This window comes from Lactuca virosa, chromosome 6 (genome assembly GCF_052849685.1).
Source record: "Lactuca virosa cultivar CGN04683 chromosome 6, Lactuca_virosa_CGN04683_v6, whole genome shotgun sequence".
In the NCBI taxonomy this organism is placed as follows: domain Eukaryota; kingdom Viridiplantae; phylum Streptophyta; class Magnoliopsida; order Asterales; family Asteraceae; genus Lactuca; species Lactuca virosa.
Window position 1 is genome coordinate 239,592,790 of NC_136431.1, and position 72,089 is coordinate 239,664,878.

A 72,089-nucleotide genomic window follows, 5' to 3' on the forward strand; every position below is an offset into this window, starting at 1 on the left:
TTATTACAGTCTCTTTGAGGTATCAAGTTCATACCTTTACTGTGACATCCCCTTTTTCACGGCCAGAAAAGACCGGTTTAGTTTATGCTTTTAAAATAAAATCAGAGTAATCCTTTGATTAAAAGAGTTGCGGAATTTGTACCCAAAACAAAATACGATAAAATAAATTTTATCAAAGCATTTCTTAAAGAAATGTATTTACATATATAACAAAACTCGGGATGTCATGTTCCGATGCTGACCAAAAGCATAAACAGTACCATATAGGCCTTATAACATTTATTTATATCTAATGGCCTATAATCCAAACTCGCTCGTCATCGTCCAACTATGCTCTTTTTCCACTACCTGTAATACAGAAAAACTGAGTGGGTCAGGCTTTAGAGCCTGGTGAGCATATAGGGTTATCAACCCATAATAATATAATTATTATATTTAATCATCAAACAATCAACCCAATTACCCAGCCCCATTATCTTCTTTATTTCTTAAGGATTTACCATAAGAATCAACTATCCTTTATTCATTCGTTCCTAAGCATTGACCTAAGGAATTGGCACAAAGTCCATTGTTGCCCGAGGTTCCTATAACAAACACTAAATCCATAGCTGCCAAGGTTCATCTACACAGTACTAAATCCATAGCTACCAAGGTTCATCTACACAGTACTAAATCCATAGCTACCAAGGTTCATCTACACTTTACTAAATCCATAGCTACCATCGTATTATTATAAGGCACTAAGTCTATAGCTTCCAGGGTTTTTAGAGTACACCGGTGAACATCAAGTCCACAACACCTACAAGTTGCGAGCTTGCTAGTGTTCCACAGGACTGTCTAGAATAGTCCGTGGTTGTCATCCCTACTCTGCTGAATGACGGGGGCCATCCTTCGGGTAAAGGTTTCGCCCATTTTTCACCTGTCACCCTCATCTCATGATCTATATCATCTTTCGTCTCATCCTCAAACTCATCATTCCTCACACACCAATTATTTCATCTACCCATGTTCTACCCAACATATTTGTAGATATAAATTACATATATAGTTTAAATCATTTAAAAACCTGTATAAAACATTCATTCAACAACCATCTCAAGAAAACAAACAACGTATAAATACATAACACGTATTTCATAGCAAATACTTTATATCTATGCGGTGGAAGAAAGTAACTACACACTCACTTGATTAGACGATGCTCGGACAGCACTACGGCTCTTCGAATAGTAATTCTCCTGTGAAACCGGGATATCTTCACACACCGGGCTTCTCGCGGGCAGAGCTTCGGCTTGAAACTCTTTTCTTCTCGGGATCTTCGGGGCTTCGGGACTTGCTTCGGGTCTCGGGATGATACCGGGGCTTCAAGGGTACTTCAAGAGGGCTAGAGAGGGTATCGGGAGTGAGAGAGTGGGGAATTAGTAACCATGCCCGGCTGCCTTTCAACTTCTATTTATAGGGCTGGAAATCTGTGCTCACATCGTGAGCCACTGTGCTCACGTTGTGAGCTCTGACATAGGGGTTGAAGTTCGTGCCCCGAACTTCAGAAATTTATATCTTTTGCATACGAGTTCCATTTTCGACGTTCTTTATATCCACGCGTACGTGAGATTATGCTCTATAACTCTTGTTTAGACTCCGTCGGCTAATTTTGATATTAATTTTTATTATATTATTTTTGGTAGGCCGGGACAAGAAAACTCCGTTAGGAATTCACAACTCCTTCATCTGACATACGTTTTCGTCTGTGTTTTTACCGTTGGACTACTATCGATGAGATCTTCGATTCTCGTTCAGATTATTTCGGCTAGAAACCACTTGATCTCATATTCGAACTTTGGGCTGCATACCGCTAAGTCGAAACTTCGAAAAATCATAACTTCCTCATACGAAGTCAAATTTAGATGTTCTTTTTATGCACGCTCTCGGTTTAACGTATTCTACGACTTTCGTTTAGATCACTAAGGCTAAATATCGCTCTATCGTAAATTCACTATTTACGTCACACAGTTTCGTACCGGTTCTGTCGCGAAACTTCGATAGGTCATAACTTCTTCGTTATAACTCGGATTTCGGCATTCTTTATATTTTTGGAAACCTTGTGATATATTCTACAACTTGGTTAAGATTATTCATTCTAAATAATCTTTTATCAAAAGTCACTTTTGATGCTTATCGTCTCTAAATTGACTAGCCCGGATCTACGGGCGTTACAATTATCTCCCCCTTAGGATGATTACGTCCCGGAATCATCAACTAAAATAGGTCTTGTATAATGATTCCCTACGTTATCTTTCCATCCTAAGTAATAAATGTGATGCTAAATCTTGCACCTGCTCTTCGTACTATGTTGGACTTTCAATCGTAACCTACTAGTTACAAAATAAACCCTTATTGAGGACTCCTTCTTCTTCTTAGGATAAGTACTTTCCTTTATCTATTGTAACAGATCGATGGATCATGTTCTAATTACCTCTCATCGGATGATGCAACGCTTAGACTCAAGTCTCTTAGAGTCAAATTCCAGAATGGAATATACTTTCCTTCATATTCTAATGTGATATGATCACATTTTAGCATGTAGCATTTCTAGCTACTAACTTCTTTAACAATGAGCGCGATGCTATTGATCACATTGATTTCAATCTTCTAACTTAAGTCAGATGTTACATCGAACTTGGTTCTCTGAACCACGTAACAAACTCATCGTTGCCGGACTCAAACTGATATGACCACTAGGGTCAGAATATCAATCATCTTCTTAGTCATTACCGAAACAATGGTAACGACATACTTGAATAAAAACGGAATCAATCACTAGCTTGTTGGTAACCTTTTCATTTTCCTTGATCCAAGCGTGAGTCCTGTGCTTCTAGTAGTATACATCTCTACTACTATTCACACCTACTCATACTCGTTCAAGTATTGTATCGCAGTCCCCAAGTCCTAAAATCACCAAACAATTTAACACATACGAATGTGTCCAATTAATCATAAAAAAATTTCCTAGACTCTAGTAGGACTTCTTCCATGCATATCTTCAATCATCAATTCTACTTCAACTCGGTTGGTGATGGAAATTCCAGACGATGGGACAATTTCAAGAATTTCACCAATCGCTCCATCATCCTACTAATTAAAGGTGTACTTCAGACGTACCGTATTCCTTTAAACGTACTATTATTTTATCAGACATAAACTAAAGGCAATATACCACCTTCGATATCTTCCGATAGGTGTTATTCAATACATCATATAACAAAACCAGGGTTTATATTAATTCTTGAAACTATTACACAAAAGTTCAAGTTCACCCTATACTATGCCTCTAATAGGCTAATTACTGTTCACATTGCTACTTCATAATTTGATCTTTGGATATGAAATCCTTATTCTTGATTCCTCGCATTATTGTGTGCTTCGTCTAGGATCATGTGGAATGCCCGTGGCTTTGGTGGTGCCTCTAGCCTTGCTGCCCCATTTTTCTTTGGGCAGTCTCTAGACATGTGCCCCTTACGTCCGCATCCGTAGCATACCTTATCATTATGTGTATAATTCGTGGAATAGTGGCCGATCCTTCCACATTCGTAACAGGTTACTTCTTCGTTGCATGTTCCAAAGTGCTTCTTCCTGCACTTTTCACACCACTTGACTCCATACCTCTGGTCATCCAGGTTAGACTTTAAGAACTTTCCCTTACTATCAGGTCTTGAGGATCCTTCAAGCTTCCTCTTCTCGCCAACTTCAGCTTTCTCCAGACCCTTTTCCTTTATTTGGGTCTCAACATTCATGGTTGCCCAGATGGCGGCTTTCAAAATGGTTGCTTGCTTGACCATTGGACCAAAGTCCGCTGGTAATCCATTAGCAAACTTGTTGACCTTGGAAATTTCCGTTGGAAGTAGGTAGGGGACAAGCTTCATCTTCTCCGTAAAATTAGTAGCGTACTCGGTGACGCTCAATTTTCCCTTCTTCAGATTCTGGAACTCATTGTTGATTTCCAGAAGATCCTACTCAGAGCAGTATTGCATCTTTAGTTGCACCACAAAATCTTCCCAATATATCTTGCTAGCTTCTCCCTTGGGCATCGAACCCGCTAGTAGCTTCCACTAGTTCAGCACTCCAGACTTTAACAGAGGAATCGCGAGAGCGGTTTTCTGTCTGTTGCTACACTCGCAACTCTCAAACATTGTCTCCATCTCGGAGATCCAGTCCATAACTTCCACTGGTGTCGGGCTTCCAGATAGACACAGCGGTTTGGATGCCATGAAATCCTTGTACTTACACCCGTGTCCGTCATTTCCTCCATCATGATTGTTTCGTATATCTATCAGTGGGTTGGCTTGACCAACAATCCCACTAAAGTTTCCTCCTTCCGGATGCCCATCATTCAATTTGGGCGGTTCAATCGGCATTGAAAGTTCTTCACGATTCTGCTGAAGCAGACGTTTAGTTTCCTCCATCTGACAATCCAACATCATTTGAATCATCGCTTGTACCCCAGCCATTGTCATTGGCTCAGGTACTGCTGCTACCACAGCTACTTGCTCAACCACTGGTGGTTGATTCCTGTTTTCGTTTGCGTTTCCAACTCTGTTTCTTGTCCTTGTCATTTTTGATCTATACACCGAATAAGGTGAATTTAGATCCTCATTCACGATAGATATTCAAATCATCCTTACCACTCCAAAACATTTACATGCTAGTTCTAATATCGTAGTCGTACGCTTAGAATCCTAAACACATAAGGTTTCCAGATCCGGTCGGCAACAGACCATAGATCCGAACAAACAAATTCATATATGGCAAACATATAACATTTAGCACATAAAAGCATTTTAGGCATCTTTCCTATAATATACTAGTGCTCGTGTCTAAAATATGGTAGACACTCATCTCACAATCATCACTTAGCATTCTAAGTTTAAGTCTAGAAATCCTACAAATTCCTAGTTCGCTTAAACTAATGCTCTGATACCAACTGTGACATCCCCTTTTTCACGACCATAAAAGACCAGTTTAGTTTATGCTTTTAAAATAAAATCAGAGTAATCCTTTGATTAAAAGAGTTTAGGAATTTGTAACCAAAACAAAATACGATAAAATAAAATTTATCAAAGCATTTCTTAAAGAAATGTATTTACATATATAACAAAACTCGGGATGTCATGTTCCGATGCTGACCAAAAGCATAAACAGTACCATATAGGCCTTATAACATTTATTTATATCTAATGGCCTATAATCCAAACTCCCTCGTCATAGTCCAACTATGCTCTTTTTCCACTACCTGTAATACAGAAAAACTGAGTGGGTCAGGCTTGAGAGCCTGGTGAGCATATAGGGTTATCAACCCATAATAATATAATTATTATATTTAATCATCAAACAATCAACCCAATTACCCATCCCCATTATCTTCTTTATTTCTTAAGGATTTACCATAAGAATCAACTATCCTTTATTCATTCGTTCCTAAGCATTGACCTAAGGAATTGGCACAAAGTCCATTGTTGCCCGAGGTTCCTATAACAAACACTAAATCCATAGCTTCCAAGGTTCATCTACACAGTACTAAATCCATAGTTACCAAGGTTCATCTACACAATACTAAATCCATAGCTACCAAGGTTCATCTACACTGTACTAAATCCATAGCTACCATCATATTATTATAAGGCAGTAAGTCTATCGCTCCCAGGGTTTTTAGAGTACACCGGTTAACATCAAGTCCATAACACTACAAGTTGCGAGCTTGCTGGTGTTCCACAGGACTGTCTAGAATAGTCCGTGGTTGTCATCCCTACTCTGCTGAATGACGGGGGCCATCGTTTGGGTAAAGGTTTCGCTCATTTTTCACCTGTCACCCTCGTCTCATGATCTATATCATCTTTCGTCTCATCCTCAAACTCATCTTTCCTCACACACCAACTATTTCATCTACCCATGTTCTACCCAACATATTTGTAGATAAAAATTACATATATAGTTTAAATCATTTAAAAACCTGTATAAAACATTCATTCAACAGCCATCGCAAGTAAACAAAAAACATATAAATACATAGCACGTATTTCATAGCAAATGCTTCATATCTATGCAGTGAAAGAAAGTAACTACACACTCACTTGATTAGACGATGCTCGGACAGCGCTACGGCTCTTCGAGTAGTAATTCTCCGGTGAAACCGGGATATCTTCACACACCGGGCTTCTCGCGGACAGAGCTTCGGCTTGAAACTCTTTTCGTCTTGCTTCGGGTCTCGGGATGATACCGGAGCTTCGAGGGTACTTCAAGAGGGCTAGAGAGGGTATCGGGAGTGAGAGAGTGGGGAATTAGCAACCATGGCCCGCAGCCCTTCAAATTCTATTTATAGGGATGGAAATATGTGCTCACGTCGTGAGCTCGATAGGTCACTGCGTTCGTCATGTCCACTTGCCCTGGAAGGTGTCCATCACCTGCTCACGACGTGAGCCACTGTGCTCACGTCGTGAGCTCTGACCCATGGGTTGAATTTCGTGCCCCGAACTTCAGAAATTCATATCTTTCGCATACGAGCTCCGTTTTCGACGTTCTTTATATTCACGCGTAGGTGAGATTATGCTCTACAACTCTTGTTAGACTCCGTCGGCTAATTTTGATATTAATTTTTATTATACTATTTTTAGTAGGTCGGGACAGGGAAACTCCGTTAGGAATTCACAACTCCTTCATCTGACGTCCGTTTTCGTCTGTGTTTTTACCGTTGTACTACTATCGACGAGATCTTCGATTCTCGTTTAGATTATTTCGGCTAGAAACCACTCGATCTCATATTCGAACTTTGGACTGCATACCGCTAAGTCGAAACTTCAAAAAATCATAACTTCCTCATACGAAGTCAGATTTAGACGTTCTTTTTATGCACGCTCTCGGTTTAACGTATTCTACGACTTTCGTTTAGATCACTAAGGCTAAATATCGCTCTATCGTAAATCCACTATTTACGTCACGCAGTTGCGTACCGGTTCTGTCGCAAAACTTCGACAGGTCATAACTTCTTCGTTATAACTCTGATTTCGGCATTCATTATATTTTTGGAAACCTTGTGAGATATACTACAACTTGGTTAAGATTATTCATTCTAAATAATCTTTTATCAAAAGTTACTTTTGATGATTATCGTCTCTAAATTGACTAGCCCGGATCTACGGGCGTTACATTTACTTGTAGAGATTAGATCTCCTCATAGTTTGTTTTGTTATGCTTTTGGCTCCTTTTTGGGTTGTTTGAGGAGTTAAGTCGTTTTTCTGGATTGTTCGGTTAGATCTGAGCTTCATATGGTCTCCTTTAGCAAAAGGTGCAAGCTTTATTATATTTTTAGTCACATGCATCCAATAAATCCCTTAAGAAGCCCTTTTTAGCTTAAGAGCTTCATTTAGGCATGCACTAACATAAAGTTGGCAACTTTACGTGGTTTTCCAGTTCAAGGGAGTCAGATCTATGTTTTGAGGCTATGTCTTTAAAGATTAAGTGCTTATTGGTTAAGCCCTCACTCTATCAAGCCTTATGGTTAGGTTTTAGACCCTTTTTGGTAGTCCCTATGGGTAAAGTTGGAAACTTTACCCTTCTAGGTCTCATTTTGGTTTAGATCTGAGCTCGGGAGCTCTTGGAGTCGAAGAAAACAGCTTAATATATTAAGCTCTTGGAAACAGGGAAATATGGCGTGTTTGTGAGGCAACACGGCGTGTTGGCTGGGGTTTTCCCGCATGTGAGTAAAAAGGGAAAACACGGCCTCGTCAAAGGGAAACACAGTGTGTTTAGGTCAACATGGACTGTAGACCTTGACCTTTGACTTTTGACTCTGACCAAGTTTGACCCAATGGGGATGTGGTGGTATTTTGAGTTGTATCTAAGGAATTGTTACTGTTTAGGTGTCGAGTAGAGTTGATATTCGGAGTCGGGACCAACTCAACTATCATTCATATTTGGAGGTGAGTTTCCTCACTGGGTTTAGTGGGTCTAAGGAACCAATGTCGCACTTATTGTTTATGTTAGGATGCTAGGAGTCTGCGTGACCCTTGCATGTGTTATGTACTGCTACGTATACCAGGCGGGGTGATGAGAATATTACTCTAAAGATCGATAGATTCCAAGCAGAAAAACAATAATAATCAAGTAAAGAACACAAGAATAGATCAAATGATGTCGAACGATTAATAACTCACACCTCAGAAGAGCTCGATGAAGAACTTCGACTGTAGAGGTATGCTAGGGTTACAATGCAAAGTAATTAATGAGATCGATACTTAGCAAGCTATACATGCATGTAATATATACATGCTAACCCTAATGATTATCCACGGTTGGACAGGCCCAAACCGGGTAAACTAAATGGACTAATGAACCGAGCCCAAGACGCAACACTTAGACCCAACAATCTCCCCCTTTGCGTCAATTGAGGCGAGAGACTACTTCGGCTGAGTTACTTTGATCTTATTTACAACCTTGAACAGCCTAGGAATGATGGGAAGAAGAGTTTTCCGAAACAAAATATACCATCGAAGCATATCAGTAAACAGCTTCTTATCGGCTTCATTGTTCTGATTACACCTATGAATAATCTCCAAAATGTGCTCCAAACAGGCGGTGGAGAATAGGTGTTTGTCAATCAGAGCGAACAGGTATTTTTGACCTTCGCCCCTCGTGAACATAACAGTGTGAAACTTGGGATCAATGTTCCCCTTAACCATCGTATTCACATCGCCTGCCCTTCCAATCGCCTTCACAGTGGTTCGCTTATGAATATTAGCAGTGATCTCCTGATCCATCTTCGCGACTTCACGAATATAGCATACGAGCATTCGCTTGATGTGATCTATAATAGGCTGATACTCCTGTGGATTGGTTAGCAAAATATTATTAAGAAGGATCCAGTCGTGAGGGTTCAAGTTCGGTAGGTCAGCCAGGGAAATCATATGAACCGAGCTATCAGAGCCTCGGGTCACCTTGAATTTGATGTTGATGAATTTCCCTGCCGAAGTGGCCTTCAACACCTTGACCGTTGTAATTTTCTGATTGCTCTAGTTCAGGTATTGTGGCTGAGCAAACTCCAGATAATACTCGAGCAAATCCCGATCGACCTTCGGGTCTGGTGAAGGAATGTCAGCTGTCGACTCAAAACAGTGGAAGATGAACGCCTTTCGGGTGATGGGCATGTCAAACTGTAAGTCCTTAGAGTTCTCAAGCCCGAATGAGGAAACCGGTTCGAGCCAATGAGTGGTCGGTGCATCAATAACCTCTCTTAGAAGCAATTCCATAGTCCATTCAGGAAACATGGACTTCTTCTGTTCCAGCAATTCGTTCGCTTTCAACTCCTTGTCAAGAAGTTGCTTCTCTTTCTGAATCCTCTCCCGAATCTCTTGATTAGTGGGCTTGACTTCCAGACTTTCATTTTTCAAAGCATTCCCTCCTGTATTATCGTCATCGTCATTTTCATCCACATCACCGTCTCCAATTTTTTTCTTTTTCTTGTCCTTCATATTGCCCGAAGCTTTATTATCCTTCGGCTCATTAGTGACTTTCGGTTTGCGAGGTGGATGAGGTTGGCCCTTGCCCTGAGTAACCATATCTCCCCCTTGCTTCGGAGGGACACCAGACTCCGGAACACCTTCAATCCTGCTCAACACGTCCAAAGCAGGTCTCAGCTTTTCAGCCAAGTGGCGTCGGATGGAGATGGTAAGTATGGAGTCATGGGCTTCCAGGAGATGCAGGAGGATGGAATGCACATCACCGACCGAACTCTTAATTATTTCTCGCTCGGTATTTAATTCTTCAATCTCTTTGGTTGCAGACTTGAGCTTGAGATTCTGAATTTTAAGCTGGGAAGTTCGCTTATCCAGCTCATCCATAATTTTATTTTCAACAGCAAGCTCAGCTTCAAGTTGAGTCAGGCGATCATCAATTGAAGTATGAAGCTCTTTGTTAGCAGCCTGAATGGATTTGCGAGCTTCCTCGAGACGTGTCTTTTCGGCTGCCAGTGAACGCTTAAGATGATCAACCGAAGCGTTCACTGTTTCAGCATTCTTCTTAGAAGCTGCTTGGAGAGAATCGAGAAATATTTGCGCCTCAGAAATTAGTTTTTCGACATTTGTGGTCGCATGCTTGCAATCTTTGGTGGAAGCTTCAACTGCAAGTGAAGCTTTTTGGCAGGTTGAGGTTGAGGCTTCAATTACTTTAGCAGCGCTGGAGATGGAGGTCTCATGTTCTTTCACAAACGATGAGAACATGGCTTTGAGTGTTGCCTCTGAATATGCACGGGCAGAAGATGAAGAGAGCAAACGATCAAGTTTGTCTGTCACAGCCTTGAGATCCTTTTTGGTAATAGGGGCGTCATCATCTTCATCACGCTGTACGCGATAAGGACTGAAAAAAGTGGAATCAAACTCCATGTCTTCACCGCCAAGAACAGGTTCAGAGTCATGTGATCCAGGTGGGGATAAAGGTGCTGAGGTAACAGGAGCATCAGAACCGAATGGACTTGCCCCCGTATCAGATACGTTGACACGAACAGTAGGTTCGGTTGGATGAGTGGTGGTGGTAGTAACGGTAGTGAATAGTGAGGTTGGAATTGGGATAGAGGTTTTAGTTATAGAGGAGACAGGTGGAGGACAGGGAGCGATAGTAATAGGAACCGAAAGTGGAATAGAACAAGGAGGCGTGTTTCGGTTACTATCATTGGTAGGTGAGGGTGGAGGCGAATTACCTCTAGGTGGACTGTCGATTTTAGTAGCTTCGTCGTCATTTGACTTAGGGTCAGGTTGGCCATCAGAAGGAACATACTCAGAGTCACTTGTGGATGGGGAAGGAGACTTCGGTCTACGAGCTTGCTTTTTGGTCTTGCGTTTATTTGGAGCATTAGGCTCGGCTTGCTCTGACTTGCGTTTCTTTGGAGTAGAAGCTTTGTAGGATTGACCAGCCTTTTCCCCTTTGTTATCAGACTTCTTCCCTCGCTTTGCAGGCTTGTCTGGAGCGTCCAACGAGCTTTGCATCTCGGGAGTAAGCGGTCGTGGACCCGAAGGAAAAAGTTTTTTGTAATCTGCCATGACATGACTCACACTGGATACACAGCGGTACATGGATTCTGGAATTGACCCGATAAAGATAAACTTTGTAAGACCGTAATTTTTCAAACAAATTTTTCATTCTAAAAACGCATACTTTTCATAGCAAATTACAAACACAACTCCATTAGTAATCCAGGATCCTCAAAACATAACTCTTTCTCTGGTGTGTACAATCAAGCCGGTGCCTTCCTGAGATCCTCTGAGATACCTGAAACACATAACACATAACACGGTAAGCACGAAGCTTAGTGAGTTCCCCAAAATACCACATATAGCACATATTAGCCACTCGAGGCTATAACTCTGTGGGCCTACTGCCCCTAACTCTGTGGACCCTCTGGTCCTAACTCTGTGGACCCTCTGGTCCTAACTTTGTGGACCTTCCGGTCCTAACTCTGTAAACTATGGGATACACACAGCATAAATCACATAGAAATAATGCAGTGAAACACATCACATACATAGCATACAAGATACTCTATCACATAACTCTAATTACCACTCAAGGCAAAGTATAGTGAGAAGACTCACCTGACCAGCAGCAAGTAAAGACCCCGCTCCCGAATCTCGAACTAGCCTCCACCTAACACAAGGGATGAATATCTCTAAGTGATACTCTAATCACAACTCTAACGACCGAAGGCTATTCTTCCTCTCTTTAACTCTTTGAAGTGGATAAAAGACCATTTTACCCCTACATGGTCTCTACTACTTATGTTGATCAATGCCCCAAAGTCAACAGAAGTCAAACTCGAGTCAACAGTCCATGTTTGACCCGACTCGCCGAGTGCACCCTTGAGACTCGTCGAGTCCACTTACTTTCCTCAGAAATCTCGTGACAGTCCAGCTCAGCTCGTCGAGTTGACCCCCAACTCGTCGAGCTATCGCATGCTCAAGCTCATTGGGACAAACCCTCACTGACTCGTCGAGTCAACTCATGGACTCGACGAGTCCCCTCGGTCTGATTCCTCATTCAGACGTCCAAAGTCAGATCTCTCATTCCAAAACCTAGATCTAGCCCTTTAATACACCAGAGACACATAAAGTCTCGACCTTTACGTTCATACACGGCATAAATGCCTCAAAATGCCAAAACAAGCCCTTCTTAAGGTGTTAAGCACAACAATCCTCGTTTGGATGAATAAAGTTGGGACCTTTGGACTCTAGGGTCCTCACAAGGTCCAGATCTGAGGACTAGGCTTCTAGCTAATCCATTTTACTCAAAGTCCCAAACCAAAGGTGGTAAAAGCCCTAGAACTCCAAACACATGAGATCTAACCAAAATAATGCGAAAGGTGCAGACTTTTACCTTCCTCAGAAGCTCTGGACGATCAATCACTGGATCTAACTTTCCCCCTCTTGATCCTTGCTTGATCTCCTTCTCTTCTTCTCAAATGATGCACTAAAAATCCCAAGATAGCTTCTCTCTCACTTTCTAGCCCAAATGACCTTTAGGGTTTGCTTCCAGGGAAAGGGTGGCCGCAAATGAGGCTATAAGTGCCATTAAATAGGTCCCAAACCCCGGAAATTAGGGTTTCTCTAATCAGCGCCTACTCGGCGAGTCCCTCTCCTCGGACTCGTCGAGTCCACTCATTAAATCCGCGGGAGAAACCCGACTTGACTCGGCGAGTCAAGTCGGTAAACTCGTCGACTCCCTCCTTAAATCTCAAGATTAACATACACAATAATGTCCCTGAAAATCCGGATGTTACAATTCTCCCCTACTTGAATTAGATTTCGCCCTCGAAATCGCTTCTCAACAACATATAGATCTAATCCAATAATCGAACAGCACCATCCAAAGGATCTCATACCACACAGCTATCTTTCTCTCTGGGCACCTGAATCCAACAGGAACTCCTCCCTGGAAAAGGACAGACTCACTGCCACTACGCTACCCCTCCTGACTCTCAAGAGTCTGGAAACTCTAGTATCTCGATACACAGCCAGACCGCTCTCTTCAGGTGTCACCTCGTTATTCGCTCCTCGAATAATAAACCCCGATAGCTCACTGCACTTCTGATTCTCTGGTGGGACCGATAAAAACAAGTCCATGCCCAAAAGTGGCTACCGATCACTCGTCCCAGACATGATAAACAACCCAGATCATATACCAAGGAATGAAAGGATCACATCACACCAGGGACTCATCCACTGTACTGCAATCAAACCCATCTGAACAACGAATCCTCAACACCCTGACCTCAAACACAGATAATGATCATGCCTGTTCTGAAGCGTTCTCCGACATCTAACAAACATAAACCTCAGCTCCCCTCTCAAAACTGAGCACCGGGTCCTCACCCGACCCATCAGCTGAACCTCTAAAGGTTACCCCTAGCATGTCCCAAAACGTCTCGTCTACTTCCTTTCCACAACAAGTATCTCGGCCCAGTGTGACACACACCAGTCACGGAGTTCTCTGTACCAATGAATTCGACTCACTCTCGATCTCTGTCGTCCGCTACTTATTAGTTCCATGCGTTTCACGGTTTTCTCATACCAATGAATTGACCCACTCCGGTCCAAGACACCATATGGAACAGTACCCCCTTCCAAATGAAATGCATCTCTGAATCTAGAATCTCATTCTGTCTACTCGATACACTACTAGAATCGAACTCAACTCGAGAGTCTGATCCGCCACAGAATTGGAACCACTCGTCCCAACGAACCACTCAACTCATGACTCATGACCCGCAACTCATGTGTTCTTCACTTATCTACTTCCCTTTGGTTGCGACAACCATTACTCAATTCAGAATATAACAACTCCCGACAATTACAGTGATTCCAGTCTCACCCCTGATTCGACCACCAGGCTCCCACAAAACTCAAATATTAGGGCTACCCAAGCCCAAAACTCCTCTGTCTCATGCTCTGATCAGAGAGTACTTCGTCGCAACATTCTCTTGCTGACTAGTGGGTACTACGGCTCCCCGCAGTATCACAACAACCTCTCACTGAATAGTGAGTACTACGGCTCCCCGCAGCATCACAACAACCTCTTACTGAATAATGAGTACTACGGCTCCCCGTAGCATCACCACAACCTCTCACTGAATAGTGAGTACTACGGCTCCCCGTAGCATCACCACAACCTCTCACTGAATAGTGAGTACTACGGCTCCCCATAGCATCACCACAACCTCTCACTGAATAGTGAGTACTACGGCTCCCCGCAGCATCACCACAACCTCTCACTGAATAGTGCGTACTACGGCTCCCCGCAGCATCACCACAACCTTTCACTGAATAATGAGTACTACGGCTCCCCATAGCATCACCACAACCTCTCACTGAATGATGAGTATTATGGCTCCCCGTAACATCACCACAAACTTGCTCTTACCACTTCACAATCTCATCCTCAGGTCGACGCCACACTGCGATCATTAAGTCATGCCCTGCGGACCAACCATAGGTGTACATACTTACCCAAATTATGCATTGCTATTTCTGACGACATCTTCCATAACAAAACACATTTCCCTGCTGCAATCCACATTCTCGAATAATCTCGTTTGATGTCAACTAGCTGAAAGGGCTCCCACTCGAACTGTAGACACCGGATACACCACTCGTCATCCCATAACTCAAGTCTCAAAATAGTCCGAAATTTAGAACAACATACTCGGATACCTCGGTACACCATCACAGAACCTCATGATGTCCTGTCTCAACCACTGATCTCCTACTTACTGCATCATACACATATACAACAATGTGTTCCTTCAGGATTCACCAGTAATCTTCATGCCACACACGGTCTTCGATCGACAGCCACCTGCCGTGGAGACACTCATCCTTTCCCTAACACATACCACATGCACTATCTCTACTCACCCCTGAGTCTTGCGACTCCCACTGGCATCTCACCAGCAATCCCTCGAAGCTAACTCGATTTCCCTTTTAAGGGATGCTCCACTAAAACTCAATCATCATGGCCCTCTGGCCCCATATTCTTTCACATCTGATCTCATTCTAGACAATTACAACGGAATAACTGGTAGAACCAGTAACACTAACCACCAAGGGTCATGGTACTCGAACCATGTGGCCACCTCTCGATTAGCTATGAATCATGGTACCCGAACCATGTTATCTCTTCTCAATCCGCTACGAATCATGGTACTCGAACCATGACATCACCTCTTGATCTGCTACAAATCATGGTACTCGAACCATGAAATCACCTCCTGATCTGCTACAAATCAAGGTACTCGAACCATGAAATCACCTCTCGATCTGCTACAAATCATGGTACTCGAACCATGACATCACCTCTCGATCTGCTACAAATAATGATACTCGAACCATGAAATCACCTCTCGATCTGCTAAAAATCATGATACTTGAACCATGAAATCACCTCTCGATCTGCTACTTAGATCCTCCGGAATGTTCCCTGTATCGAGTATGGGTCCTCTGCTTTCAGTAGTACGGCCCCATACTACCTGCCACATCTACCCATACTTTCTGCACGGACCATCCCCGAGTTCCTAAGTAGCTGCTCAACCTTCTCGATCACCAATCATGTCATGTGTGTTCGCTCCTCTGCGAAATGCTCTACTCTATCAGCGTACTCATCTGACTAGGGTCACCCTTTCCTAGGCTCTTCCTAGGTTCTCACACTTCTCCGCCATCAGCTGCTGAAGAACTCTTTATGATGCCAGCCATCTACCTCCTGAATATCGTCATATTCACTTAGTAGGTGACTCCCATCATCAAGAGTTCCACAAAGCACGAAGCAAGCATCATTCGGGCATTGAATAATCTCTACCAACATGTAAAACCACTCTAGGTTATTACCCACTTGCTCTCCTCATACTCAAAGGATATCACTGAACTCAAGCAACTTTACCACACGCGGGCATCTGACTACTCTCTCAGTAGGCTCCTCAAATGCTCATCTAGGTATCTCTCCTAGATTACTCCTCTACTCAGATCCCTCTCTAAAAGGATTCCTGCTAGATACTCATACTCAGCACATACTCGAAGGCACATCACATATAACAGCAACTCCTAGGCTAAGGCATCACAAATCAGGCAACTCTAGTCCTAAAATATGAATACCTAGCCTATCTCTAGCATGCATAGCATATCACATAATATATCATAACACATAATGTAAGGGTATTTTGGGAAATCACCGTTCCGGCGCTGGCTGATCGTACACACTGCTCCGTTCTGATTTTCTCAAAAATCTTTTACTCTTTTTAGAAAAATTGTTTCTTTTATCAAAATTCCCTCAAATCCTCAGTTTGAGTTCAGATACGCCCGAAGGTGCATCCGAATCCCTCAAACCAAGGCTCTGATACCAACTTGTAACACCGTAATTTTTCAAACAATTTTTTCATTCTAAAAACGTATACTTTTCATAGCAAATTACAAACACAACTCCATTAGTAATCCAGGTTCCTCAAAACATAACTCTCTCTCTGGTGTGTACAATCAAGCCGGTTCCTTCCCGAGATCCTCTGAGATACCTGAAACACATAACACGGTAAGCACGAAGCTTACTGAGTTCCCCAAAATACCACATATAGAACATATTAGCCACTCGAGGCTATAACTCTGTGGGCCTACTGGCCCTAACTCTGTGGACCCTCTGGTCCTAACTCTGTGGACCCTCTGGTCCTAACTCTGTGGACCTTCCGGTCCTAACTCTGTAAACTCTGGGATACACACAGCATAAATCACATAGAAATAATGCAGTGCAACACATCACATACATAGCATACAAGATACTCTGTCACACAACTCTAATTACCACTCAAGGTAAAGTATAGTGAGAAGACTCACCTGACCAGCAGCAACTAAAGACCCCGCTCCCGAATCTCGAACTAGCCTCCACCTAACACAAGGGATGAATATCTCTAAGTGATACTCTAATCACAACTCTAACGACCGAAGGCTATTCTTCCTCTCTTTAACTCTTTGAAGTGGATAAAAGACCATTTTACCCCTCCATGGTCTCTACTACTTATGTTGATCAAAGTCCCAAAGTCAACAGAAGTCAAACTCGAGTCAACAGTCCATGTTTGACCCGACTCGCCGAGTGCACCCTTGAGACTCGTCGAGTCCACTTACTTTCCTCAGAAATCTCGTGACAGTCCAGCTCAGCTCATCGAGTTGACCCCCAACTCGTCGAGCTATCGCATGCTCAAGCTCATCGGGACAAACCCTCATTGACTCGTCGAGTCAACTCATGGACTCGATGAGTCCCCTCGGTCTGATTCCTCATTCAGACGTCCAAAGTCAGATCTCTCATTCCAAACCCTAGATCTAGCCCTTTAATACACCAGAGACACATAAAGTCTCGACCTTTACGTTCATACATGGCATAAATGCCTCAAAATGCCAAAACAAGCCCTTCTTAAGGTGTTAAGCACAACAATCCTCATTTGGATGAATAAAGTTGGGACCTTTGGACTCTAGGGGCCCCACAAGGTCCAGATCTGAGGACTAGGCTTCTAGCCAATCCATTTTACTCAAAGTCCCAAACCAAAGGTGGTAAAAGCCCTAGAACTCCAAACACATGAGATCTAACCAAAATAATGAGAAAGGTGCAGACTTTTACCTTCCTCAGAAGCTCTGGACGATCGATCACTGGGTCTAACTTTCCCCCTCTTGATCCTTGCTTGATCTCCTTCTCTTCTTCTCAAATGATGCACTAAAAATCCCAAGATAGCTTCTCTCTCACTTTCTAGCTCAAATGACCTTTAGGGTTTGCTTCCAGGGAAAGGGTGGCCGCAAATGAGGCTATAAGTGCCTTTAAATAGGTCCCAAACCCCGGAAATTAGGGTTTCTCTAATCAGCGCCTACTCGGCGAGTCCCTCTCCTCGGACTCGTCGAGTGCACTCATTAAATCCACTGGCGAAACCCGACTTGACTCGGTGAGTTGGTCCCTAAACTCGTCGAGTCCCTCCTTAAATCTGAAGATTAACATACACAATAATGTCCCTGAAAATCCGGATGTTACAAACTTGGAGGGATCTGAGACAAGGATCCTCGTCGTATGATATGTAGCAATCGAAGACATGAGGGAATCCGCCATTGTAGGAACAGTAAACTTTTCCATCGCCCAACGAGTGACGATAGTCCAAAAGCATGCACAAGAAATTTCAGTGTACCTTGAAGAAGAGCTTATACTCTGAACCAGTTGAGCCCATAGGATCGATCCATAGTCCAAATTAATCCCATGATACAGACCATATAGAATGGTCATGAAAGCCCTGCTCATTCCGTCTGAACCAGCAACTCTCTCCGATAAGCCCTTGGAGAGGAGCGTTAAGAGTTCGTTCCATTGAGGAGGAAGAGAAGACTTCTTGAACTTGGTGATTGTTGTCAGAAGCTCTGTGTACCCCATATCATAGAGCATCGAGTACAGTTGAGTGGTAGTGATGGAATCTGGGTTAACCATTGATTCAGCAGCAGGAAGGTGTAGTAATGAAGAAAACCTAGCATTTGAAATTGAGGGCTTTTGATTGACTATTTCGAAGAATATACGCTCCTTGGATTTATCATAAACGGAAAAGGAGTAGACAGCAGACAGCATCGACATTGGAACATTTTCCACCTGTGTGAGAGCGACCACCAGTGGTGAATACTTGAGACATTCGACCACATGTAGCATATATGAATCATAGACAAAGGGGTTGAGTTCGATGACCAGATTCTGATTAGGTTTGATGGTCAGAAGAGTGGACTTAGCGGATTAATCAAAAACCGATGAAGATTCAGCCATTGTTGCAGGTGGGAAGAAGAAGATGAACAGTGGAAAATCGTCGATGTGTTTGTGAGAGAGAAAGAAGATATGGTAAAGGAGTCCAAGTGGTGCGAGAAAATCTTGTATACCATCTCTAGGAGAGAGAAAAATTCACTGTGATGATGATTCTATCTCTGAAGTGTCGCCAAAAAAAGCGGGATTTGATAGCCTGGTAACGTCAGCAGGCGTGATATCAGGTGTCGTTTCAAATTCACGCGCCTTTTCAACCTTATCTCTTGTTCAAATTTTGAATTGTTTCAACTTCATGCTAACTCACAGTTATTTGATTTTTATTATAAAAATAAATCAACACCACCATAAATTAGATACATCATTTCGCGTTATGGTAATCAACTGTCACTTTTTCATAATAAAGGAAACCACCATATCTGTTAGAATCGAAAGCATAAATCTGAAAATTGCCATTAGTACCACAAACAAGAGTTTGGAAAATCATAAAGACCTTCGTGCAAGAGTGTGCCAATGATAAAGAAATAAAGCAAAATATTTGTGGGATTTTAGTAATGTCTATTGAGACATGAAACTGATGATCCCGGGCACGAATCTCTTCCTTCAAAGTCAAGAGAGATTGAGAAGTGTCTGTGTGGTTTCCCGTGAAATACAATCAAATGTTTGTAAAGAAACATTGAAAGGCATCTTCTCAATTATAGGCTTTATAGGGTAGCTTGCCTTCAACCGAACCTTGATACTTGAAATAAAACTGAAAGTAGGGTGAAGTACTTGTGAAACCGATGTGGTTTGTTGAACAAGTAGGTTTGAAAATATATATTAAGTGACCAGAAATTAGTAAGAAATCTCAAAAAAAAAATAAACTGGATCTTATCGGAAGAAACGTCCTGGTGTTAGACAGTTTCATAAAGATCACGCAAAAAGAAAAATAGATTTCGTGAGGTAACAAGTAATAGCTTGAAAATTAGAGTGTTCACCGTCAATGCATTCAAGGTGTTGGATTTTATGTTTCACTTAGCTCGTGGTAGACGTAACTAAGATCATCAACACAAAAATTGTGTAACCATAAACCTCAGTGGTAATGTCTGAGAGTCTCATGGGTTACGAATGTGAAGCGAAACAGGATGGAGAAAAGTGAGGTGGTTAAGGAACCGAAAGTACCTCTTCTATATTAGAAGGACAAAGCAGAAAACTCTTAACTCACTATGAGAAGAGTTAGGTAGCTCGTGACTTAAGGGATTTTAACAGCCTGATTGGGAAGAACCGATTGGTTGTTATCGAATCATTAAGGCTTCACTCAGTGTCATGGAGGCTTCGGTCCACATGCAACAAGATGCTTCTAGGGACTCTTAACTAGTACAAAGAGAAGAAGATTATATGTAACGCCCGTAGATCAGGGCTAGTCAATTAAGAGACGATAAACATCAAAAATGAATTTTTGATGGAATATTATTTAGAAGGATTAATCTTAACTAAGTTGTAGTATATGTTACAAGGATTTCGTACATATAAAGAACGTCGAAATCCGAGTTATAACGAAGAAGTTATGACCTGTCGAAGTTTCGAGACAAAACCGGCACGGTGCCGAATGTCGTAAAAAGTGAGTTTTTGATAAACTACTTTTTAGCCTTGGTGATCTAAACGAAAGTGGTAGTGTTCGTTAAACGGAGAGTATGTATAAAAAGAACGCCGAAATCTGACTTCGTATGAGGAGGTTATGATTTTTCGAAGTTTCAGCTTAGCAGTAGACATCTAAAAACTCGAAATTTAGATCGAGTGATTTTTAGCCGACACAACCTAAATGAGAATCGAAGGTCTCGTAAATAGTAGTACAACGGTAAAAAGACAGACGAAAACGAACGTCGGATGAAGAAGTTATGAATTTTTAACGGATTTCCTGTCCCGGTCTGTTAAAAATAATAATATAAAAATTAAAGTCAAAATTAGTCGACGAAGTCTAAACAAAAGTTGTAAAGCGTAATTTTACCTACGCGTTCATATAAAGAATGTCAAAAACGGAGCTCGTATGCGAAAGTTATGGATTTTAGAAGTTTTGGCGCGAAAATCGAGAAATTATTTCAAAATCCGAGAAATTTTGCATAGGCCACGTCACCTTCGCTGTATGAGTGCCACGTGTCCGAAATTTGTGATTCATGCGAGCCACATGTCCGAAACCGCTGAGTCATCCGAAGCGGTCCACTAAAAATCCGACGCGAGCCCCTTTCCTCGTGTCCGAGCCTTCACATGAGCCACGAGCCACCCACCTCAGACCCGGACTTTGGTCCAATCAGAAGCCTCCAGCGAGGCCCTCGCATGCGCAGCCCACGTGCGAGCAGGTGCTGCCCTCTTCGGATCTGCTGTCGTGTGTCTCCTTCTCAGCCGTTGATCCTCGGTCTCGCACACTATAAATAGGAGGGTGCGAACCCTCCCGGCTAAAGTTGGAAAATTGGCAAATTTGGCCCCTTTTTCAATATTTTAGCTATTTCGACCTCCCCCGATGCGCCGTGATCATTTCCAATGCCCGGAACACGTCCCGGAGTGCCCGAAAAGCCCGGGAAATTTTTTTGTTATCGGTTTCGAAGCCCGACCCTCGCAGAGCCCGGTTTTATTAGAAACGATCGTTTTAGGCAACGAAGTGCTGCGCGGTTATCGTTAAATCAAGTGAGTGTATAGTCACTTTCATCTTACACATAGATATGAAGTATTTTATATAAAATACGTGCTATTTGTATATATGTTGTTTATTTATTTGAAATAGATGTTGAATGGATGTTTTATACATGTTTAAAATGATTTAAAATGTATATATATTTTATCTTCAAATATGTTGGGTAAAATATGGGTAGATAAAGGATGAGGGATAAAAGTACAATATAGATGTACGTTGGTAGCTATGAATTTAGTACAGTATGGATGTACGTTGGTAGCTATGGATTTAGTACGTTGGCGACTATGTGACGTAGTGCCTATTGTATAAACCCTGGCGACTATGAGACTTAGTGCCTATTGTATAAACCTTGGCGACTATGAGACGTAGTGCCTATTGCATAAACCCTGACGACTATGAGACGTAGTGCCTATTGTATAAACCCTGGCGACTATGAGACGTAGTGCCTGTTGTATAAACCTTGGCGACGTTGTGACTTCGTGCCTATTTGACATAAATTGCTGAGGGAAAAGCAATGTTGTCACCCTTTTGACATAAATTGCTGAGGGAAAAGCAATGTTGTCACCCTTTTGACATAAATTGATGAGAGAAAAGCAATGTTGTCACCCCGATGTTTGTTTGACATAAATTCTTGAGGAAAGCAATGTTGTCACCACATTGGTTGTCTTATTTGAGATAAATTGCTGAAGGAAAGCAATGTTGTCACCTTATTGGTTGTTTTATGTTAGGTTGTTTTGTTTGACATAAATTGCTGAAGGAAAGCAATGTTGTCACCCTGATGTTTGTCTTGTTTGACATAAATTACTGAGGAAAGCAATGTTGTCACCTTCTTGGTTGTCTTGTTTGACATAAATTGTTGAGGAAAACAATGTTGTTACCCCTAATAAAAATCCTTAGGCTAGGTCCCTTGTGGTAGTTGTTTTAGGGACGTAAAGTGAGGATAATGGGAATGGGTAATTAGGGTTATTTTTGGTTGATGAAATTAATAAATTTATTGTTGATTGAGAACTTAATAAGTTTATTATTTATTGTGGGTTGAAAACCCTATATGCTCACCAGGCTTCCAAGCCTGGCCCACTCGACTTTTAATATTACAGGTAGTGGACCCCGAGCATAGTCGGATGATGATGAGTGATTTATGGATTATAGGCCAGTAGTTGTAAATAACTGTTGTAAGGCTTATAATGTCTTGTTTATGCTTTTGATCTGTTTCGGAACATGACATCCCGAGGTTTTGATATAAAAGGAAATTATATATTTCTTAAAGAAAGGTTTTGATAAACTTTTATCATGTTTTGTTTTGGGAACAAATTCCGCAACATATTTTAAAAGGGTTTACTCTGATTTTATTTTAAAAAGCATAAACGAAATTGGTCTTTTCTGGCCGTGAAATTGGGGATGTCACAGTTGGTATCAGAGCATTAGTTTAAGCGAACTAAGAAGTTGTAGGATTTCTAGACTTAAACTTAGAATGCTAAGTGATGATTGTGAGATGAGTGTCTACCATATTTTAGACACGAGCACTATTTTATTTTAGGAAGGATGCCTAAAATGCTTTTATGTGCTAAATGTTTTGTGTTATAGCTATAATGATGCTATTATTTGTTCGGATCTATGGTCTGTTGCCGACCGGATCTGGAAACCTTATGTGTGTAGGATTCTAAGCGTATGATTACGAGATTAGAACTAACATGTAAACTTTTCGAAGTGATAAGGAGATTTATACGTCTATCATAAATAAAGCTTTCATATCTTAAATTCTTGCCCGGTATACCGAACGTTTGTTTGGGTGTACAAAATATTATGGTGAAGACTCGTAGAGAATTGAGTAGATGGAGGAAATGAAAAGCTTATGATAGTGAATGATACCTATCAGGAGATATCGTAAGAGTGTTATCTTGTCTTTAGAACAAGTCTAATGAAATAATGGAACGTTTAGAGGGGTACGGTACGTCTGAAGTACACCTTCGATTGGCAGGATGATGGAATGATTGGGGTAATTCTTGAAGTTGTCCCATCATTTGGAATTTCCATCACCAACCAAGTTGAAGTAGAATTAATGGTTGAAGATACGCATGGAAGAAGTCCTAGTAGAGTCTAGGAAAATTTTACGATTAATTGGACACATTTGTATGTGTTACATTGTTTTGTGATTTTAGGACTTGGGGACTGCGAGACAGTACTTGGGACGAGTATGAGTAGGTGTGAATAGTAGTAGAGATCTATACTACTGGAAGCACAGGACTCACGCTTGGATCAGGCAAAGTCACAAGGTTACCAAGAAGCTAGTAATTGGTCTCGTTTTATTCAAGTATGTCGTTACCATCGTTTCGGTAATGACTAATGAGATGATTGATATTCTGACCCTAGTGGTCAGATCAAATTGAGTCCGACTACGATGAGTTTGTTACGTGGTTCAGAGAACCAAGTTCGATGTAACATCTGAATTAAGTCAGAAGATTGAAATCAATGCGATCAATAGCATCGCGCTCGTTGTGAATAAAGCTTGTAGCCAGAAATGTTATATGATAAAATGTGATTATATCACATTAGAATATGAAGGAAGGTATATTCCATTCTGGAATTTGACTCAAAGAGACTTGAGTCTAGGCGTTGCATCATCCGATGAAAGGTCATTAGAACATGACCCATTGATCTGTTACAATAGATAAGGGGAAGTACTTATCCTAAGAAGAAGAAGGAGTCCTCAATAAGGATTTATTTTGTAACTTGAAGGTTACAAATGAAAGTCCAACATGGTATGAAGAATAGGTGCAAGATTTAGCATCACGGTTATTACTTAGGATGCAAAGATAACGTATGGAATCATTATACAAGCCCTATTTTCGTTGATGATTCTGGTACGTAATCATCCTAAGGGGGAGATGGTTGTAACGCCCGTGGATCAGGGCTAGTCAATTAAGAGACGATAAGCATCAAAAATGAATTTTTGATGGAAGATTATTTAGAAGGATTAATCTTAACTAAGTTGTAGTATATGTTAAAAGAATTCCGTACATATAAAGAACGTCGAAATCCGAGTTATAACGAAGAAGTTATGACCTGTCGAAGTTTCGCGACAAAACCGGCACGGTGTCGAATGTCGTAAAAAGTGAGTTTTTGATAAACTACTTTTTAGCCTTGGTGATCTAAACGAAAGTCGTAGTGTTCGTTAAACCGAGAGTAGGTATAAACAGAACGCCCAAATCTTACTTCGTATGAGGAAGTTATGATTTTTCGAAGTTTCAGCTTAGTAGTAGACAGCTAAAAACTTGAATTTTAGATTGAGTGAATTTTAGCCGACACAACCTAAACGGGAATCGAAGGTCTCATAAATAGTAGTACAACGGTAAAAAGACAGACGAAAACGGACGTCGGATGAAGAAGTTATGAATTTTTAACGGATTTCCTGTCCCGGTCTGTTAAAAATAATAATATAAAAATTAAATTGAAATTTAGCCGACGAAGTCTAAACGAAAGTTGTAGAGGGTAATTTTACCTACGCGTGCATATAAAGAACGTCAAAAACGGAGCTCGTATGTGAGAGCTATGGATTTTAGAAGTTTTGGCGCGAAAATCAAGAAATTATTTCAAAATCCGAGAAATTTCGCATAGGCCACGTCACCTTCGCTGTATGAGTGCCACGTGTCCGAAATCGGTGAGTCATGCGAGCCACGTGTCCGAAACCGCTAAGTCATCCGAAGCGGTCCACTAAAAATCCAACGCGTGCCCCTTTCCTCGTGTCCGAGCCTTCGCAGGAGCCACGAGCCACCCACCTCGGACCCAGACTTTGGTTCAATCAGAAGCCTCCAGCGAGGTCCTCGCATGCGCAGCCCACGTGCGAGCAGGTGCTACCCTCTTCGGATCTGCTGTCGCGTGTCTCCTTCTCAGCTGTTGATCCTCGGTCTCGCACTCTATAAATAGGAGGGTGCGAACCCTCCCGGCTAAAGTTGGAAAATTGGCAATTTTGGCCCCTTTTTCAATATTTTAGCTATTTTTACCTCCCCCGATGCCCCGAGATCATTTCCAACGCCCGGAACACGACCCGGAGTGCCCGAGAAGCCCGGGAAATTTATTTTTTTCGGTTTCGAAGCCCGACCCTCGCAGAGCCCGGTTTCTCAATAAAACTCCTGGTTTTATTAGAAACGATCGTTTTAGGCAACGAAGTGCTGCCCGGTTATCGTTCAATCAAGTGAGTGTATAGTCACTTTCATCTTACACATAGATATGAAGTATTTTATATAAAATATGTGCTATGTGTATATATGTTGTTTATTTATTTGAAATGGATGTTGAATGGATGTTTTATACATGTTTAAAATGATTTAAAATGTATATATATTTTATCTTCAAATATGTTGGGTAAAACATGGGTAGATAAAGGATGAGGGATTAAAGTACAGTATAGATGTATGTTGGTAGCTATGAATTTAGTATAGTATAGATGTACGTTGGTAGCTATGGATTTAGTACGTTGGCGACTATGTGACGTAGTGCCTATTGTATAAACCCTGGCGACTATGAGACTTAGTGCCTATTGTATAAACCCTGGCGACTATGAGACGTAGTGCCTATTGTATAAACCCTGGCGACTATGAGACGTAGTGCATGTTGTATAAACCCTGGCGACTATGAGACGTAGTGCATGTTGTATAAACCTTGGCGACGATGTGACTTCGTGCCTATTTGACATAAATTGCTGAGGGAAAAGCAATGTTGTCACCCTTTTGGCATAAATTGCTGAGGGAAAAGCAATGTTGTCACCCTTTTGACATAAATTGCTGAGAGAAAAGCAATGTTGTCACCCCGATGTTTGTTTGACATAAATGGCTGAGGAAAGCAATGTTGTCACCACATTGTTTGTCTTATTTGACATAAATTGATGAAGGAAAGCAATGTTGTCACCTTATTGGTTGTTTTATGTTAGGTTGTTTTGTTTGACATAAATTGCTGAAGGAAAGCAATGTTGTCACCATGATGTTTGTCTTGTTTGACATAAATTGCTGAGGAAAGCAATGTTGTCACCTTATTGGTTGTCTTGTTTGACATAAATTGTTGAGGAAAAAGATGTTGTCACCCCTAATAAAAATCCTTAGGCTAGGTCCCTTGTGATAGTTGTTTTAGGGACGTAAAGTGAGGATAATGGGAATAGGTAATTAGGGTTATTTTTGGTTGATGAAATTAATAAATTTATTGTTGATTGAGAACTTAATAAGTTTATTATTTATTGTGGGTTGAAAACCCTATATGCTCACCAGGCTTCCAAGCCTGACCCAGTCAGCTTTTTATATTACAGGTAGTGGACCCCGAGCATAGTCGGATGATGATGAGTGATTTATGGATTATAGGCCAGTAGTTGTAAATAACTGTTGTAAGGCTTATAATGTCTTGTTTATGCTTTTGATCTGTATCGGAACATGACATCTCGAGGTTTTGATATAAAAGGAAATTATATATTTCTTAAAGAAAGGTTTTGATAAACTTTTATCATGTTTTGTTTTGGGAACAAATTCCGCAACATCTTTTAAAAGGGTTTACTCTGATTTTATTTTAAAAAGCATAAACGAAATTGGACTTTTCTGCCTGTGAAATTGGGGATGTCACATTATATCTGCCCCATCATCATCGTGTTTCGCACCTGTGAACTTGAATTGATGTTTAGAATACAGATATTAAACAAAAATAAATAAATAAATAAATAAATAAAAAACTTTGAAATTTTTTTGAAGCTTTTAAATTTTCTGAACAATAATAAAAACAGAAAAGAAAATATTTTTGGATTTTTGGATTTTATGAAAAATAATAAAAACAGAAAAGATTCTAAATATAAACACGCGAAAGAATAAGAAAGCTTTACAAAATTATACAACCGAAACCATTCCTTAGAAAATATGAAGCGAAATAGACTGAGCGTTCGGTTTATTTCGGTTCCCAAAAATTCAAGAGCCGAAATATACCGAGCGTTCGGTTCATTTCGGTTCCCAAAAATTCAAGAGCCGAAATAGACCGAGCGGTCGGTTCATTTCGGTTCCCAAAAATTCAAGAGCCGAAATAGACCGAGCGTTCGGTTCATTTCGGTTCCCAAAAATTTAAGAGCCGAAATAGACCGAGCGTTCGGTTCATTCCGGTTCCCAAAAATTTAAGAGCCGAAATAGACCGAGCACACACTCTATTTCGCTTATTCAATTTTAGTGAGTAGAAGGAGGTTTTGGTGCTGACTCAGCTTCCATCATTCTCAAGCCTTGGAGTATCTTGTTAAAGCTAGCTTCTAGTAAGGCCTTATTGAAGATGTCAGCCAGTTGATCTGAGGACCGAACAAAGTGCATTTCAACATTTCCATCTTCAACGTGGTCCTTGATGAAGTGATATCTCAGTGCGATATGCTTTGTCTTGGAGTGTTGCACTGGATTGTGACATATTTGAATTGCACTTTCAGAGTCACAGTAGAGAGGGATTTTCTTCATTCTCAAGCCCTAATCTCTAAGTTGGCTTTGTATCCATATGACCTGTGATGTGCAGGACGCTGCAGCAGTGTACTCAGCTTCGGTTGTGGAGAGGGACACACAAGTTTGTTTCTTTGACTGCCAGCTGACAAGTTTGCCATTAAGGAACTGGCACCCGCCGGTTGTGCTTTTTCGATCCAATCCACATCCACCAAGATCAGCGTCAGAGAAAGCTTGAACAAAGAAACCAGATTTAGCAGGATACCAAAGACTGAGAGACGAGGGTCGCTTTAAATACCGGAAGATATTTTTCACTGCAATCAAGTGAGGTTCTCTTGGATTAGCTTCAAACCTGACACAATAACAGACAAAAAACATTATGTCTGGCCTATTAGCCGTTAGATACATTAGTGACCCTATCATTTGACGATAAAGAGTCATATCAACAGCCGGTTTCTGAAGAGATGGAGTCAAATTCGTGCCAAATGCCATTGGAACCTTTACTTTCGAATCTCCCGTCATGCCGAACTTCGTTAACAACGTCTTTGTGTACGCTTCCTGATTGATGAAGATGCCTTCTGCTCCCTGTCTTATATTCAATCCAAGGAAAAAGTTAATCGGACCCATTGCGCTCATTTCAAATTTAGTCTCCATCAACTTCCTGAATTCAGCTGTTAAGCTAGGATTCGTGGAGCCGAAGATGATATCATCGACGTAAATTTGAACGATCATTAAGTGTTCGCTCTCTTTCTTGCGAAAGAAGGTTGGGTCAACCGAACCTTGCTTGAATTTTGACATTTTGAGAAACCGAGTTAGAGTTTCATATCAGGCTCTCGGTGCTTGCTTTAATCCATAGACCGCTTCATCCAAAATGTAGCAATGATCATGATACTTCTCATTCACAAATCCAGGTGGTTGCTCAACGTATACCGTTTCTTCTAGTTCTCCATTCAATAAAGCACATTTTACATCCATTTGGAATACTTTGAAGTTTTTATGTGCAGCATATGCCAAAAAGATTCTTACAAATTCCAACCTTGCTACTGGAGCCAAGGTCTCTTCATAGTCTATTCCTTCTTCCTGGAAATACCCTTTCACCACCAGCCTCTCTTTGTTGCGAATGACATTACCCTCTTTATCTAACTTATTTCTAAATACCCACTTTAAGCCGATTACAGATGCATCCTTTGGTGTGGGAATCAGTCTCCAAACACGATTTCGTTCAAACTCATGGAGCTCGTCTTGTATAGCTTGCACCCAATCAGAGTGATCAAGAGCAGCATTTACCGTCTTCGGTTCTACTTTAGAGACAAACAAATTAAACATGCAGAATTCTACTTGAGAGAATAAAGCAGTTTGCTTCGCTTTCATTTGTGAGCGTGTGAGAACACCCTCAGATGATTCACCAATAATTTGTGTTTTAGGATGATCCTTTGTCCATTTTATGAGAGGAGGGTAATTGGGATCATAGGAAGGATCCAGCTTAGCATTGACTTCTTCTTCCAGCACTGAAATATCGCCTTCGTCATTTGCATTTTCATTCTCCCCCTCAAATGGCGAACCGAATCCTATGTCAGGTTCAGTGCTCTCCCCCTCAGATGGATCTTATTGGGTTGGGGTATTTGAAGGATTCTCCCCCTAGAAAGGCATGTCGATGATTGTCTTCAAGTTATTGATTTTGTTATCTGTTGCTTTCGCTTCTGAGTGGATCGCCATTTCTGGTACGTCAAAAAGTAGCATGTACTCATCAAACAGATTAGCAATAGGAACCGAGACTTGACTAGATTCTGGAAAGATTTCCTCCGTTGGACTTTTGGTTGTTCGCATTTTCTTCATATAATTGTCGTCAAAGGTGACATAATAGGTTTCTTCAATCTTTTTCGAGCGTTTATTCAGAACCCTATATGCTTTTGAAGTAAGCGAATAAACAAGAAAGATTCCTTTGTCTGTCTTGACATCAAATTTATTTCCGTTCGCTTTGGAATTGAAAATAAAGCATCTTGAACCGAACACATGGAAAAACTTCACATTGGGCTTACGATTATTTAAAATCTCGTATGGAGTGATGGAGAATCGCTTGTTTAGGAAGGATCGGTTCTGAGTGTAACATGCAACAGCAATTGCATCCGCCCAGAAATATAGAGGAAGAGAGGCGAAGCTCAGCATGATTCGCGCCGCTTCACATAAAGAATGGTTTCGCCTTTCAACGATCCCATTCTGCTGTGGAGTATAGGGAGCAGAGAAGTTGTGAGTAACTCCCTTTTCAGCCAGAAAATCTTCAAAGTCTTTATTCTTGAACTCAAGACCATTATCTCTTCTAATGTTTCGAACCACCTTTCGCACCTGCACTTCCACTTGTTTGATGAAAACCATTAGCTTGAGAGTCGCTTCTGGTTTCTGTTTAAGAAAGAAAACCCAGGTGAAGCGAGAAAAATCTTCTATAATTACAAGTATAAACTTACTATCACCGAAGCTTTCGATAGCCGAAAGGCCACATAGATCGATGTGCAGTAGTTCCAGAGGATCGATGATCTTTGTATTGATTCGAGAGGGGTGACTTTTATGACTTTGCTTGCCCATCTCGCATGCTGCGCACAGCTGTTCTTTGTCAAATTTAAGAACAGGAAGTCCACGCACGTGATCATCGAGCACCAGTTTATTAATATCTTTGAAGTTCAGGTGCGATAGTCTTCGGTGCCACAACCAGCTTTCATCTGAGTTCGCCTTCGACAACAAACATATTACAGGCTTTCCTTTTATTGGGTTGATATTTAGAGGATACATTTCCCCTTTTCGCTCAGATTTCAACAGCACTTTCTTCGTTTTCTTTTCAATTATCTCTGAGCCCTCATCGTCAAACGAGACTTTTAAACCGGTTCCTACGACTAGTTGAGAAACATTGATTAGGTTGTGCTGTAGTCCTTCAACGTAGGCCATTTTTCGTATTGAGAACTCTCCGTTGATGATCATCCCATACCCTCTGATCGTGCCGAAAGAGTTGTTTCCGTATTTCACACATCCACCATAGTTAAGGGACCGAAACTCCCTAAGCTCTCCCCTCCTTCCAGTCATGTGACGAGAGCATCCACTGTCAATATACCATTCTTCATCAAACTGCTCGTCACTGATAACCTTCAAAAATAAGTAGATTTAGGAACCCAAAGTCTCTTGGGCCCTCGTGAGTCTTTTACAGAATAGGGAATTGCAACCGAAAGATCAACCATATATGTTCTTTTTATTAATGTGGTTTCATCTTTTCGTTTGATGGTGTAAACTTTGATTTTATTTTTATCTCGTTTTAACTGGTGTGTGTTATTGTTAGAAGGATTCTCAGTAGAGGTTTTCTTGGAAGTTCTACGGTTAGCTGACTTTTTGGTGTATTGGACTTCAGTATATGAGTACAACTTTCCCTTTCCTTTGACATCCTTCATAGAGTTGGGTTTTGGTTGAGAGTGAGGAGGATGGGATTTGGGACCGAAACTTGACTTTCGGTTCTGAGCTCTTGTGTTGGGACCGAAACTGGACCTTCGGTTTTTGGCGTAGTAGGAGTTGGGACCAAAACTTGTCTTTTGGTTCTCGTGACCACAAGTATTAGGGCCGAAACTGGTCGTTCGGTTCGCCTGACGGTACGATTGACGGTGATTGCTAGAATGAGACTTGGCCAGTGCTTCCTTTTTGAGAGTAGAAGCTTTTTCAGAGCGAACATAAGAGGGGTTTTGGGAGTGCCAAAACTGCTTTCTCTCGTTAAGATTTTTCCTGTATCTTTTGTTCCTCTTTCGTTTCTGTTCAGCAAGTTGCTCTTGAGTCAAGTGAATGTTGGCCTTAGGTTTCGCTTTCTTCTCATGAGCACCGATTGTTGTTGATGAATCGCTGGTAGCTTTTAGTGGTTCTTCTGGTATTTCTTTTGTACCACTTGTGATGGGTTTATCAAAGCTTGAGGGCTTGTTGAGGGGTTCGGGTATGTATCGTCCCTTAACTCTCCATGAGGTTTGCTCTGACAGACCAACTGTTTCGTCTACATTATCGATGGGAGCTGAAAAGAAGAAGTTATCACACCCTTCAACATTATCTTTGTCAACCATTGATTTCAACTCCGCCGTTTGCTTATTAGTTACACCAGTCACTGCATGCACTTGGTTTGGAGTCGTTTGCACCTTCTGATAAACAACGACTTTTTCTTTGAGTTTCTTGGATTTGTCTTTTGACATCCGAGCATATTCAACCGAATTTTCAGATATTAGTGGTTTTGCTGCTTTGGGTTCGCTCTTAAGAAATTCTGAACAGTCGACCTCATCTTCTACAGAGATTTCACTCATCTCACTATCCTCATCAAATTCAGAAGTGGTTTGCAAATTTATTTTATTTTCTGAACTCAATTTGGTGTTGGATGAGTCAAACTTTTGTATAGTTTTGGTCTTTATTTTTAATTTATCTTTTTCGTCCAGTAAATTCTTAAGCATGCATTTATGTTCTCTAGACTCAATGAAAGATTCAATTTTGTCCAGTCCATATTTTTAAGTGACAGAAATTTCATCCGAGGACATTCAGCAAAATTAGATTGAGAATCAGATGTTGAATTCTCAGTCTTTTTCAAAATTTGGATTTGTTCAGATTTAGTCAAAGTATCATTCACGATGTTAACTAATTCATTTGTATCAAGACATTCATCAATTTTGACAATTTCATATTTATATCTATCATCATGAACTTTGTAAAATTCAGCTATTATCTTCTCACAATCACACGAAACATTATCTACCTTAGCTCTTTCGTATGCTAGAAAAGGCAGCAATTTTCTATGTTGCTCTTTACTTATTCCACATGAATGATGTAAATCAGTTAATTTCCCATATAGTCTTTTAGCAGAATTATAGTATATGTTTCTTTGTGCTAGCAAAATTTTGACTTCATTTGATAAAGTATCCCTATCACACATAATGTTCGTTATCTATAATTCTAAACAATCAACTTTACTTATTTTCATGTCTAATCGTTTTTTGGTCTCTAATAACTCCATGCACAACTTGTTGGCCTCATTGCTAGCAGACACAACCATTGAATCAAAATAAGTAACAGTCTCATCAAAAGATATTAGTTCAGAGTCATAAGCATGTTTAGGAATATTAAAAGATTCGAAAATATTACGTACCTATGTTGTCATTGGAGATTTGTCTGCTGCCTTGGATACGAAGCATCTACCTTTCACTTTGAATTCCGCTTCATCCGAGTCCTCCTCCATCTTCGCATACATTGCTCCATGTGTTGGATTCCTCATCTCTTCATCGTCTGATCCAGCTGACCAGATTTGATAGGTACCATCTTCCTCCTATTCACCCCTTGCGACCAGCGACAAATTCTTAGCTTTCGCTCGAACCTCCTCAATCTTTTCTGCGTAATAAGCCTCATCTTTTACTTTATTCTTCCTCTCATCCTTCTTTCAAAGCATACAATCATTCGCAAGATGATTGGCTCCATTGCAATAATGACAATGTACTCCAGCATCACCTTTCAGCTTCTTCTCATTCTTCCCCTCAAACACCTTCGAATCTTTCTTCTCAACCTTCTTCTTCTCCTCAACAACAGCTTTACTCACAGCACTTCCTTTCACCTCAACTAGCTTAGCCTTCGGATTGAACGGCTTTTTGAAAAACTTCTTAACACGATATTTCGAGTAAAATGCTATTGCCTCATCATCCGAATTCATGATGAATCCCTCTTCTTCCTCTGAATCACCTTTTTCAGCTTCTTTCTTAGTTATCTTGGACACAAGTGCCAATGGACCTCCCAAACTCAGCTTCGATTCCTCAGCCATTTCATTAACCTCACTTTCATGTGTCTTCAACTGATTGTACAGATCATCGAGAGATGATGTATCAAAACATTGTTGATTCTTCACCATCATACTCACGCTTCACCATTCTTTTCGAAGACCCATCACAAAGATAAGATTGAATTCCATTGAAGTCCTGGTGATTCCATAATGATTGCAATGGTAGATTAACTCGTTCAGACGATCATAGTACACTTCAATTGTTTCACCTTCTTTTTGTCTGAAATCTTTCAGCTCAACCAAGCATTGTTTGACTGCATTGATTTTCGTCTTCTCACTTCCTTGAAACTTTTCTTTCAGATTGTTCCAGATCTCCTTAGCAGTTGTACAACTCCTTACGTAATTGTACACAACTGGAGGTAAAGCTCCTCGTAATTCCCTCATACATCTCTTCTCCAGTTTCTTCAGACGATCAGTGTGATTTTCAACACCAGAACTTGCAGAAGATGATCCAATTGCTTGAACATTCGCCGGAGGATTGACATTTCCAGAAATACATGACCATAATTCTTCATCAAGACCATTCAGATAATCATACATACGATCAGCCCACTGATCATAGTATTCAGGGATTAGCATTGGAATTTTGGTCGATGATCCTAATAGATGAGAAAACGAGGTCATAGAATTGAGATTGAAGCTCGCCATTGTTGTACGGAAGATGATTTTGAGAATTTTGAAGAAAATTTGAAAATTTGAGAACAAACTATTTGAATCAAATCGGAATTACAAGAAGAACACTCGATTCAACAATTCAAATGCAGAATCGAATCACAAACTAAAATCTAGAGAAATTTTTCACTATCAAAAAGTGCAGAAACTTTTGAACCAAAAAGTTGATTCAAAAACTTTTTGAATATGTGAAAATCAGATCACAGATGTGATTCCTGCTCTGATACCAATTGATGAACCAATGAATCGAGTATAAAATGAATCAAAGTTAAAATTGAAGTAAGAATGTGAGATTGAACAACGGATGTAAATATGATCTTGTTTCAGCTCTATTGCGCTTTCGAATGTTTACAGAGTACAAAGACAGGTCTGTAAAAACTCTTATCTAACTCTAGTAAATGTCCTTATTTATAGGAAATAGAAAGCATACAAAAAATATACTAAGGCATAGACACTTAAGCTTCGTATAAAAGCGCCAGAGTAAAATAGATTACAGAACATACGAAGAGTACAAAACACACTTCGACTAATTACAACATATTTGACCCTTACAACGGCCAAGGAACAGATGTACACTTTTACATTGGACGTACACACCGGATTATACCAAAAAACTCACATCTTTTTTTCGTTTAAATTTTTTTTTAGGCCCCATCTTTTATCAAAAAAAAAAAAAAACCGAATATACCGTTGTTCTCGATTTTTCGTCCTCTTTCCATAGAGATCCATGTTGATATATAAAAAACGAACTTTTTTTTCGAAAAAAATCCACTTCATTTTGTTATTTTTTCAATATTTATGTTTATTTTATAAAAAAAACTAATTATACCAAAAATATTATTTTTTTGTACTCTATTAATAAACATCAACAACAATAAAAAAAACAATAAAAAAAAAACTCAAACAGTGTAGATTCACACTGTGAATCTAAACTGTAAATATTTCAATTTTTTAACATTCACAATGTGAAAAAGCTCGAACAGTTCAGATTCATATTGTAAACCAGACTTACTATTATGCACACTGTGAATCTGAGAAGGTTCACAAAAAAAAAATCTCGATCAGTGTAGACGCACACTGTGAATCTAAATTGTAAATATTTCAATTTTTAACATTCACAATGTGAAAAAGCTCCTATCAGTTCAGATTCATACTATGAATCTGACTTACTATTATGGACATTGTGAATCTGAGAAGGTTCGCAATGTGAATCTGAACAGGTTCACAATATGAATCTGAACAGGTTCACAATGTGAATCTGAACTGAAATATCAATTTTTTTTACATGAATATGAAACTATGTTTAAAAAGTAAAAAAAAACATGAATTTTGATATATTTATTAATTTTTTTCTATAAAAAAATAGACCTAAATATTTCAACAAAAAAAATGAAGTGAGTTTTTTTCGAAAAAAAAAATTCGTTTTTTATATATCATCATGAGTCTCTTTGGAAAGAGGACGAAAAATCGTGAACTACGGTATACTCGGTTTTTTTTCGATAAAAAACATGGTCTAAAAAAATTTTAAACGAAAAAAGGAAGTGAGTTTTGTTATAATCCGGTGAATGTGCGTCCATTGTAAAAAGTCTACAACCCTCCTTTTGCCGTTGATCGCTTTAAATTTCGACGTTTTGGATTGGTTCCTTAGTTCCTTAATTAATAATGGTTTTCTATTGAATTTTTTCCATATATATATATATATATATATATATATATATATTTATATTAGGATATTATCTTAATATATTAAGTATAAATGTTATATTTAAAGATAAATGATACTAATAATTATTTAAATTAGAGAAATATAGAAAAAATCGTTGCCTAGGAGCTAAAGAAAGGATGAGGACAAAAATGGAGCTGCTAAGGATCAATTTCGAAAAATTACAAAAAATCTAGAAAACGTGACGTGTTCTCCTAGAATTTGCAATGCATGTCTGTTAATGAATTTGATACAAACACTGTTACATGAGAGTACGCGCTATATTAATACCCTACTTATCACATAATATATATATATATATATATATATATATATATATATATATATATATATATATATATGGAAAAGTGAATATACATTACAGCCCTACCTAAGCTTAGGTGGGGCTGTCATTTATATTCCTTATCCCCATATATATATATATATATATATATATATATATATATATATATATATATATATATATATATATATATATATATATATATATATATGGAGGGAGAGAGAGAGAGAGAGAGAGAGAGATGAAGGATCATTTGAGAACCTATAGTTTCCCGAGAATCCGAGAACTAAACGTGGAGCGTTGGATAAAAAAAAAGGATGACCAAGATGCATTGTGGCATTTTTGTAAATACATAGACAAAATAAGACACGGGGGTATGATTTTAAAATGAATCAGGGGGTATGATTTTTGTAAATACATAGACAAAATAATTTCCCAGATTAAATCTCTCGCTCTCTCTCTCTCTCTCACACACACACATACGTCGTCTTCTTCACCAAATCACCCCTCTTCCTGGATCGACCTTAATGACCGATTTCCTCCATGATTTCCACCTCCTAACGCTGCTACCGTTGATCTGAAAACAAAATCCATTTCATCGATCCATTATATCATAAACCGATCTCCAATGAAGATCCCCAATGATTGATAGATTAAACTACATGATGGTTGCGTCCTTCTTCCTTCTCGGAGTTTCGTGCCCTAATAAATCAACCAGAGGTCCGATCGCTCCATACCTCCTGATTCAGAGGTTCAATCAGTGTCGGCGCTGTTCAAGTATTCGACCAATTTCTTCAACTGCGTTTCGATTTCAATGAGATCAGGTTTCGCTTCACTACTTAGACATTTTAGCAAATTATAGGTCTCGTTTTTCAGGTAAATTAACCTAATAACATAGAGTTCGATGTTTGAGATTGGAATCAGAGCTCCTTTTTGTTACAGGTTCCTAAACTAGATTATGAGTTCCGACTTTATGTTTAATGGTGCTTGCATTTGATTCTTATTAACATTGAACTTTCTAATTCAATTCGATTTGAATGTTAACAGTGTTTACCTTTTTTTATTGTTTTGTAGATCACTGCAGATGGTGAAATAATCAGGCCTTTGGGAAGTGGAGATACTGGAAGGTATATTGTTTGAATGTGTTCATTGACTTTTCCAATTTCTATCATAAATTTATAATCAATTTGTTTACAATTTTATAGAGTTAGGGTTTATAGAGTTAGGCTTTTTTTAGTGAAAATTACAAGTTTAGTTTGATTTCCATACAATGTTGGAATAAAAATCTAATTTGTATTGGAAATTAAAGTAGAGATTGCTGAAGGAATGGTCGGTTCATGAACCTGAATACCATAAGAACACTATTTCTGATCTTGTTGGGGAAAAGAAGAAAGCTGAACATGAGATTTTGACCCTCAAAACTGGGTTAAATACATGTAATGGTAAATAGGGTCAAGAGCTCTCTAGGTTCTTAGGAAATCTTCAAGTGTTGTTAAAAGATGAGTCTTTATTCACTTTGTTCAAGAGAAGTTTTGAGAAAAAAATCGAAAACTTAAAAGAAATAGAATGTGTTCTCAAAGACATAAAGGGTAGTTTTGATTTAGAACAGTTTCAAGAGCATCATTCAGTTGAGGTAATAATATCATCAGTTCTTACAATTTTAGTTATTTAGTTTCATGTTTTTTTTTCTCTTTTATCTATCTCATTTCTTATGATTTATAGGAAAGTTAGGATGCTGGATTTGACAATGATTGGAACATTGGGATTCTTGAAGAGTTCAATGCAGAAGATAGTGAGGGTATTATTATTGGTTCACATGTTGGAAACACTTTGGATAAGTTGAATGCTAGAAACCAAATTCTTGGAGACCAATTTGGTAGTTTCTCAATACTGATTGATGACATGATTGCATCTTTGTTGAAAAAGGTGGAGGTAATAAAGAATACTATGCCATTTGTGGTTAAAAAACAAAAGAATTACATGGTGAATTAGAGAAAGCTATATTAATATATGATAATGCCAAAGAAGAAAATGATGCATACCATGGAAGGGTATGTAAATTGGAGACAGAATTAGAAGCATCTGGAAACATGTGCAAAGAGATAAGCTCTAAATTAGTAGATTATCGGACAAAAGAGGATAACTGGAATGAAAGAGAAAGGGAGTTGTCTGCTCAAAGTACTTCCTCCATTAAAGATCATGGTAAGTTTTTTTTTCTTATTATAATCAAACATTCATTTCATTATAATTTCTATTGATTAAGGTCATACACTCAGGTAGTGTTTTGTTTTGCCCAATGGAATGAAATGGACAATTCCGGAAGGAATCATTTTGCTAATTTTCATTTCTCAGCCAGGGGTTGTTATTTTTTCAATCATGGAATGGCATGAAAATTTTTGAATAAAATCCATTTTTATGTATGTAATTTATGATGGCACAAATATTTATCTTACATCAATTCAATTACATTTATTTTTAAATAACCAAAAAGTGTTATTTTTATCATAAATTATTTGGGTTTTAATGTATTTTTATTATATTTATTGTTTCATTGGGTGTTTTTTCTTCACTCCATTGTGGAATGGAATGAGAATTTATAATATATACCCCATTTTCGTTTATGTAACTTTTAATGACACAAATATTTTTGAACTTTCATTTATTATTTTACTTAATTTTCAAGTTTCTTTATTTAAAAACAACTAAAAAGTATTATCCTTTATTATAAATTATTTGAGTTTTAATGAACTTTATTATCTTTAATTTTTTACTTGTAACTAAAAGTTCATCAACTATTTATAGAGTTAAAATTATTTGAGTTTTAATGAACTTTATTATCTTCAATGGGACTAGCCTTATACTTTTATTTATTAATTTACAAGGTACGATTATGTATTTACATGTGAAGTATATGTGATTCACATGTAAATCACATTTGATTCACATGTAAATCACATTTGATTCACATGTAATTCACATGTAAATCACATGTGATTCACATATGATTCATATGTGAATCGCATGTGATTTACATGTGATTTACATATGATGTCATATGTAAATGTGATTCATATGTGAATCGCATGTGATTCATATGTTAATCACATGAAAATCATATATGTATTTTTGTGAGTGTTTTTGCATCAATCATTTTTTTTTAATTTTCTTGTAGAAAAATAACTGTTGTTACATGCTTTTGTACACTGTTAGTAAAACCTTTGTACATGCTTTTGTGTCAAATGGTAATATATTGCTATTTCCCACTGTTTGATAACCTTGGTACCTAATATAAGCTCATTTTGACTTTTGTTGTTGCTGTAATATTGTTATTTGAAGCCTTATTCATATAAGTTGTTTGAAGGTTATTCTTGATATTCTGGAAATGCTAAAAAAGCCTAATGTCAATGCAATGCTTCATTAATTTGGATTCCAGGTGTGTAGTCTCAATTAATTTCAGACTTATTAGTTTTTTTTAATGATTTTTATGAACAAGTTTTATGTTCTCCTACAACTGCTTTATGAATTGTATTTGGATCCCCTCACATTAATTTGGATTCCAGGTGTGTAGTCTCAATTATTATCTTTTTTGTCGTATATAATATCCATTGTATTAATTTGGATGTGATTCATATATTTACATGTGAGTCACATGTAAATCACATGTGATTCACATATTAATCACATGTAAATCATATATGAATAATATATGATTCACATGTAAATCACAAGTGAATTACATATGAATTATGTATATATGTACACATTCATATGTTATTCACATTAAAATCACATGTAATTCACATACTAATCACATTTGATTCACATGTAAATCATATGTGATTCACCTGTAAATCATATGTGAATCACATGTGATTCATATGTGAATCACATGTGATTTACATGTGATTTACATATGATATATATGTAAAAGTGATTCATATGTGAATCGCATGTGATTCATACGTGAATCGCATGTGATTCATATGTTAATCACATGAAAATCACATATGTATTTTTATGAGTGTTTTTGCATCTATCATTTTTTTTAAATTTTCTTATAGATTTTGAAGAAATTGTGGTGAATATTGAAGATGTGAAATATGATAAATTGAAGAAAATAAGGAAATATTGACACCAAGACATGAAAACGCTTTGAAATTTGTAGCATTTTTTATTTTTTATATTTCATTTTGTATCGAATAAAATACTTGTACTATTATGTTTATAGATTAATTAATAAAAATGAGATTTTTTGTGATTTACTTACGAATATTACAGTATAAGAAATATACATATATGCACCTAAAATTTACTTTGAAAAAATTGCAGTTTTTTTTCAATGCAATTTTTTTTTAAAAAAATGTAACTTTCTTTAAAAAACTTGCAGTTTCTTTGGAAAAATTATAGTTTTTTGAAAAAATTGCAGTTTTTTTATTTAAAAATGCTGTTTTTTAAAAAAATTGCAGTTTTCTTTAAAAAAATTACAGTTATTTTTGAAAAAAAATGTTGTTTTTTTTAAATTGCAGTTTTTTTTAAAAAAAAATTATTTTTCAATTTTTTTCAAAAATTCATGTTTTCTATAAAAAATTAAAAAATCTGCATTTAAAAAAAAACGAAAAATGCTATTTTTAAAAATATCTGAAAATTTGATTTATGATGTGAATTTTTAGACATTTATATTAATATATTAAATAACACAAAAAAAATAAACATTAAATGAGATTGATAAGATGACGATCATGTCCTTAATGAATTACTTTTGATTCAACGCTCCACTTTTAGTTCTCGGGTTTTTGGAAAACTATGAGTTCTCAGCCAATCTCACCCCTATATATATATATATATATATATATATATATATATATATATATATATATATATATATATATATATATATATATATATTGTTTTATTTACCATAATTCGGTGTGCAACCAAGGGTAAACTTGTGCAAAAGTTAGAAGTCGCTCTTAACGTCTAGAAACCCTTTTCGATCGATTTCAAAGATGCAGTAGTACTTTGGAGTGAGGATTTGAAGAATCGGAAGCTATGAGCATTAAGATTTCACTTTAGTTTGTTTGATGATTGTGTTTAACAATTCATTTGCTATGTTTTCTATTTTTATCTCCTGATAATAGGGTAAAACCTTTTTGCTTTTAATAGGATAGATGTAACCTTAAAGTTTTGATGTGATTTCCTTGATCCGGATTTTAGTTTTGTTTAAATTTATCATGATTATTTTGTTAAAGATCCATATGTGTTTTAGTTGATATATTTATTACCTATAGATGAGTTAGTAGAGTCGAGAGAACTAATACGACTTTGTTGGCTTGAATCATAGTTATTAATAAAAATTGACAATTATGACTAGAGATTGACTAAATCCAACGGTTAGGTTAATAAAGTAATAAACTTTATTGAGTATGCTTGCATTAGACAACCAATATATGTACCAGAGTGATTACCATCACCGTTGGGATCAATTGCTCAATAAACTATCACATGATACCAACTTAATAATAATTGTTTGTATAAGTAACTGCATGACCATTGTGTCCTAATAATTATAATTTTAGTTAATCAGACCAAAATAAATGACTAATTTGAAACCGGCAAATAATTATCAGTATACATTACACTCTATTGAAATCGACCATCTTTGAAAGACGAAGTCGTATCTATGTGAAAGCATCTTCATCTATCTTATCTCTAAATCTAATCTCTAGTTTTGTTTTCATTTCTAGTTTTATATACATTTAATTGAATTTAAATAAATTCATGTTTTTACATTATTTTCATAATTTAATTAGCAATAAAATTTTATGATTTGAATCATTCTGATTTTCCTTGTAATCGACATCTGGTCTTACCACAACTTTACTATTATACGATTAAGTATTTATCTAATATGTATGACAGTTCGTTTACGATATAACCATTCTAAAATTTAAAACTGTGATTATTAATTATATATAATTTAACACACATAAATGATATTTACCATAACACATTACTTTTAAATATTTATCATTATGATTAAATCCTTTTAAATATTCTTGTTGGGCAAGACAAATGCTAGCAAGTGGTGCGCCCCCTCTCGATTTTAATTATGAAACCATAAGCTTTAAATTTTTGTTTCTTAAAAAAATCATAAATTATACATTTGGCTTTTTATTTTACTTAAAATCACAAATTTAGATTAAATTTTATTTTTTTTAATGTTAATCGTTATGTTTTCGTTTCATTATGGTCCATGAGTTTTATTCAAAGTTGCTAATTCAGTCTAAAATATAATGTCATGAAATATAGGTTAGATACCATATCACAACAAAATACATTACAAAACTTAAGGAAACCATTTGATAATTTGACACTTTAGACTAAATTTACAACTTTAGATATAGCATGAGAACTAGTTTGTAAGTTGTCCTAAAAATTATCGCTCATATGTGAATCGGAGATAAATCGTTTTTTTGGGCGTGTTTGACAAAAATAGTTGGTAGCGGGTAGTTTTTGTTAAACGCTACGTGAAGTAGTTTTTAGATTTGAAGCGTTTTGTTTAAACTAAACAGTAGAAGCTTACAGTGCCAAGCAAGACTTTTTGTTTAAATGAAGCGTTTTGTCAAATGCTAGAAACTAGAAGCTCTCATTCTCTCCTAAACGCTCTGTGCCGAACACGACCTTTGTGGTTTGGGACGATCTTTAACTTTCGTCAATATTTAATTCTTTCATTCGAACTATTTCTATGGTTTTTTTGTGTGATTTTCTCCACTCATAAAAAGCAATGATAATTGTAACACCCCATTTTTCACCTTAGAGTATAATCGACCAATCACGTAAATAGACGTCCTTAATAGAAGGCCATTTACGAAAGATAGTCTTGAAGAAAGTCGTAGTAATCACAAAACCGAGAGCATACGTAGAGAGAACATCAGATCTGACTTCATAAGAGGAAGTTATTATTTTTAGAAGTTTCAGCGTTGCAGTGTATGACATAGAAACCGAAGTAGAAATTGGTTGATTGTTAGGAAAAACAATCTAAACGAGAGTTGAAGATCTCGTCCATACCTATATGTCAATATCAAGACAGTCGAGAACGAATATCGTATGAGAGAGTTATGATTTTTGCACAGACTTTAATAGTGTAAGCCTGTAAAAATATAACTGTGAAAAAAAATCAAAATTAGCCGACGGAGTCAACGAAAGTTGTAGATCTCGTTGATAGCTATGCGTGTATATAAAACTCGTAGAAATCAGAGCACATATGGAGAAGTTATCAAATTTTTAAGAAAAATAGATATTCTGGCACGCAGCCGCGCGCCCTAACTACTTGCGCGACACGCACTGACACTCCATCCATGGCACCACGCAAAGAACGACACGTCATCGCCTTCCGACCAGATGCGCGGTGCGCACCTGATCTGTGCGCGACACGCCCCCTAATTTAGCCTATAAATACCTTTGATTTCAACTTATTCTATCATCTATTCACTCCAGAATCCTCTGGAATTCCTTTTACCCCCTAGTCTCGATACTTTCTAGTTTCCGGTTACATTAGCGAAGCCCTGTAGTGTTTGATAGCCAGTGACTAGATGCTCCCGGATCAGAGTTTTGCCCGTATAATTCGCGGTTTCATGAGAAACTCCATGTAAGTTAGGCTATACTTACTATGCTTTAAGTGTAGCTTATATTATCATTCATTATCGTTGTTATGAATTTTTAAATAAGATTTATTAGTAATTTCAGTTATAATGCTGATTGATCTAGTTACGGGAGATGTGTCTAGAATGGCCACGTTTGCTTAGTTGTTGGATTTCAGAAAGGCTATACGCCAAAATGATCCTGCCTCACGACTGTCCGGCCTGACTGATCCTTATTTGATAGAACTCTCAGTATTCATTGGGATTAGTGATGGATCTGACTTTCACTACCAGATTTTCATAGGAACTGATAAGCTATAATATTCTAGGTTAATATCTATTAAACACGTTGTCCACAGGGATATATATCAATCGTCTGAGAAATTACCCTAGTGACTTCATCTCATTATATTATGTATTCCAATATATCCATGTATGCTAAGATATAGGAACCAATAAAGTAGATCCCATAGTGTAGTTTCTATGTGCCAGTAAATCCAAATGTGTAGTATGAACATGCGTGTTTGTTGGTATGCTTAAAAGTTAGTGAGGGTTGATGGTGGAGCGAACAAAGTACGGGAGCCTGTAGACCCGCGTCTGTGTAGTTACGGTTGATGGTGGAACGAACAATGTACGGGAGCCTACATAATCACATATGTGTAGTTAGGGTTAATGGTGGAACGACCAAAGAACAAGAGCATGTAGACCCGCATAGATTTAGTTCAATGGTAGAACGATAAAAGTACGAGAGCCATTGTTTGGATTCATGTATGTGTATTATGGTATATGGTATTTTCGGGATCTCACTAAGCCTAGTGCTTACCCACTTGTTACAAATGTTTTTCAGGCACTCCACTAGTTCGTGAGACGGGAAAGGTTCGACTATACACACACGCATTCACAACATGTTTCCGATAAATGTAATTATACTATAATATATTAATAAATAAAAAATGAAAATGTTGGGTTGAAAATCAGGACATTACAAGTTGGTATCAGAGCCCTGGTTTGAGCGAATTGGAAGAACACTCGTGTGATTCCAGACTCAAATTGAGGATTTGAATATCTTAATAAACATTTTCGTAGAATGAATAACACACAAAGAATGTGATGCGTACAGTCAGCCAAAGCTCAAAAAGGAAAGTGATTCCCAAAATATCCATATTTGTTATTTTTGCTGATATGTGAAATGTTAGAAATGCATGCTTGTATGTAAAGTTAGGGATATTTTTAGGAATTCTTAAATAGAATTGCCTGATAAATTAGATGCCTTACAGACTAGGGAATTACTTGTTATCTGCTACATAAAACCTATATTGATATTAATTAGTTATTTGAAAAATATGTTAGGTTGCATACTCCCAGAATTAAAACGTTTTAGATTGCTTGATTTGGCTCTATTGCGCAACTCTTGTCTTAGTCCATCCATTGTAGTGTCGAATCTTTCAGTAGATAGACTGTTTCTATTTAATAGCATGCAATTGTATTTGTCCAATAATTAGTTAATATTGGTAGAAGTTCTTCCTTAACTAATATTAGGGGAAATGCAAAGGAATCAGAGAATGATAGCCTAGGAAGTTTAATGTATAATTGATAGGGCATAGATTCGTAAGGTAGAGCATCGGTAAAGATGAAAAGTTTTAGTAGAGTTTACGAAAACCTATTGTATGTGCTCATGGGACACACACATATATGTTTAAGCGGTCATTATGTGTAGCATTGGAAGTGACTTGGAAACTATGACACAATTTTTGGGACAAGTATGAGTAGGTGTGAAAGGTAGTAGAGGCTTATACTACCCGAAGCACATGACTCACACTTAGATCAAGAAGAATGATATGTATTTTATGTAATAAGTAATAAACCTAGTAATCTAGACTAACTAATACGCAATAGGCAGTGTACCTAATCAAATAGTAGGATAGGTCAGGTAAGCATGGTATCGAACACATGGAATGGAAATATCAGCTAAAATACTACTAGATGTTACCTAATTTAAACAAGTAATAAAAGAATGGGTTTTTTTAGTTTTGCAAGTCTAGAAACTTAAAACTGTTATCAACAAAAGCAATTAAAAGCAATTCAAATTAAGTATTAAGACAAGATATTAAAGAGACTTCCGTTTAGATTCTATTCACACTACTGCTATGGTTAATTTCTTGGATAAGTGTTATGGATTAAGTTGTTTGTTGCTTACCAATTCCTAAGTTGACTAAACTTTATGATCAAAAGAATAATCCTTTAGTAAAACTAATTCATCTATGCATTAATCATGTGAACAAACAAATAAGATTACTAGTATTAAATTCGAGTTATTCCAGACTTGAACTAATGATTGGTATTAATGGCTAATAACATCAGTTCGATACATGAATGATCATCACATATTAGCTTCCACATTAATTTACCTATTCTTCTATGTAACCCTAGGTTTATGATCAAAACACTAGTCTTATAACTTTGATGGTCACAAATTCATAAGATTCAAGTTTACCAAATAAGAATGATCATCCAATTTAGAGAAACTGAACAATAAACAGAAGAAGTAGTTATCATTAACATAAAAGGATATTTAACAAGCTATCATAATAAATAGGAAACTAGCAACAATCCAAAATCCAATAAATCAACACATAAGCATAATGATCATCTACTATAAACAAAAGTTAGGGTTTTTTGCCCATGATTTCTGGAAACAAACACTTAAAAATGAAGTTCACAATGAATATCATAAGTAAGAACAAAGTAAATAAGTTTTAGAAGTATTATTGCCTCAAATCTCTACAAAAGCTAATCTTCAATCGACATTTGAGCTCCTTCTGTCTTCCTATATGTTTTGACATCCAGAAGTCGAAAACAACCTCAAGCATTAGTTAGGGTTGAGAGAAGAATCAACATATTTATAAATCCTGAATCTGACACACCACATCGTGGTCTACCACCACCACGACATGGTATTCATTAAAAGCACGTAATCGCCAAGTCACTATTTGATCAGTCATTCTCCATTCACCACACCGTGTTGGAGATCACCATGTCGTGGTCTTCCAACTTTAAGACTTTTTTTTACTTTGATCAAATTTTCCCGCTTCCAGCTCCATAATAGTTTCCTTCTGATCCCGAGCATGTCTTTGCTGCTATAAAACAAATTTTAGTCAAATTAAGTACCTTTTGTTCTACAATGAGCATAAATGTAGCAAAACGTATTGAAATAATACATGAAATATATAACTAAATATGCACATATCGAAGAATCACAAAGTTGCTAAGGCACTGGTAGTTAGAAAGATAGTGATGCTAACACTATGAATTCATTTCATTTCCATCATTACCTATTGTATGGTAATGTCTAGAAGAGCGACTCTAAGTTCAGTCCCAAGCGGCCATAGAAGATCAAGTACGATTTACGTAAGTAAGTTAGGTTCTAAGAACCTTCTCCGACATAGTGCCAACTTTAGTCGTGAGATTTAATAAAAAAGTAATCAAGATAATCGATATAAGAGTTGCAGCCTTCGCTAGGACGTAGCAACTAGACTCTAGAGTTGCTACCTACTGTGGTGCGGTTGTATGTCGACCCCTATAACCCAAGGAGAGAAAGATGGAGTGAATTCAGGATCCGTCATTGTTGTTAGTAGTTCAACTATGTTAGAATATACCCCTTATACTATTTAGTTATAGATATGCGTTAGTGCGTTTCAAGACAACATTGTGCTTGTCACGACCTTATCATGTTTTGGTCGTGCCTTCCAAGAAGACCCATTTCGGTAAGCACAGTTAGTAGTACTTCGAAGAGAATGTCGAAGGTTATTGGATATGAAAAACATGAGTTTCTTCAAAGTCAAAAGGAGCTGCAAATCACGTAGGAAAGGTCAGCTTAGACTTTGGCTAGTTACGAGCAGCAGCAAATGATGGGTCGAACCCAAGTGGGGGAGAACCAACCCTTAAGGAGAAAGTGCGAAAAGTAGTTCGAATTTCGATTTCAACATCAAGGTCCAGGAGAGTAGCAGTACGAGTAGGGGGATATAGTTAGTTTCGTTTTCGAGTAACAGAAGAAGAAAATCTTTTGTTAGATTACCTATAGGTTACAAGTTTCTTGCTTCTAGAAGAAACGTTAGTCTTTCATTCCAAACGTTTAGGATTTAGGAAATTGCCAAATTCTCAGGTGTGGCTCAGATAGCCAAGAGATCCATATAGGTTCGTGCCTTCGAGGATATAGGATTTATCCTCGCAATAGAGGATTAGTTAAAAATTCAGTAGATCGTATAAAATGCCATTGAGCGCGTCGAATACTCAAGACATACACCATACTTAGGAATTTGATTTCAACCATAAAATATTTAGTTAACCCAAGCCAAAGGTTTTTAGTAGTAGGATCAATGTCAAGGGATAAAGTATTTTCATAAGTATGATTAGAGACCCATAGGAGGAGACCATTTGAGGATATAGTTATACTTTAGTGTAACTTTAGGTATCAGGATAGACTATGTTTTTTATTTAGTGATCCCTTTAGTCGATAAGCTTAATAATTAATTGAGAACTAGGATTGAATCTCAACATTCATAGGTCGACATAAGGTGTTATTTAGACTTTGGCATCCATATAGTGTAGGTCAAGGACCTCTAAATTAGTTGTAGCCTCAAAACATAAAAAACAAAGCTCGATAGTGATAAGCAGATATCAATGAAGGATGATGAAAAGAGCGATCTAGAATCGAAATCCCAGTAGTTGGATAAGCATCATAACGTATTATGAATGAAATACTCGAGAATTAGTTGTATTGTAGGAAAGTGTGTCCAAGGTTATTAACTATTGGTAATATTTCTAATAATAACAGGTTTTTCTTGGGTTGCCCTCAAGAATAAAATTAATTAGAATTAATAAAGGAGGAATTAGTTTATATATTATTATGGTTTAATAATTAATTAGAAACTAATTCTAAAACAATTTGGGAATTAATTAACAGTTTAATTAATAGAAGGGTTGAATATCAATTAATGAATAGTTGATTAACCAGGATTATTCCAGAATCCTAAAAAGAAGGCTCGCGGATGAAAATCCCCTTAGGATAATCGGAATTTCAGTCTTAGGGTTATCCATCCGACATGGTCTTGAGGATAAAACCCTTGAAGGTATCCAAGGCTATAAATAGGGCCTTAGAGATTCATTCTTCCTTACTCATTCTTTGGCTTGAAGTTTCGCCTCTTATTTCTCCTTCATTGCGCACAAACTCTCCTTATAGTTTGCTGATGGGTTTTGAGCATTCTAACACTCCTAAGGTGTGCATGCAACCCTAAATACCTTGGATCTATGTTTTCTCTATTATACATGCAAAATTGAAGTTTCCAAAGTATTACCCTAACTAGCATATGATCATGTGTATTTCCATAACAAAAACTAGATAGAATACATACCTTTTCTTGTAGTTGATTACTTGAGCTTTAAGAGCCTAGCACCAATAATGTGAATGCCTCAAGTGGAATCATAAATCACCATCAACAAGTTGGAAGACATGAGAGAGAGAGAGAGAGTTGCTTCACAAAATCGGCCAAGCTTCTTACACACATACTAGTGCCAATTTTATGAGCCAATGACTACTTTATATAGTATGCATGATTAGGGTAAACCCTAATACCCATGACTTTCCACATTACTTAGGATCCATGGGTTAAAAGATCCATGGACTATCCATGGACTTCCATGTAGGCTTAGCCCATCCTAAATAACATTAGCCCATACTATATGAGTCCTTATTTAACTAGTCTCTTTTGATCACTAAATTAATTCCAAATTAATTCTTGATCAATACTAATTAAATAATATGATTTCATATTAATATATTAGAACTTATAATATATTAATAAATCATAAATATCCTTTTCTCATAAGTCTATCCATACAAATTGTCCCGGTGAAGTGTAACCCAAATGGACCATGCCGGGTCGGGTCAAGTACATACCAATTATAGTTTTGGACTTAGACACTAATTTAACAGTCTCCCACTTGGATAAGTCTAATAACTATTATTGCATGCACGACTTCACAACCCGACTAACAATCGTAGCTCTTAAAGCTGTTGTCGAACTTTGAACAAATCAATGACGTGTCCATTAGATAATGGATCATATATTCCTCCATTCTACAAGATATCATATTGACTTAGACATAGATTATATTCATTCTCTCTGTCCATATGTTGTTTCCCAATTTCCGATTTATGATGACCGACTAAATGAACAAACCAAATCAGTCCAGGCTTGCCCAAGCACTTAGGGGTGTCATCACTAAATCATCGAGGGGCCCACATATATCGCTTTTATCCCTCCAAGGGTAAAAGGAATGGATAAACTTCGACTCATATGCTTGTACTAACTACTTGTTAAATCATACACAAAGGCACGTTTTATAACATCAAGTTACTGATGCGTTTTCGTACAATCAATGTACAACCAACTCATAGTCAACAATTCATATCTATAGGTTTGAAGAATATAAGATATTATCGTCTCATGATCACTCGTGATAAAATCCATGAAATGATTCAAATGAGCGTGGGTTTAATCCAATACTCGAATCTTACTCCAGGAGCACTCATGAATGTTGCAACAACTTTTGCTATGTCTAAACACCTTAGACATCTACAAGACCAATTCATGACAGTCTTGATTCATACCTACTTCCAAAGTATGATTGACTGTGAAGAGTTTGAATAAACTTAGTTATCCAGGAAGTCAAAACATGCAAAGTGAAACACAAGAATAATACTAATCCTATATGGCCCCAAAACTTTTGAGAGTAAATAAAACACCTTTTATTTAATCACCATATTGATTACTCATTATTCATTGTATAATGTTTCCAATAATCAACTTTATACTTGAATTAAAACAATAGTTATGCCATGCTCCAAGCATGCACACTATATTTCTCTATGGTCCTTTCTTTATGGAATAGATCAATTGAAAATATTTCAATGATGCTAATTTCACAACTCCAAATCCTTATGATAAATGTAAGAATACCAAATTCTTACCATTTTCGGAAATCTGTTAGATTCTAAACTTATATGCATTGATCCTCTTGTAATGACTATGCACAAAAGTCACAAAGACTTGGCAACAGACATTACAAAGTATTCCAATGGAGAGCATTTCCATGGAAACGAAGTCTCATATTCAAAGTACATTCCTTTGAACATCCTTCTTGCATTAAGTTTTTCTAATCTTACCCAGATTGAATGAATAACTTCCACCTATGGAAACATTTCCATACTTCCATTTTGACTATCACTTCTGACCAAGAGTTTTCTCTTTTCAGAATATGTCAATATGGTCCTTTCCAAAATTTACATTATACTTCCAACTGTCCATGAGCAACCAATCTTTGGTAAACCTCAGATTGTTCTCAACAATTGCTTAATCATTTTAGTCATATTCAGTTATGGTCCTTTTCCCTCTTAATGCCCTAGGCATTTGGAAAATTCAAAACACATGGAAATATTATAGCATATATAATCGATACTATACCCGAAGCATATGTGATACGATTCATAATGTCTCACATAAAGACATGATACTAGACCAAGCTTTATAATTTTTCTATTTTCTATGTTCTCACAATTCGGACTATGAAGAGGGATGCCGTAATCATAATCGAATTTTAGAACGCAAATAATGTTCCCATATATAGAATTTCCTTATGTTGAACCATTCCAACATAACATTCATATATATACTTGACTAAATTTGATTAAAATCTCAATCTAAGCTCTTAGAATTGGAATGAAGTATAATTTCCTCTCCCTTAATTATAGCAAAACAACTTTTCAAACCCTACAGCTTTGCAAATTCGAAACTTTTGTTTTCTATAATTAATATTGCTAACACTTAACAAAATAATCATGCTCCCACTAACATGATAATTATTAGCATAACACTTATGCTCCCACTAGCTTTGACATGTACCCAGAAATCATCTGGATTTCTAGAAATCAATATTGTATTGACTTTATTACCAAAGTTCAGACTTCTGTCACGAGATGCTTTGATAAAACTTGATCAAAATCATACACATTTCTGTAGATAGCTCACCTGTATGTCTAAACAATTATGAAGAGGGATGCCGTAATCATAATGTTTAGACATTTTTGCCATTTCTCACAAGTCCATGTTAGTGTGCTGGTTAACCACACACGCTCCACTAACGACTTTGAGAATGCAAATATTACAACTGCTATCTACTTAAAATCTACTTAGTGAAAGCGTTTCCTCACCATCATTTTCATGAATCGGAGAGAAACCTTATGACACTTAGATTTTTATGGTGTATGTGTTCCTATCCATGTAAATTTGTCATAACCATAATCACAAGAAAAAGTTAGTGACAAATCCAAACTCATATGGACTGAACTTGTTTAATCTTAATTTCTTGCCTCCTGGCAGCTCAAGGGCCTACCATTACTTCCAGGTTGTTATGCAAACAATTGAGAACTCATAGATATCACAAGCATAGCCAACTTTTAACTGGAATAGACACAAAACTAAGAATATGTCAACACGATAGGTTACAAACCTCAAGTCGTGGGCTAGTGATTAACAATACTGTTGATTAGTTCTTAAAACTATCTCAAAATCTTTTAAGACTCCCATTGACCTCTTGACATATAAGATTTTCTTTGTCAAGAACCATAAAACAATTATTCAAGAGTTAGTGCGGATTCTTACCAAGTTAAACACTTCACACAATTGGTCTTAGTTGGTCTTTGTTTTATCCAAAACATCACAACTTACCAATTTCAAATGTACCAGAGTAAAATCATTTTACTCTACATTTGACAAGTGTTATAAACCTTCTTTAAGATATGTCACTCAAGTTACAATCTTGGAGTATGACTCTAAGAATTGTTTTGGAACGAAGTATGATTGATCTTTGATTTAATCATTTCAACAATTCACGATTCCTCTTCTTAGCCATACACATGCACTAAGATGTACTTAGAGGATCAATTGTTATATGGTTTCATAATCACTAAGATAATCATAAACCAAGATACTAAAGTACTCTCCCATCTCTTCAGATTTGAGAAATTTTTATCTTTCTGCCTAATTTGATTCTTCTCATTCGTTCTGCCTTGCATTGAAACTTTTCCAATGTTTCAGAATTACACTTAAACTTTTAAGGATAACCATATTTACTAAACTTTAGTAAATCATAACGAATAATCTTGTCATTCCTTGTGGTGGACTTAACCAGTGCACAACCAAGTGTACCCAATCCTTTAGTCCTTCACTTGACTCACATTTACATGTGAACAAGGAATTAGTCTTAATTTCCCAAAGATGAAAATTCTCATTCATCATACAATACAAGTTGCATGATTCCAAGTTTCTATCCAATTGAATCTTTCCTTATTTGGTAAATTATAACACTACCACAAATAAAAGAATCAAATCCATTTTCCAATATTGCTATCAATGGAATCATATGAACAACAATTTTCCACTAATTCCATTGTAAGGATACTTAAAATAAAATAAAATCAAAAATTTTATTTTATTTTAAAACTTGCGGAAAAACTTATCCTTACAACGCAAAAACATATGAAAAAACATGTTGTTATCTATTCCTAACCAATATACCGTAACTCTTAAGCAATAGCTCAAAATTCTGATCACCGAACCATGCGATCGAAATCCATCTCTTCGCGATCATAATCAACTTACTCTTTCTTTGAGCTTCCTTACTTTTCCTTGATTCTTCAAAACATCAAAATGTAATTACATTACATCATGTATAAAGAATCTCCAAACAGGAACTTAATAGAGTTAGATAGTGGACTTTACCTGAAGTAGAGTCAAACTTTTTGACTTTACTATCTTTTAAATATTTCAGGTAGTTAGGGCAGCTTCGCTTCCAATTCCCCTTCTCTTGGCAAAAGAAACATATGGACTCTTTGGAAATGGTACACGAGACTATCTTAGACTTCCAATGCCCTTTCTCTTTACCATTGGGTCAAACGACTTGACGATGGTCGATCCCTTTCCATTGGGAATAGAAAGCTTTTCTGGACTTATAATGTTACCATTGTAAATGTCCATGGAAGTTTGAGAAGTGGACCTTCAAATCAAATTTGCTTTACCAGTGCTCCGAATCATTGTTGATTCAGCAGCAACATGAAAATAGGTAAGATCGACAAGGGTCATGTCGTGATCTGTCATCAGGAAGTGACTAAAGAACCCAGTCAACAACCAGCTTCCTCGAGACTTCGACACCCAACTCTCCCGGCCTTTCGATGTGTGACTAGATCTCCAAGACCCGAGCACATATAGACTTTACTTGCCAATAGGGATTTGGTGACCTTGAACTTTTCAAGTCTTGAAAGTTGTGGGATAGGGAGAATAATTGGAGGAGGTGGAGGAAGTGAAGTATGATTTCCAGTCCCATTAATGCACAACAAAGGGATCAATCTATCACATTGATTGCCATGTGGGATATCATCTTCACTAGGAAGCTTGTTCCTAAAGATTTGGGATGACCATAGTTGTCTGAAATAGACATCTATTAGGGAGAATTTCAAGTTAAGTTGATTTAAATCCTTAATATAACGCCCAATATGAAATATTAAGGCTAGGATCCAACACAATATTTTTTAACTTGGAAGAGGGATGCCGTAATCCAAGCTACAAAATATTTGAAGGTAGGTAAATGGCGATTTACCAATTTCCACCATGAAAAACGAAATTGTTCATTAAGTTTTAATCGGATTGAAACTCCTAGATCCTTTGAGATTCATTAATCTATTTAATGCCATGTTTAAATCTCGATTGTGCCCTTCAAGTTTGTGACTGGGATGCCGAGGATCACAAACAAGGAGTGAATAACCATGAAAATTAACTTGGTACACTTAATGTTACAACCACCTAATCAATGTGCCGGTTAACGACACACGCTCCGTTGATCTATGATTAACATCAAGCTACCCTTTGCCAGACATTGTTAGTCCCAGATTAGTGTGCCGGTTGACCACACACGCTCCACTAACGACTTAACAAGGTGAAAAGTGCAAGTTCATGGGTTAGCACCAAATTCATATTTTCCTAAGTAACTAAGATTGGGAATTTAAAGTGTTTAGTTACTTAGTATTTATCATTATACTTTTAATGAAGGGAGAATTAATGTCATGTCCTACCCATTCGGCTAACGACCCTCCACCAGTCAAGGAAGTGGCGGGTGAGAGTGGACACCCATTAAACTGCCATTTTATAGGCGGTAACCTTATACCCCCCTTATAGACTGACTTCGTGAATGAGGCCTACTAACGGCAAGACTGACTTTATCTTATACATATAATTATTAGACTTTCAATAATATAATAGCATAAGGGTTAAATTTTAAACTTTTAAAATTCTAGGGGGTTTTTGGAATTAAAGTATTAATGTGTGTGATACTTTACAAATTCCAAAACTTGAGGGCAAGCTTTGAATCTATTCAAAACCTTTCATATTCATAACATATGAGTTTAATGTTTCTTTAATGACAAGACTCTTGAAAATCCATAACTTGAGGACAAGTTATGGAGATCATAAAAAAATTTATGGGGAAAACTCTTTGAAAACATAACTCATGACTTTTAAGGACTCATTAACAAGAAAGACTTTTGGTTTTCCATAACTTGAGGACAAGTTATGGAATCCATTAAAGGCCATTTAGACCATCTAATAAACAAACAAACATGTCAAGAAAATTATGATCAAGATTAAACTCATATGAACAAGGCAATTCAAATCAAACAATTTTCATGTAATGAGCCTAACCATTAAACTAATACCAAAAATGAAACTTTTGACAATTATCCTTTGAATTTGATTAGAATGATCATTACCACATCAAAAACAAGTTTATAAGTTCAAAAACAGCTTAGGGTAATGATTCTAGTCCAATTCCAGCCTTAAAAGTCGAAAATCTACACTCTAGGCCTCGTACTCGCCGAGTGTATGAACCTACTCAACGAGTAGGATGATTTTACTCTTGGACTCGACGAGTCCCCAAGTGGACTCGGTGAGTCCACGATCCAGAAAGCCAGTTTTTCGATTTTTTCTGCAATTACATCAAATATAATTGAAAACCAAGCCTAGGCTCTGATACCACTGATGGGTTTTGAGCATTCTAACGCTCCTAAGGTGTCCATGCAACCCTAAATACCTTGGATCTATTTTTTCTATATTATACATGCAAACTTGAAGTTTCCAAGGTATTACCCTAACTAACATATAATCATGTGTATTTGCATAACAAAAACTAGATAGAATACATACCTTTTCTTGTAGTTGATTACTTGGAGCTTTAAGAGCGTATCACCAATAATGTGAATGCCTCAAGTGGAATCACAAATCACAATCAAAAACTTGGGAGACTTGAGAGAGAGAGAGAGAGAGAGAGAGAGAGAGAGAGAGAGAGAGAGAGTTGTTTCACAAAATCGGCCAAGCTTCTTACACACACACTAGTGCCAATTTTATGAGCCAATGACTCCTTTATATAGTATGCATGATTAGGGTAAACCCTAATACCCATGGCTTTCCAAATTACTTAGGATCCATGGGTTAAAAGCTCCATTGACTATCCATGGACTTCCATGTAGGCTTAGCCCATCCTAAATAACATTAGCCCATATTATATGAGTCCATATTTAACTAGTCTCTTTTGATCACTAAATTAATTCCAAATTAATTCTTGATCAATACTAATTAAATAATATGATTTCATATTAATATATTAGAGCTTATAATATATTAATAAATCATAAATATCCTTTTCTCATAAGTCTATCCATACAAATTGTCCCGGTGAAGTGCAACCCAAATGGACCATGCCGGGTCGGGTCAAGTACATACCAATTATAGTTTTGGACTTAGACACTAATCCAACATTTGCCCCCTCCTAGTTTTTCTGATTATACTCTTTTGAGTTCATTGCATGTGAACCAAAAGAGGGATCCTGGTTTAGGTCTTGATCATCCAAACAAGGTGGCACACACGAGAGCTCAAGCGTGAAAGTCTTTTGCTGCAAAAGAGGTATGTGATTCTTCCATTGTATTTTTGTTTTCTAGGGTAGATGTAATTAGTATGTGATTCTTCCATTGTATTTTTGTATTTTTGTTTGCATGTACACTTAGATACATCATAGTTTCAATTTTTCCGCTACCCAGTTTAGAGTGTATTTTATGCATACAAAACCTAACGGTGGTATCAGAGTCAGGTTCATGATTACATTCACCCTAGATCCATATTTTATATAAATTCTTGTTTGAAAATGAATGAAAACAGAAAAACTGGAAACTTCGTAATACAAAAAAAAACGTTAACCGCAGCTCATGACTTGAGAGTCTTCTGCTCATGACATTAGGCTGTCGGATTAGGGTTTCCCTTTTCTTGTTATTTTTCAAATTTGAAGATTTATTAAATATAGGTAAATACGAAATTGTAAATGTTTTAAATCTAGAGAATTGATAAATATTATTTAAATATGATTATTTGAATTTGATTATTTATTTATTATTTAAATAGTGAATTTAAATGTTTAATATTGTTTATTATATATATTTTTGAATTTGAATATTAACCCCTCATGCTTTATAGTTATTACATTGCGTCCTCGCAATTAATTAGAACTGATATTAGACAACTAAATTTAAAGAGTTTTAAATTTACCCATTAAATATTAGAATTGTATCTACTATATGTATCAGATAGTTACAACTTGCGTCCTCGCATGTTTTAAATATTGACATTGTCAGTCTTACCATGACTAGGCTCAGCCATTCTGATGTAGGGGTTTAAGGAAGTCTTTATGATTCCTAATGAGGTCGGTTTTTAATATGCTTCACGCTTACCACCCTCACTGCCCTATTGCATTTTTGAGAATGGAGTTACCGAAAGGGTTTCATAGTGATAATGGTTAATCTAAAAGTATTCAAAATACAAGTATAAAACAAAATACTGTTTTCTTTAATTAAAAGCGAATCTTATGTATCCCTAAAAATTTCACATTCTCTTTATAAATTGTTGATGGAGCTCGTGTGGTTAACCGACACATCAATCTGAGAGTATAAGTAGATAATGATGTGAGGCTCGCGAATCTCAAGCGTAACTTGAGTTGGGGACCACACAATTTTTTATGGGTGATTCTCTATCTATTCAATGATCCGCGACATCCCTGTCATTAAATTCGAGATGAACATAATCGGAGATTAACATGCCATCGATAGTTAATGAATCTCAAAGATCTAGGAATTTCGTAGTGATCGAAATTAACAAAGAGTTTTGTCTAACTAAATAACTTTATGGTGTATTTACAACATCCCTTTACACATCATGAAGCCCAATATGAATCTTAGCCTTAATTTAATAATTTGATTTAGGGTGATTATTCATTAAGGATTTTATATATCGAACTAATTGGAATCTTATCTTTTGTAGATATCGATCCCATTCAACAACAACTGCAATAATCCTCCTCCTCCTCCTCCTCCAACTCAAAACTATAAAATTCCCTCCAATATTCTCAATGTGAGAATTGAGAAATTTGAGACCACCAAATCTCTTCTAGGCTGCAACTATAAATATAGGGAATCTATTAATGTTCATTTTCATAAGATGAAATCACATTTTGATAGACTGACTGATCTAGGTAGTGGGATCACGAAGGAGCAGACCATGGATTGGATCTTGTGCTCTCTTCCTACTTTATTTGTTGAATTCGTTAAGGAAAAAATTGTAACAACCGATTATTTCGGGTCAATAAAAGTCAAAGCAGTCAATAAAAGTCAAACATGTCAAATTATAAATCAAATAAGGAAATACTTAAGAATTTAATTCAATAAACAATGAATTTATACCCCACTTAAAGGGTTTTCGGTATATGGAATCTAATTCCATACCAAAACCGAAAACAACAATTGAAAAAAAATTTGACCGAAAACCCTTCCAACCGAAATCATCTTAGTATATTTGCTTGTTTATGCATGCATGTTATGATTTGTGTGCTTAAGATTATGAAATTCCACATGAATGATTCAAGAACTCGAGATTTTGAGCAAGTCTCAAGAGTTTGAACCATATATCACAAACTATGTGTTAGAAACAAAAACTAGTATGTTTATGGAATATAATTCACAAATTGTGATGACAAGAACCATAAGGTTTACTTCAAAATTTGCTTAAATAAATTGTTGGACAAAATATTTTGGAAGTGGTTAAATTATGGAAATAATGATATATTAGGGGACCACTTTCGGATATATATATATATATATATATATATATATATATATATATATATATATATATATATATATATATATATATATATATATATATATATATATATATATATATATATATATATATATATATAAGGATCATTTTTGTAACATCCCAAAATTCAGGTACAACTATTTAACCCTTCTCTTTTGTCAAATTGTCAAAGTTAGCCCTTGAGTGAAAAGTTGTAGCAAATGAGTACGCTGGGCGTACTCCAGGGTACGCTGCGCGTACTCATGCGCTTGAAATGGACACGGACCCTTAGAGGTACGCTGGGCGTAACCGACCCAGATGCAAAACCCTAATTTAGACTTGAGCCCTATATAAAGAAGGTTATGGCCTTATCCTCAGCCACCATTTGAGTGAGTGAAACCCTAAAAGAGAGCCAACCTTCGTTCTAAGCTTGTGTGAGTGTTTTTGGAACTGAAGTGCCTTTGTGTGTTAGTAAGGAAAAAGAGGAGATTCTTGTGAAGGCTAGAAGTTGGAGTGCAAGCCTTGGATCTGAGTTCTACAGAGGGAAGAGCTTCACTTGGAGGTATAAAGCTCAAAGCTTTCCTTGTTATTTTGATTTGTGCTTCATGGACCATTTCTAGGGTTAAAGTCCCTAAGGTGGAGACTTTATGAGCATAAAGGACTCCATAGACCTAGATCTGTCCCTTTTCAGTGATATATGAGTTATAGATCCATAAAGCTTCCATCTTGGTCGTTGTTATGAAGTCATGCTTGAGTTATAAGCTTTCTAGAGTTGGGAAATGGAATGTTATGGGTGTTAGTGACTTGTCCAGCCATGCAAAGGCAACTTTATGGATTAAGAGGTTTAGAAAAGGTCAGATCTAGAAGTTGGACGTGAGTCTTAACTGATTAAGACCCTAAAATCTAAGAAGTCTAAAAGTGGGAATTACGCTGGGCGTAATCCCAGTACGCGCGGCGTAGGGGGTTGCATTCCCCGATTCTGTGAGGTTGCCGGGTACGCCCAGCGTACAGGTTTGGTACGCGCAGCGTAACCCGGAGGGTTGACTTTTGTTGACTTTTAGGGTTTTGGTCAACATTTGGACTTTGGGGTCAGGGAGGGGTAAAATGGTCTTTTACCCTTCTGTGGGATTGTAGAAAAGGGATGTAGTCTAGCCTTGAGAGCCGTTAATGATTTGAAATAATTACTTTATGTGATTAGGCGGGGCTAGGTCGTTGTTTCGAGATTCAGGGATATCGAGCACGTGAGTTACTAGACATCATACGAGGTGAGTCTTCTCACTATACATTACCTAGAGTGGTATCTATGTGTAGACCGGAGGGTCTTGTGTGCTATGTGTTGTATGAGATTATATGCATTGTGATATATGTATGCTATGTGTTGTACAGACCGGACCGGGGGGTCCAACGATATAGACTGGACCGAAGGGTCCAACGATATAGACCGGACCGAAGGGTCCAACGACACAGACTGGACCGAAGGGTCCGACGAGCTATGATCGGACCAGAGGGTCCAATGAGCTACGGGACTGGGGGGTCCCGCTGAGACACATCGACCGAAGGGTCGTATTATAGCCTCGAGTGGCGTATGTGTTGTATGTGGTATTTTGGGGAACTCACTAAGCATTTATGCTTACAGTTGTTGTGTTATGTGTTTCTGGTACTAGCGAGGATCGCGGGAAGGCGCCGGCATGATTCGTACACACTGAGAGGATTTATGTATATGAGATCTTGGGACATGTTTTGTTTTGTTACAGTGGACACATTATGTTTTGATGATTATCGTACGAATGAAAGTATGTTTTAAAATGAAAAATTGTTTTGAAAATTCACGTTGTTACAAGTTGGTATCAGAGCCTTGGTTTGAGGGATTCGGGTGCATCTTCGGATGAATCTGAACTCAAACTGAGGAATTGAGAAAGTTTTCATAAAATAAACAATTTTTCTAAAAAGAGTAAAAGATTTTGAGAAAGGCAGAAGGAAGTAGTGTGTACGATCAGCCAGCGCCCGAACGGTGATTTCCCAAAATACCCTTACATTATATGTTATGAGATATGTTATGATATGATATGCATGCTAGAGTAGGCTAGGTGTTCAAATTAGGGCTAGAGTGGCCTGATTTGTGATGCCTTAGCCTAGGAAGGATTTTGCTGCTATGTGATGCTTGAGAGCGAGTAGGTAGCAGTGAGGAGCTGATGAGAGGTCTACCAAAGGGTAGCCTATGCCAATGAGATATAGTCTACTTGTGATCTGGGACCCAAGGAGGAGGACTTAGGGTGAATACTGATGCGGTGTGGACGGTAGTATAGGGCCCGTACTACTGAAGACACCGAAGCAGTACGCATTCTAAGTAAGAATCCTTAGGGTACTAAAGAGCAAGTAGGGTTGAGTATCGAGTATGAGTATACTCGAGCGAATCTCTGATTTCTTTTGTGTTATATTTCAGAGACATCATGGTTGGGACGCGCCACCACCCAGGAGGCAGTGGTACCAGTGGTACCAGTGATGAGGAGATCCGTAGGTTGATTCATGAGGAGGTGGCTGCGGCCATTCGAGCTGAGATACCAGAGATGTTCGGGTCTATCAAGACCACATTGATCGAGACTTTTGATGTGCGGTACGCTGCTCTTACTGAGGCTGCTGTTGCTGCGGCCACCGCAATTGTTACTGCTGCCAGGCCGCATGGAGGTGACTCGTTGCTGTACCGAGAGTTCAGCAACACGAAGCCACCAGAGTTTGATGGGACACAGGACCCGATTGCTGCAATGAGGTGGATTTCTGATATCGAGGGATGCTTCTACACCTGCTCGTGTCTAGAGCATCTGAGGGTTCGGTTTGCGCTGAACCAGCTTCGCTTGGGAGCGAAGGACTGGTGGAAGTTTGTGACGGAAGACTTCACTACGACAGAGCTGACTGCGGTGACCTGGGAGAGGTTCACCATGATGTTTCGAGATGAGTATCTTCCCCCTGTGGAGAGGGAACGTCTAGCCCAAGAGTTCTTGTCCCTCAAGCAGGGAACTGAATCTATGACAGTGATTACGAGGATGTTTCATGAGAGGGCGTTGTTTTGCCCTGAGCACGTGTCGACTAAGCAGGCACGTATGAGCCGGTACTTGAGCATTCTGAGGAGGGATATCCGTGAGTTCGTGGCGAACTCGTCGTACCGGACATTTGCCGAGCTCCAGGAAAATGCCCGGAAGAGAGAGATCGAGCTGGAGACTCAGGTCAGGGAGGAGGCCAAGTCTCAGAGGAGGGACAGGCGACCGGCACAGGCGTATTCGGCAGCCAAGCAGGCAAAGCCCGCTGATTCGAGATCTGGGGGTCCGAAGGGCCGCACTTGCGGGAAGTGCGGCAAGAGCCACGAGGGAGTGTGCAGAGCTGGGGTATGTTACAAATGCGGGAAGGAGGGGCACTATGCGAGGGATTGCCCCAAGGGGTTCACGGTTTGCTTTCGTTGCAACCAGACCGGCCATCGGAAGGCCGAGTGCCCACAGCTACTGCAGGGATCAGCGCAGGGATCTGCGCCAGCTGCTCGAGCTACTGAGACCCGGCCAGCGAAGGCCGAGACACCGAGGGCTCGCGGGAGAGCTTTCCAGTTGACAGCGGAGGAGGTCCGCGCAGCGCCTAATGTCGTGGCTGGTACGTATGCTTTGATTTATTTATGCTGAGTTATGAGATATTGTGCTTATATGATGATATACGTAGGTACTTTTCTTGTGAGTTCTGTACCTGCCTTAGTGTTATTTGACTCGGGTGCGAGTCGATCATTTGTGTCGATAGCATTTAGTCGGCACATCAGTAGCAGACGAAAGACGTTGAGTCGACCTCTGCGGGTTTCCATAGCGGACGAGCGAGCGGTGTATGCCACAGACGTGATTCGAGGATGTGTACTAGAGATCTTCAGTGTCGAGTTTCCGATAGATCTGGTCCCGATTACGATGGGGGACGTATGTGTTATCGTGGGTATGGATTGGCTGAGCCGATTTGGGGCTGTGATAGACTGCGAGCGACAGTTGGTGACGATTCGAGATCCTAGTGGGGGAGTGCTGACAGTTTATGGCGAGGGAACCCGAGGCGGGTCAGCATTCTGTTCGGCTGCCAGAGCGAGGCAGAGTTTGCAGTAGGGCTGCAAAGGGTTCGTAGCTTATGTGATGGATACACGAGAGGCCACTGGGAGGCCAAGTTCGATGGATGACGTTCCGATAGTGCGTGAGTTCCCGGATGTTTTTCCCGAGGAGTTGCCGGGAGTGCCTCCCGAGAGGCAGGTAGAGTTCCGCATTGATTTGGTTCCGGGGGCAACGCCTATCGCCAAGGCGCCTTATCGCCTTGCGCCGCCGGAGATGCAGGAGTTATCCTCGCAGCTTCAGGAGCTGCTGGGGAAGGTGTTTATTCGACCGAGTAGCTCACCATGGGGAGTGCCGATCCTTTTTGTCAAGAAAAAGGATGGTTCACACCGGATGTGTATTGAATACCGGGAGTTGAACAAGTTGACGGTCAAGAACCGTTACCCATTACCGAGGATCGACGATTTGTTCGATCAGTTGCAGGGAGCGTCTTGGTTCTCCAAGATTGATCTGAGGTCTGGATATCACCAGATGAGAGTATGTGATGAGGATATCCAGAAGACGGCGTTCAGGACTCGTTATGGACATTACGAGTTCGTGGTGATGCCTTTCGGGCTCACCAATGCACCAGCAGCATTCATGGACCTCATGAACTGGGTGTGTAGACCGATGTTGGATCGTTCGGTGATCGTGTTCATCGACGATATATTGGTGTATTCGAGATCTAGAGAGCAGCACGAGGAGCATCTGAGAGATTCTCGGAGTATTGAGGACGGAGAGGCTTTATGCCAAATTCTCCAAGTGTGATTTCTGGTTGCGAGAGGTCCAGTTCTTGGGGCATCTCGTCAATCAGAAGGGGATATTGGTCGATCCGGCCAAGATCGAGACAGTGATGAGTTGGGAGGTGTCGAGATCTCCCACCGAGATCAGGAGTTTTCTAGGATTGGCCGGCTATTATCGGAGATTTATCAGGGATTTCTCCAAGATTGCCGTGCCTCTCACCAGATTGACCCGTAAGGGTGTTACTTTTTCATGGGGTCCGGAGCAGCAGACCTCGTTTGAGACGCTTCACCAGAAGTTATGCGAAGCCCCTGTGTTAGCCCTCCCGGAAGGGATGGAGGATTTTGTGGTATATTGTGACGCATCGATATCGGGGTTAGGTGCAGTACTTATGCAGAGGGGGCATGTGATAGCATATGCATCGAGGCAGCTGAAGCCTCATGAGACGAGATATCTCACCCTCGATCTGGAGTTGGGGGCAGTGGTGTTCGCCCTCAAGATCTGGCGTCACTATTTGTATGGGGTTCGGTGTACCATATACACGGACCACAAGAGCTTGAAGTATTTGATGGATTAGCCCAATCTGAATATGCGTCAGAGGAGATGGTTGGACGTGGTGAAGGATTACGATTGTGAGATCCTGTACCACCCGGGCAAAGCTAATGTTGTAGCTGATGCGCTGAGCCGTAGGGCGGAAGTGCCCCGACTCGAGGCACTTGCATGAGATTGACAGTGATGACCCCGGTATTGGACACCATCCGGGAGGCCCAGGCAGAGGCCGTGATACCGGAGAACCACAAGAGGGAGCGGGTGATCGGACAAGTGTCCGAGTTCGTTATTGATAGTCGAGGGCTGATGACCTTTTAGGGTCGGATTTGGGTGCCGCATGCAGGAGGGGCACGTACCATTCTGATGGAGGAGGCGCATAGATCGAGGTTCTCGATCCATCCCGGGGCCATGAAGATGTATTTGGACCTGAAGAAAGATTATTGGTGGCCCTGTATGAAGAGGGATGTCGCGTGGTTTGTCGAGAGGTGCTTGACCTGTTGCCAGGTTAAGGCCGAGCACCAGCGTCTGCATGGCAAGTTGCAGCCGCTTGAGGTTCCCCAGTGGAAGTGGGAACATATTTCCATGGATTTCATCACCAAATTGCCGAGGACCGCGAGGGGTGTCGATGCAATTTGGGTGATCGTCGACCGACTGACGAAGAGCGCGCATTTGTAACATACCCCAGCTTACCACCCCTAGACTGACGGACAGAGTGAGCGGACGATTTAGATGCTCGAGGACATGCTTCTAGCATGTGTGTTGGACTTCGGAGGAATTTGGGACACGTACTTGCCGTTGGCTGAATTTTCCTACAACAACATCCACCATTCTAGCGTTGGTATGCCTCCCTTTGAGTTGTTGTACGGAAGGAGATGTCGGACTCCCATCTGCTGGGGAGAGGTAGGACAGCGTGTGATGGGCAGTACAAAGATAGTGCTGCAGACGACAGAGCAGATACATCAGGTTAGACAGAGGTTATTGACAGCTCAGAGTCGTCAGAAGAGTTATGCGGATAGACGACGATCCGAGCTTGAGTTCCAGGTGGGAGATTTCGTACTCCTGAAGGTATCTCCTTGGAAAGGAGTGATCCGGTTCAGGAAGAGGGGCAAGTTGGGGCCCCGATACATCGGTCCGTTCAGGGTGACCGCGAGGGTGGGCAAGGTAGCACATCGGTTAGAGCTACCTGCGGAGTTGAGTCATATTCATGATACCTTCCACGTGTCTCAGTTGAGGAAGTGTATAGCCGACGAGTCGGCGGTGGTACCACTGGAGGATATTCAGGTGGATGCGAGCCTGAATTATGCTGAGAGGCCAATCGCGATTGTGGATCGAAAGATCAAGGTTCTGAGGAACAAGGAGGTGCCCCTGGTTCAGGTTCAGTGGCAACATCGGAGGGGGTCTGAGCTGACTTGGGAGACAGAGTCAGAGATGCGGGAGCAGCATCCGGAGATGTTTACAGCATGAGACTTCGAGGGCGAAGTCTGGTTCTAGGGGGGGGGGGAATTGTAACATCCCGAAATTCAGGTACAACTATTAAACCCTTCTCTTTTGTCAAATTGTCAAAGTTAGCCCTTGAGTGAAAAGTTGTAGCAAATGAGTACGCTGGGCGTACTCAAGAGTACGCTGTGCGTACTCATGCTCTTGAAATGGACGCAGACCCTTAGAGGTACGATGGGCGTACCAAGGTTACGCTGGGCGTAACCGGCCCAGATGCAAAACCCAAATTTAGACTTGAGCCCTATATAAAGAAGGTTATGGCCTTATCCTCAGCCACCATCTGAGTGAGTGAAACCCTAAAAGAGAGCCAACCTTCGTTCTAAGCTTGTGTGAGTGTTTTTGGAACTAAAGTGCCTTTGTGTGTTAGTATGGAAGAAGAGGAGATTCTTGTGAAGGCTAGAAGTTGGAGTGCAAGCCTTGGATCTGTGTTCTACAGAGGGAAGAGCTTCACTTGGAGGTATAAAGCTCAAAGCTTTCCTTGTTATTTTGATTTGTGCTTCATGGACCATTTCTAGGGTTAAAGTCCCAAAGGTGGAGACTTTATAAGCATAAAGGACTCCATAGACCTAGATCTGTCCCTTTTCAGTGATATATGAGTCATAGATCCATAAAGTTTCCATCTTGGTCGTTGTTATGAATTCATGCTTGAGTTATGAGCTTTCTAGAGTTGGGAAATGGAATGTTATGGGTGTTAGAGACTTGTCCAACCATGCAAAGGCTTAAAGTCACCAATTTTATGGATTAAGAGGTTTAGAAAAGGTCAGATCTAGAAGTTGGACGTGAGTCTTAACTGATTAAGACCCTAAAAGCTAAGAAGTCTAAAACTGGGAATTACGTTGGGCGTAATCCCAGTACGTGCGGCGTAGGGGGTTGCATTCCCCGATTCTGCGAGGTTGCCGGGTACACCCAGCGTACAGGTTTGGTACGCGCAGCGTAACCCGGAGGGTTGACTTTTGTTGACTTTTAGGGTTTTGGTCAACATTTGGACTTTAGGGTCAGGGAGGGGTAAAATGGTCTTTTACCCTTCTGTGGGATTGTAGAAAAGGGATGTAGTCTAGCCTTGAGAGCCGTTAATGATTTGAAATAATTACTTTATGTGATTAGGCGGGGCTAGGTCGTTGTTTCGAGATTCAGGGATATCGAGCACGTGAGTTACTAGACATCATACGAGGTGAGTCTTCTCACTATACATTACCTAGAGTGGTATCTATGTGTAGACCGGAGGGTCTTGTGTGCTATGTGTTGTATGAGATTATGTGCATTGTGATATATGTATGCTATGTGTTGTATAGACCGGACCGGAGGGTCCAACGATATAGACCGGACCGAAGGGTCCAACGATACAGATCGGACCGAAGGGTCCAACGACACAGACTGGACCGAAGGGTCCGACGAGCTATGACCGGACCAGAGGGTGCAACGATCTACGAGACTGGGGGGTCTCGCTGAGACACATCGACCGAAGGGTCGTATTATAGCCTCGAGTGGCGTATGTGTTGTATGTGGTATTTTGGGGAACTCACTAAGCATTTATGCTTACAGTTGTTGTGTTATGTGTTTCAGGTACTAGCGAGGATCGCGGGAAGGCGCCGGCATGATTCGTACACACTGAGAGGATTTATGTATATGAGATCTTGGGACATGTTTTGTTTTGTTACATTGGACATATTATGTTTTGATGATTATCGTACGAATGAAAGTATGTTTTAAAATGAAAAATTGTTTTGAAAATTCACGTTATTACAATTTTGGAACATGAGATTAATTTGAGTAATTATTGAGCATCTGAAGGGCCTTTTTGGAACATTTTCTTAAATACAAGTCTAAAATGAACATTTTAGAAGAAATGGGACATTTTCAACAATTCACATAGTTTTGAAGCACTTATGACACCTTTTGACAAATATGGGTCTTATTTGATAATTTAGAAAAATAAGGGCCACAATTGCCAATATCGATAATATTGGGTCATTTTTGACAAATATGATTCAAAGTGGATTATTTTCAACAAACGAAAACGATATATCTAGTCAACGAGTACAACTATTGTTATTTAATTAATAAATAACGGATTTCAATGATTTGCACAAAATCTGTTAGTATTCTAGTCAGACGCATCTTCACTGTACCTATATATACATATTAGTGTACGTTTAAAGTCCTGTAAGAGTTATAACCAGAGTCTCCTGGAGGGAGAGTGGAAATTTGTGTTTAGATCTATACGGGGTTGACTGTCACACCCCCAAACCAGAACAGCGGAAACGTTCGGGGGCGGAGGACGTCATGTCTATATCACAACAATGCATAATAGTAAAACAAGCAACAACATCATCCATCGCATTAATAATATAACTTTTAATACAAGTGTGTTCTGTAGTTTATAAGACAGCAAAATATGAATCAAAATAAAAGACGAGTCTTGATTGTACTCCGTCTTCTCAAAACCTGGTCCTCGGTACCTGTCTACTGGTGACCTGAGAATACAAGTTATTTTGAAAGCGTAGATCAGCATTAAAGCTGGTGAGTTCATAAGTATTTAATGTCATTGTTTGTATAAGTTTGAATAAAATGTTTGTAACTGTTTGATGTAAAAGTTTGTAAGTGTTGTTTGCAAATGTTTGAATACTTCCTGGAAAATCCTATATTTTTCTACTAAAGTAGTCTTCTACCAAGACTCGGCTATTTTGTAAGTTTGTTCTTTTGTAAAAGTGATTGTTTCCCAAAGTATGACTATCATTACCAAAATATAGTTTTCATTACCGTTTATGTGAGAAGATCACAATATGAATGAAAAGGGAAAATAACGTTGTACCGTAGTTTTATCTAAGTAACTACCAATGTACTAACTACCTTAAATCTGTTTGTTTAATTAAGGTAAAATGTGATAAGATTATAACCATACTTGATTGACTAGTAAGCCACGACGTTCGAGACGCCGAAATGGTATGACATTCGTCACCCGTAGACCTGTAGATCCCACTGTAGCTAGCAGCAAGGTGTAGGATGGTCAATCCCGTATAGATCTATACACAAATTCACGCTCTCGCTCCGGGAGACTCTGGTTACAAAACGTGACACGACAGTATATTGCCGCGCCATGAAGTAGTATCTCACATAGATGTTATCTTGTTATTGTATTAGTGTAGTATGTTATCTCTGTCTCTAGTATATAGTATGTTCTCTCTGTTCTAGTATATAGTATGTTCTCTCTGTTTCTCATTATAGTATGTTTGAACTGACTCATGTATGAACTGACTCTAGTATGTTTCATTGTTCTAGAAATAGTAAGTAGTCACTTCCTAAACTATACCAATTATAGTTTACTAGTAAAGTTGTTTGAATGTCTGATTATGTTTGAACACCTTTGTTGCCCAAAGGTATTGAAATCAAAGGAACAACTTTTATATCTATATACATATACATAATATATAACGAAGATTCAAACGAAATTCGGACAAACAACCGATACCCTAAGTCCACAACCAAACAAGGAACATGAAATAAGGCGAGTTATCAGTCCTAAGCCCTTTCGACCCTACTTATATAACTATATCCATATAGACATGATTTGGAAAATATATAAGTTTAAAAAAGAGTTTACATAAAGAATTTAACATATAAAAGAGTTTATAAAACGATTTGAAGCAGTTTGTTTGATAACACAGTTTTGAAATATAAGAAATCCACTTGTTTGATAGTTATTAATCACATGCGATTGATATAATAACTATAATGTTTCTACTTGTATTCCCCCCCATAAGTTAAGGGGTATGAAGTCACCTGCAGTGAGTGATACGAATGAAAGATCGATAAAAGGATGTTAAGTGTCAAGTGAAGCCTCGAGCACAAACGGATCCTTGTAAGCATATAATGACACATATATGTATATAATTAGTGTTTATAAAACTAATCATGTAAGGACAACACCCTAGGGATTAGGAAACACTTAGATTTAAGTGTTAGAAGTACAAATGATTGCATAAAATGGGTGTACGGCCACACTAGTGTGTGTACGGCCAAGTGGTGTACGGCCACTTGTATGTACGGCCACATGTGTGTACGGCCATGGAGTGTACGGACACATGTGGGTACGGCCATGGAGTGTACGAACGTACAATCCTTGAAGAACATGCCTAAAAAGGCGGTCTAAGGCTCTATCTAGCATCCTCTAAGTGTCCATGATCTTGTGTTGGAATATAACATGAGTTTGAGGCCAAACATGAAGTAAACAAGGGGTGTACGGCCATACTCTTTGTGTTCATGCATTGATGTCGATTTTAAGATGAATAACAAGTGTTTCTAGAGTATGACAAGCATAGGAAGAGGTACTTACGAATTAGAAGCCTTTAGGGGTGTTTAAGGTCCAAGAACTAGTGTATGTTCTTGGTGAATAGTTGAAGATCTAACCAAAAGAAGTAATTTCATGGATGAAATCATGGATCTTCACTACATAGTGTAATGAATCAACTAATCAAAGGAAGTAACACTTACATTATTGAAGATCTAGGTGAAAAACCCGATGATAGTTGAGAGAGAATCGATTTATTGGCTTGAATGTGTGAAAAGTGTTTAAAAATGGCTAAGTGTCACTTATATATGTGAGAGTGTACGGCCATAAGGGGGTGGACGGCCGTACACTCCTCTTGAAGGAGTGTTTGGCCCGAATTTTAAAGTATGAAATTTAGCAACTCATTCCTATACCCTATTCTTGAATGTATAAGACTTAGAACACTACAACAAACTCTAAACAATGCTAATAGATAGCAGAAACGAGTCTGACTTTGATTGAATTGAATGGCTGTACAAGATAGAAATTTCGGGTTGTCACATTGACACCCCGCACCTTTGCTATTCGCTACAGCTAGACCGGCCAGTCTAGGGTGACAAATGTCTTAATCGAATCCGACGCCTGAAGAACGTCTAGACAGACACTCTGTCATATTAGTATGGTTATAACGACTCACTTAGAATATAACAATATGATTTTAGAAATTTACGAAAGTTACACCTTTCTATTATAAACAACTATTGTTTGGATACTTAAAACGAAGCTTTTACCATACCAATCTTAGGATTTATGACCACTATTTTGTACATCAGAAAATATAGGATTTTCTGGATAAAACGATTTATTACGATTTCGAAAACGATAAACTAAAACACACATGCAACTATACTTGATTGGAAACAAGACTTACAACTATTTTGACAAGAAAATATCGGATTTTCTGGTTTTCTAACTATCACAGATTTTTATACAAAATGCTTATGAACTCACCAACATATTTTATGTTGACGCTTTTCAAACGACTTGTATTCTCAGGAAATCAGTAAGCAGGTTCGTGGAATGCGGATGCAAAATTATTTTGATGTAGTTTGGAATTTACTTACTATTGTCTCTTTTGTGTGTAATTTGAGAACAAATACATGATGTAAAACAATGTAAGTTTGTTATCTTGATGTATGATGTTCGGATTTGCTATGTTTCATTTATATTCAATTGTTATGATACTTCACAATGACGTCACCGGCCTCCGGACGTTTCCGTCGTTCTGGTTCGGGGGTGTGACAATAATAGGTATAGTTTATGGAACATACATATCATTTTACTAGTAAGGGATGCAATACAAAAATAATTATATAAAAGTATAGTTATTTATACTACGATTACACTAAGAAAGGAGACTTATATACAGTTTATTCATTACAAAATGGCTTTTCATATTCTACACGTAACCGTCAATATCGCTTTGTGAGACACACTTCAAGTACTTATCTAAGTGCCAACGAAAGTCCTGAAATATAACCAGAAT